The sequence below is a fragment of the Triticum aestivum genome, chromosome 4D (assembly GCF_018294505.1).
Source record: "Triticum aestivum cultivar Chinese Spring chromosome 4D, IWGSC CS RefSeq v2.1, whole genome shotgun sequence".
NCBI classification, from domain to species: domain Eukaryota; kingdom Viridiplantae; phylum Streptophyta; class Magnoliopsida; order Poales; family Poaceae; genus Triticum; species Triticum aestivum.
In genome coordinates this window covers 32,300,271-32,361,218 of record NC_057805.1, presented here as the reverse complement: position 1 = coordinate 32,361,218, position 60,948 = coordinate 32,300,271, and the positions used below count along the sequence as shown (strand labels likewise).

The 60,948-nt window shown below is 44.4% G+C and overlaps 2 protein-coding genes across 3 annotated transcripts; both read right to left on the bottom strand.

Moving 5' to 3' along the window:
• Positions 1-19,755: 19,755 nt before the first annotated feature.
• Positions 19,756-21,031, bottom strand: LOC123099517 (uncharacterized). The gene is made up of 2 exons (XM_044521662.1): positions 20,788-21,031; positions 19,756-20,555 (listed from the first exon to the last, which is right to left on the bottom strand). The coding sequence occupies exon 2, from the start codon at positions 20,251-20,253 to the stop codon at positions 19,768-19,770; it is 486 nt and encodes a 161-aa protein (XP_044377597.1). The 5' UTR covers positions 20,254-20,555; positions 20,788-21,031; the 3' UTR covers positions 19,756-19,767.
• A 1,532-nt stretch (positions 21,032-22,563) lies between these two features.
• Positions 22,564-26,859, bottom strand: LOC123099516 (uncharacterized). 2 transcript variants are annotated; one of them, XR_006448175.1, is made up of 7 exons: positions 26,692-26,859; positions 26,450-26,590; positions 26,230-26,340; positions 25,562-25,821; positions 24,372-25,458; positions 22,746-22,824; positions 22,564-22,643 (listed from the first exon to the last, which is right to left on the bottom strand). XR_006448175.1 is itself a non-coding variant. In XM_044521661.1 (5 exons), the coding sequence occupies exons 1-5, from the start codon at positions 26,739-26,741 to the stop codon at positions 25,418-25,420; spliced, it is 603 nt and encodes a 200-aa protein (XP_044377596.1). In that variant the 5' UTR covers positions 26,742-26,859; the 3' UTR covers positions 23,987-25,417. The 2 variants fall into 2 exon arrangements, 1 of the variants encoding a protein (XP_044377596.1); XM_044521661.1 differs by lacking the exons at positions 22,564-22,643; positions 22,746-22,824 and having other exon boundaries at positions 23,987-25,458.
• Positions 26,860-60,948: the final 34,089 nt, after the last annotated feature.

Genomic DNA, 60,948 nt, shown 5'->3' with positions numbered 1-60,948 from the left:
TATGAGATTATGCAACTCCCGTTTACCGGAGGAACACTTTGTGTGCTACCAAACGTCACAACGTAACTGGGTGATTATAAAGGTGCTCTACAGGTGTCTCCGAAGGTACTTGTTGGGTTGGCGTATTTCGAGATTAGGATTTGTCACGCCGATTGTCGGAGAGGTATCTCTGGGCCCACTCGGTAATGCACATCACTTAAGCCTTTCCAGCATTGCAGCTAATGAGTTAGTTGCAGGATGATGTATTACGGAATGAGTAAAGAGACTTGCCGGTAACGAGATTGAACTAGGTATTGAGATACCGACGATCGAATCTCGGGCAAGTAAGATACTGATGACAAAGGGAACAACGTATGTTGTTATGCGGTTTGACCGATAGAGATCTTCGTAGAACATGTGGGGGCCAATATGAGCATCCAGGTTCCGCTATTGGTTATTGACCGGAGACGTGTCTCGGTCATGTCTACATAGTTCTCGAACCCGTAGGGTCCATGAAGGAAATATGCCCTAGAGGCAATAATAAAGTTATTATTTATTTCTTTATATCATGATAAATGTTTATTATTCATGCTAGAATTGTATTAACCGGAAACATAATACTTGTGTGAATACATAGACAAAAAGAGTGTCACTAGTATGCCTCTACTTGAGTAGCTCGTTGATCAAAGATGGTTATGTTTCCTAGCCATAGACATGAGTTGTCATTTCATTAACGGGATCACATCATTAGGAGAATGATGTGATTGACTTGACCCATTCCGTTAGCTTAGCACTCGATCGTTTAGTATGTTGCTATTGCTTTCTTCATGACTTATACATGTTCCTATGACTATGGATTATGCAACTCCCGTTTACCGGAGGAACACTTTGTGTGCTACCAAACGTCACAACGTAACTAGGTGATTATAAAGGTGCTCTACAGGTGTCTCCAAAGGTACTTGTTGGGTTGGCGTATTTCGAGATTAGGATTTGTCACTCCGATTGTCGAAGAGGTATCTCTGGGCCCACTCAGTAATACACATCACTATAAGCCTTGCAAGCATTGTAACTAATGAGTTAGTTGCGGGATGATGTATTACGGAACGAGTAAAGAGACTTGCCGGTAACGAGATTGAACTAGGTATCGAGATACGGACGATCGAATCTCGGGCAAGTAACATACCGATGACAAAGGGAACAACGTATGTTGTTATGCGGTCTGATCGATAAAGATCTTCGTAGAATATGTGGGAACCAATATGAGCATCCAGGTTCCGCTATTGGTTATTGACCGGAGAGGTGTCTCGGTCATGTCTACATAGTTCTCGAACCCGTAGGGTCCGCACGCTTAACGTTACGATGACAGTTATATTATGAGTTTATATGTTTTGATGTACCGAAGGTTGTTCGGAGTCCCGGATGTGATCACGGACATAACGAGGAGTCTCGAAATGGTCGAGACATAAAGATTGATATATTGGAAGCCTATGTTTGGATATCGGAAGTGTTCCGGGTGAAATCGGGATTTTTCCGGAGTACCGGGAGGTTACCGGAACCCCCCGGTAACTTAATGGGCCTTAATGGGCCTAGGTGGAAGAGAGGAGAGGAGGCCAGGGCAGGGCCGCACGCCCCTCCCCCCAGTCCGAATAGGACAAGGAGAGGGGGGCGGCGCCCCCCTTTCCTTCCTCCCCTCCACCTCTTCCCCCTCTCTCTCCTAGTCCAACATGGAAAAGGGGGGGAGTCCTACTCCCGGTAGGAGTAGGACTCCTCCTGGCGCGCCTCTCCCCTTGGCCGGCCGAACCCCCCTTGCTCCTTTATATACGGGGGCAGGGGGCACCTCTAAACACACAATTGATCATTGATCTCTTAGCCGTGTGCGGTGCCCCCTCCACCATATTACACCTCGATAATATCGTAGCGGTGCTTAGGCGAAGCCCTGCGTCGGTAGAACATCATCATTTTCACCACGCCGTCGTGCTGACGAAACTCTCCCTCAACACTCGGCTGGATCGGAATTCGAGGGACGTCATCGAGCTGAACGTGTGCTGAACTCGGAGGTGCCGTGCATTCGGTACTTGATCGGTCGGATCGTGAAGACGTACGACTACATCAACCCCGTTGTGTTAAACGCTTCCGCTTTCGGTCTAGGAGGGTACGTGGACAACACTCTCCCCTCTCGTTGCTATGCATCACCATGATCTTGCGTGTGCGGAGGAATTTTTTTGAAATTACTACGTTCCCCATCAGTGGTATCCGAGCCAGGTTTTATGCGTTGATGTTATATGCACGAGTAGAACACAAGTGAGTTGTGGGCGATATAAGTCATACTGCTTACCAGCATGTCATATTTTGGTTCAGCGGTATTGTGAGACGAAGCGGCCCGAACCGATATTACGCGTACGCTTAAGCGAGACTGGTTTCACCGTTGCGAGCACTCGTTGCTTAAAGGTGACTGACGGGTGTCTGTCTCTCTCACTTTAGTTGAACCGAGTGTGGCTACGCCCGGTCCTTGCGAAGGTTAAAACAACACCAACTTGACAAACTATCGTTGTGGTTTTGATGCGTAGGTAAGAACGGTTCTTGCTAAGCCCGTAGCAGCCACATAAAACTTGCAACAACAAAGTAGAGGACGTCTAACTTGTTTTTGCAGGGCATGTTGTGATGTGATATGGTCAAGACATGATGCTGAATTTTATTGTATGAGATGATCATGTTTTGTAACCGAGTTATCGGCAACTGGCAGGAGCCATACACTACAGGAATCAGCTATTTTGCCGTCTGCCATGGCGGACGGCAAAGGCATGAACGGCGGACGGCAAAAAGCTCCGGCAAAGTAGGCTACGGTAAACAGCTGCTTTGCCGTCTGCTTCCTGGCGGCTGACGGCAAATGCCCTTTGCCGTCTGCCGCGGACGGCAAAGAGAGTAGACGGCAATAATTGTGCTCTCAGTCCGTTAAGTGGCTAACGACAGGCCTTTGCCGTCCACCGCGGACGGCAAACTTTCTAGTGCCTTTGCCGTCTGCTTCCGCCTCGCCCGCCGCATCGGCCGCCCCCGCTTCCGCCTCGGCCTGCGGCGCCACTTCCGCCTCGGCCGCCGCGTCGCGTCGCGTCGGCCGCCCCCGCTGAGGCGCTGCCGCCTGCCCCCCGCTGCCCGCTGCCGCCTCGCCTGCCCCGCGTGCCCCGACGCCTCCTGCCCCCCGCTTCCCGCTGCCGCGCTGCCGGCTGCCGCCTCGCCTGCCCCGCGTGCCCCGATGCCTCGCGGTCAACGCCGCCATCTCGTCTTCCGTGCGCCGCCATCTCTTCTTCCGCACGCCGCCATCTCGTCTTCCGCGCGCCGCCATCTCTTCTTCCGCACGCCGCCATCTCGTCTTCCGAGGCCCGGCGCCTCCCTGCCGCATTAATTCCCGGCGCTATAAAACCCGCCCTGCGTGGCGAGTTTGGTCACACCGCCCGTCCATCCCTCCTCTCCCTCTTCACACGCGCGTTCTCTTCGCGGGATGGCGTCCAGCAACTCGGACTCCGACGGCGCGGCACCGGGCGGCCATTGGCCGTCGAGCCTCACGTTGGGGCAGACGGAGGACCTCGCTCGGTTCGGCCTCTACGTGCCGCCGGCGGTGAAGCTGCCGCGGCCGTGGAGGATCTCCGCGGACGGATTCCCCACGCAGGGCGTACCGGCGACGCCGGCAGAGCTTCGCGCGCACCCTGGGGGACGCTACAACCGGAAGGGCCGCCGCCATTTTTGGAAGGGCAAGCGGTTCGACGACGTCATCGGCGCCTTCAAGCGCGCCGCCCGAGGGCTCCCTGTCGGTGATCTCTCTGGTGGAGCCGGGCCCTCCTAGCCGCGCAGGGCACCCGCTCCCACCCCCGCCCCAGCAGCCCCGGCCGACGTTGTGATCCCGCCGGAGCAGGCGGCGCTCCAGCAGGACGGCGACCCGGAGGACACGCCCGGGCTCCTCGCGATCCTGGCGCAGTCAGCGGAGGAGGCCGCGCGGCGGCGGCGCTGGAGGCCCAGGAGGAGGCGGCGCTGCAGGCGGCAATGGCGGCGCAGCAGGCAGCGATGGCGCCGCCGGAGTGGCAACAGGTGCCGCCGGAGTGGCAGCAGGAGTGGCAGCAGGCGCCGGCGGCGGAGGAGGAAGAGGATTCGGACGACGTCCCGGTGGACTGGGACGACGTCGCGAACCGGTCCAGCAGCGACGATGACGGCGGCAACGGCCCGGCCGCGATTGACCTCGATAGCGACGCCGAGTAGTTTTTTTAGTATTTATGTACGAACTAGACTTTATGTACGAACTTTTTTAGTGTGTTGTTTGCGGACCTAAAACTAAACTTAAAACTAAAAAAACAGAAAAAAAGGAAAAAAGGGGTAGAGCTCACCTGAGGCAGGGCCGGTGGAGGAGGTCGCCGGTGGAGGAGGGGGGCGGGGCGGTGGAGGAGAGGTGCGGGGCGGCCTGGGGCGGCGGCGCCGGGCCCGGGGCGGCGGGGGGCCGGGGCGACGGGGCCCCGGGGCGGGGGGGGGGGGGGGGGCGACGGGGCGGCGGGGCCCCGGGGCGGTGGGGCCGGGCCGCCGGGCGGCGGCGAGTGCTGGGGGCGGCGGCGCGCGGCGGGCGGCGGCGGTGGGGTGGGATGTGGGGTGGGATGTGTGGTGGGATGTAGTGCGCGTCGGCGAGGAGAGAGAGGGAGAGAACAGAGAGTAACGGGCGGGGGGGTACGGGCCGTTAGGTAGTCTCCTCTTTGCCGTCCGCCACTATTTGCCGTCCGCCCTTTTGCCTCTTTGCCGTCTGCTGGCAGACGACAAAGAGGTGGGGCGTTAAGTTTTTCCCAAACGGGCGGGGGGTGGGGGCCACCTCTCTCTTTGCCGTCTGCCAGCGGACGGCAAAGAGCCCACAGATGGCAAAGAGCTTCTTTGCCGTCTGCCACTTCTTTGCCGTCAGCTTCTGGGTAGCTGATGGCAAAGAGCTTCTTTGCCGTCAGCTAGCAGACGGCAAAGAGCTGGCAGATGGCAAATTAGCTGATTCCAGTAGTGATATGGTTGTCGCTTTATTGTATGCAATGCAATCGCCATGTAATTGTTTTACTTTATCACTAAGCGGTAGCGATAGTCGTAAAAGCAATAGTTGGCGAGACGACAACGATGCTACGATGAAGATCAAGGTGTCGCGCCGGTGACGATGGTGATCATAACGGTGCTTCGGAGATGGAGATCACAAGCACAAGATGATGATGGCCATATCATATCACTTATATTGATTGCATGTGATGTTTATCTTTTATGCATCTTATCTTGCTTTGATTGACGGTAGCATTATAAGATGATCTCTCACTAAATTTCAAGATAAAAGTGTTCTCCCTGAGTATGCACCGTTGCCAAAGTTCGTCGTGCCCAGACACCACGTGATGATCGGGTGTGATAAGCTCTACGTCCATCTACAACGGGTGCAAGCCAGTTTTGCACACGCAGAATACTCAGGTTAAACTTGACGAGCCTAGCATATGCAGATATGGCCTCGGAACACTGAGACCGAAAGGTCGAGCGTGAATCATATAGTAGATATGATCAACATAGTGATGTTCACCATTGAAAACTACTCCATTTCACGTGATGATCGGTTATGGTTTAGTTTATTTGGATCACGTAATCACTTAGATGATTAGAGGGATGTCTATCTAAGTGGGAGTTCTTAAGTAATATGATTAATAGAACTTAAATTTATCATGAACTTAGTACCTGATAGTATCTTGCTTGTCTATGCTAATTGTAGATAGATGGCCCGTGCTGTTGTTCCGTTGAATTTTAATGCGTTCCTTGAGAAAGCAGTTGAAAGATGATGGTAGCAATTATACGGACTGGGTCCGTAACTTGAGGATTATCCTCCTTGGTGCATAGAAGAATTACGTCCTGGAAGCACCGCTGGGTGCCAGGCCTGCTGCAAGAGCAACACCAGAGGTTATGAATGTCTGGCAGAGCAAAGCTGATGACTACTCGATAGTTCAGTGTGCCATGCTTTATGGCTTAGAACCGGGTCTTCAACGACGTTTTGAACGTCATGGAGCATATGAGATGTTCCAGGAGTTGAAGTTAATATTTCAAGCAAATGCCCGGATTGAGAGATATGAAGTCTCCAATAAGTTCTACAGCTGCAAGATGGAAGAGAATAGTTCTGTCAGTGAGCATATACTCAAAATGTCTGGGTATAACAATCACTTGATTCAACTAGGAGTTAATCTTCCGGATGATAGCGTCATTGACAGAATTCTTCAATCACTGCCACCAAGCTACAAGAGCTTCGTGATGAACTATAACATGCAAGGGATGAATAAGACAATTCCCGAGCTCTTCGCAATGCTAAAGGCAGCGGAGGTAGAAATCAAAAAGGAGCATCAAGTGTTGATGGTCAATAAGACCACTAGTTTCAAGAAAAAGGGCAAAGGGAAGAAGAAGGGGAACTTCAAGAAGAACAGCAAGCAAGTTGCTGTTCAGGAGAAGAAACCCAAATCTGGACCTAAGCCTGAGACTGAGTGCTTCTACTGCAAGCAGATTGGTCACTGGAAGCAGAACTGCCCCAAGTATTTGGCGGATAAGAAGGATGGCAAGGTGAACAAAGGTATATGTGATATACATGTTATTGATGTGTACCTTACCAGAGCTCGCAGTAGCACCTGGGTATTTGATACTGGTTCTATTGCTAATATTTGCAACTCAAAACAGGGACTACAGATTAAGCGAACACTGGCCAAGGACGAGGTGACGATGCGCGTGGGAAACGGTTCCAAAGTCGATGTGATCGCCGTCGGCACGCTACCTCTACATCTACCTTCGGGATTAGTATTAGACCTAAATAATAATTATTTGGTGCCAGCGTTGAGCATGAACATTATATCTGGATCTTGTTTGATGCGAGACGGTTATTCATTTAAATCAGAGAATAATGGTTGTTCTATTTATATGAGTAATATCTTTTATGGTCATGCACCCTTGAAGAGTGGTCTATTTTTAATGAATCTCGGTAGTAGTGACACACATATTCATATTGTCGAAGCCAAAAGATGCAGAGTTGATAATGATAGTGCAACTTATTTGTGGCACTGCCTTTTAGGTCATATCGGTGTAAAGCGCATGAAGAAACTCCATAATGATGGACTTTTGGAATCACTTGATTATGAATCACTTGGTACTTGCGAACCGTGTCACATGGGCAAGATGACTAAAACACCATTCTTCGGAACTATGGAGAGAGCAACTGATTTGTTGGAAATCATACATACAGATGTATGTGGTCCGATGAATATTGAGGCTCGTGGCGGATATCGTTATTTTCTCACCTTCACACATGATTTGAGCAGATATGGGTATATCTACTTAATGAAACATAAGTCTGAAACATTTGAAAAGTTCAAAGAATTTCAGAGCGAAGTTGAAAATCACCGTAACAAGAAAATAAAGTTTCTACGATCAGATCGTGGAGGAGAATATTTGAGTTATGAGTGTGGCCTACATTTGAAACAATGCGGAATAGTTTCGCAACTCACGCCACCTGGAACACCACAACGTAATGGTGTGTCCGAACGTCGTATTCGTACTTTACTAGATATGGTGCGATCTATGATGTCTCTTACTGATTTACCGCTATCGTTTTGGGGTTATGCTTTAGAGACGGCTGCATTCACTCTAAATAGGGCACCATCGAAAATCCGTTGAGACGACGCCTTATGAACTATGGTTTGGCAAGAAACCAAAGTTGTCGTTTCTTAAAGTTTGGGGTTGCGATGCTTATGTGAAGAAACTTCAACCTGATAAGCTCGAACCTAAATCAGAGAAATGTGTCTTCATAGGATACCCAAAGGAGACTTTTGGGTACACCTTCTATCACAGATCCGAAGGTGTGACGCCCCCGATTTGACCGTACACTAATCATGCACGCAAATGTGTACGATCAAGATCAGGGACTCACGGGAAGATATCATAACACAACTCTAAAACATAAATAAGTCATACAAGCATCATAATACAAGCCAGGGGCCTCGAGGGCTCGAATACAAGTGCTCGATCACAGACGAGTCAGCGGAAGCAACAATATCTGAGTACAGACATAAGTTAAACAAGTTTGCCTTAAGAAGGCTAGCACAAAGTGGGATACAGATCGAACAAGGCGCATGCCTCCTGCCTGGGATCCTCCTAACTACTCCTGGTCGTCGTCAGCGGGCTGCACGTAGTAGTAGGCACCTCCAGTGTCGTAGGTGTCGTCGTCGACGGTGGCGTCTGGCTCCTGGACTCCAGCATCTGGTTGCGACAACCAGATAGAAAGGAAAGGGGGAAAAGAGGGAGAGAAGCAACCGTGAGTACTCATCCAAAGTACTCGCAAGCAAGGAGCTACACTACATATGCATGGGTATATGTGTAAAGGGCTATATCAGTGGACTGAACTGCAGAATGCCAGAATAAGAGGGGGATATCTAGTCCTGTCGAAGACTACGCTTCTGGCCATCTCCATCTTGCAACATGTAGAAGAGAGTAGACTGAAGTCCTCCAAGTAGCATCGCATAGCGTAATCCTACCCGGCGATCCCCTCCTCGTCGCCCTGTTAGAGAGCGATCACCGGGTTGTATCTGGCACTTGGAAGGGTGTGTTTTATTCAGTATCCGGTTCTAGTTGTCATAAGGTCAAGGTACAACTCCGGGTCGTCCTTTTACCGAGGGACACGGCTATTCGAATAGATAATCTTCCCTGCAGGGGTGCACCACATAACCCAACACGCTCGATCCCATTTGGCCGGACACACTTTTCTGGGTCATGCCCGGCCTCGGAAGATCAACACGTCGCAGCCCCACCTAGGCTCAACAGAGAGGTCAACACGCCGGTCTAAATCCTATGCGCGCAGGGGTCTGGGCCCATCGCCCATTGCACACCTGCACGTTGCGAGGGCGGCCGGAAGCAGACCTAGCCTAGTGGCGTTCCAGTCCAATCCGGCCCGCGCCGCTCCGTCGCTGACGTCAAAAAGAGCTTCGGCGGATACCACGACGTCGAGTGCCCATAACTGTTCCCGCGTAGCTGGTTAGTGCGTATAGACCAAATGGCCAGACTCAGATCAAATACCAAGAACTCGTTAAGCGTGTTATGTCAAAGTAACCGCGGACGCCGTCCAGGGCCAGGCCCACCTCTCGCCTAGGTGGTCTCAACCTGCCCTATCGCTCCGCCACAAAGATCCACTTGTGGGTACTCCTACGAGCCGACCCGACTTTAGTCATCACATGTGTCATGTATATAGTATATAAGTATATACCCGTGATCACCGCCCAAGTGATCACGGCCCGATAGTATAGCATAGCAGACGGACAAGAATGTAGGGCCACTGATGGAAAACTAGCATCCTATACTAAGCATGTAGGATTGCAGGTAAAGGTAACAACAGTAGAATCAAGGGCAGGCTATGCATCAGTATAGGATTAACGGAAAGCAGTAACATGCTACACTACTCTAATGCAAGCAGTATAGAGAAGAATAGGCGATATCTGGTGATCAAGGGGGGGCTTGCCTGGTTGCTCTGGCAAGTAGGAGGGGTCGTCAACTCCGTAGTCGAACTGGGCAGCAGCAGTGTCAGTCTCGTAGTCTACCGGAGAGAAGAGGGAGGGAAGAAATAGTAAATACAATGCAAACATAAGCATGACGATGCGTGACATGACAATGAGCAGTGCTAGGTGTGTCCTAACGCGGCAGTAGGTGGTACCGGCGAAGGGGGGAACATCCGGGAAAGTATTCCCGATGTTTCGCGTTTTCGGACAGACGGACCGGAGGGGGAAAGTTCCATGTTCGCTATGTTAGGAACGTGTGGCTGACAAACGGACTGCGTATTCGGTTTCGTCTCGCCGTTCTGAGCAACTTTCATGTACAAAGTTTTTCCATCCGAGCTACGGTTTATTTTATATTAATTTTTAAAGATTTAAATCATTTTTCAAATTTAATAAATTAATTTAATTCGAGATTTAATTAATGCATCAGCATGACGTCAGCAGTCAACGTTGACCGTTGACCTGGTCAACCTGACAGGTGGGTCCCACCTGTCAGGGGCTGTTAGCTAATTAACTACTGTTTAATTAAATTAACTAATTAATTATATTAATTTAAACAAGATTAATTAACTTAATTAATTTAGTTAATTAATTAATTAAATTTATTTTTATTAGTTGTTTTATTTATATTTATATTTTTAATATTTTAATTTTTTTTAACGTTCTCTGGGCGTGGGGCCCATCTGTCATAGGCCCTATGGGCCTTAACGGGCACGGGCATTCGGGTGCGGGCGAAAGGAGCCCCGGGGGCGGCCGAACCCGGGCGTCGCTGCGGGGCAGCGGCTGGACGGCGGGGAGCGGCAGGGGCGAGCGCGCGCATGGCCGGCGAGGGCGGCGGCGGGGAGCGGCTAGGAGAGCGGCCACGGGGTGGGCGCGGCCTGGCGCCGGAACGGTCGGCGGAGGCGGAGGGGCGCGGGCGAACGTGGCAGGGGCGAAGGCGGCCGGCGCAAGGCGAGGTGGCCGTGGTTGCGCGGCGGTCGGCGAGCGCGGCGCGCGGGCGGCGACTGTGAGGGTTAGCGCGACGAGGGGGCCAGGCGGGGCTTGGCCGACGCGAGCGCGCGGCCAGGGCGCGCGCGGGCGATGGCCGCGACGGGGCGGTGCGCATGCGTGCGGTGGCCGAGCGCGGCCGAGCGCGTGGGGGGCGCGGCGACCGCGGCGAGTGCGCGCTGGACAGGAGGGTGCGGGGCCGGCGACGGGCTGCCGCGGCGGGGCGGAGCGAGGGCAGCCGGACGCAGCCACGGCGAGCGCGTGCGGGCACGCGCTGGCGGGGCGTGGGGAAGAGGAGACAGAGAGGAGGGAGTGGAGGCCGTGGCCTCACCGGGGACGTAGGGTCAGGGCAGCGGGGCTCGGGGTGGTCGACGGCGACGACCGGGCGACGGGGAGGCAGGCCGGCGGGGAGGTCCGGCGAGGGCGAGGCGGCGCGTGCTCCTGGCGGCGGCGGGCGACGGCGGTCTCCTCTCGATCCCGATCCAAATCGGGGGAGAGGGGGGAGATATTTCGGGGGAGTGGGGGGGTGTCGGTGGTGAGTGGATAAGGGGGGGGGGGGGGCGGGGTGGGCCGGTCGGCTGGGCCTTTGCCCAGTTGGGCTGGCTAGCTGGGCCACAGATGGCCCAGTGGGGGGGGGGGGGGGGTTCTTCCTCTTTTTTTATGTTCTGTTTTTCTTTTTGTAATTTCTTTTCTTTTATTTATTTGCTTTTCTGTTTTATTTCAATCTAAATTATTTAGGCATTTTATAAAAATGTGTTTACTACACCATATTTACTTATGCAAAATATGGCACCTCCCGAACATTTTGTTTTAAATTTTGAAAAACTTTTATTGTTGGCACTAATTGAATTTAAATTATGAAACGGTTTTGGATCATCGCACGGTTAACAACAGTAACCGAGGTGACGTGGCATGATTAGTGGGGAATTACTGTAGCTTGATTACCCGGGCGTTACAAAAGGCAAGACATTCGTTGCTAAGAATGTATCCTTTCTAGAGAAGGAGTTTCTCTCGAAAGAAGTGAGTGGGAGGAAAGTAGAACTTGATGAGGTAACTGTACCTGCTCCCTTATTGGAAAGTAGATCATCACAGAAACCAGTTTCTGCGACACCTACACCAATTAGTGAGGAAGTTAATGATAATGATCATGAAACTTCAGATCAAGTTATTACTGAACCTCGTAGGTCAACCAGATTAAGATCCGCACCAGAGTGGTACGGTAATCCTGTTCTGGAGGTTATGTTACTAGACCATGACGAACCTACGAACTATGAAGAAGCGATGGTGAGCCCAGATTCCGCAAAATGGCTTGAGGCCATGAAATCCGAGATGGGATCCATGTATGAGAACGAAGTATGGACTTTGGTTGACTTGCCCGATGATCGGCAAGCCATTGAAAATAAATGGATCTTCAAGAAGAAGACTGACGCTGACGGTAATGTTACTGTCTATAAAGCTCGACTTGTTGCGAAAGGTTTTCGACGAGTTCAAGGGATTGACTATGATGAGACCTTCTCACCCGTAGCGATGCTCAAGTCTGTCCGAATCATGTTAGCAATTGCCGCATTTTATGATTATGAAATTTGGCAAATGGATGTCAGAACAACATTCCTGAATGGATTTCTGGAAGAAGAGTTGTATATGATGCAACCGGAAGGTTTTGTCGATCCAAAGGTAGCTAACAAAGTGTGCAAGCTCCAGCGATCCATTTATGGACTGGTGCAAGCCTCTCGGAGTTGGAATAAACGCTTTGATAGTGTGATCAAAGCATTTGGTTTTATACAGACTTTTGGAGAAGCCTGTATTTACAAGAAAGTGAGTGGGAGCTCAGTAGCATTTCTGATATTATATGTGGATGACATATTGCTAATTGGAAATGATATAGAATTTCTGGATAGCATAAAGGGATACTTGAATAAGAGTTTTTCAGTGAAAGACCTCGGTGAAGCTGCATATATATTGGGCATCAAGATCTATAGAGATAGATCAAGACGCTTAATTGGACTTTCACAAAGCACATACCTTGACAAAGTTTTGAAGAAGTTCAAAATGGATCAAGCAAAGAAAGGGTCCTAGCCTGTATTACAAGGTGTGAGATTGAGTAAGACTCAATGCCCGACCACTGGAGAAGATAGAGAGAAGATGAAAGATGTTCCCTATGCTTCAGCCATAGGCTCTATCATGTATGCAATGCTGTGTACCAGACCTGATGTGTGCCTTGCTATAGGTTTAGCAGGGAGGTATCAAAGTAATCCAGGAGTGGATCACTGGACAGCGGTCAAGAACATCCTGAAATACCTAAAAAGGACTAAGGATATGTTTCTCGTTTATGGAGGTGACAAAGAGCTCATCGTAAATGGTTACGTTGATGCAAGCTTTGACACTGATCCGGACGATTCTAAATCACAAACCGGATACGTGTTTACATTGAACGGTGGAGCTGTCAGTTGGTGCAGTTCTAAGCAAAGTGTCGTGGCGGGATCTACGTGTGAAGCGGAGTACATAGCTGCTTCGGAAGCAGCAAATGAAGGAGTCTGGATGAAGGAGTTCATATCCGATCTAGGTGTCATACCTAGTGCATCGGGTCCAATGAAAATCTTTTGTGACAATACTGGTGCAATTGCCTTAGCAAAGGAATCCAGATTTCACAAAAGAACCAAGCACATCAAAAGACGCTTCAATTCCATCCGGGATTTAGTCCAGGTGGGAGACATAGAAATTTGCAAGATACATACGGATCTGAATGTTGCAGACCCGTTGACTAAGCCTCTTCCACGAGCAAAACATGATCAGCACCAAGACTCCATGGGTGTAAGAATCATTACTGTGTAATCTAGATTATTGACTCTAGTGCAAGTGGGAGACTGAAGGAAATATGCCCTAGAGGCTATAATAAAGTTATTATTTATTTCCTTATATCATGATAAATGTTTATTATTCATGCTAGAATTGTATTAACCGGAAACATAATACTTGTGTGAATACATAGACAAAAAGAGTGTCACTAGTATGCCTCTACTTGACTAGCTCGTTGATCAAAGATGGTTATGTTTCCTAGCCATAGACATGAGTTGTCATTTCATTAACGGGATCACATCATTAGGAGAATGATGTGATTGACTTGACCCATTCCGTTAGCTTAGCACTCGATCGTTTAGTATGTTGCTATTGCTTTCTTCATGACTTATACATGTTCCTATGACTATGAGATTATGCAACTCCCGTTTACCGGAGGAACACTTTGTGTGCTACCAAACGTCACAACGTAACTAGGTGATTATAAAGGTGCTCTACAGGTGTCTCCAAAGGTACTTGTTGGGTTGGCGTATTTCGAGATTAGGATTTGTCACTCCGATTGTCGAAGAGGTATCTCTGGGCCCACTCAGTAATACACATCACTATAAGCCTTGCAAGCATTGTAACTAATGAGTTAGTTGCGGGATGATGTATTACGGAACGAGTAAAGAGACTTGCCGGTAACGAGATTGAACTAGGTATCGAGATACCGACGATCGAATCTCGGGCAAGTAACATACCGATGACAAAGGGAACAACATATGTTGTTATGCGGTCTGACCGATAAAGATCTTCGTAGAATATGTGGGAACCAATATGAGCATCCAGGTTCCGCTATTGGTTATTGACCGGAGAGGTGTCTCGGTCATGTCTACATAGTTCTCGAACCCGTAGGGTCCGCACGCTTAATGTTACGATGACAGTTATATTATGAGTTTATATGTTTGATGTACCGAAGGTTGCTCGGAGTCCCGGATGTGATCACGGACATAACGAGGAGTCTCGAAATGGTCGAGACATAAAGATTGATATATTGGAAGCCTATGTTTGGATATTGGAAGTGTTCCGGGTGAAATCGGGATTTTTCCGGAGTACCGGGAGGTTACCGGAACCCCCCGGTAACTTAATGGGCCTTAGTGGGCTTAGGTGGAAGAGAGGAGAGGAGGCCAAGGCAGGGCCGCACGCCCCTCCCCCCAGTCCGAATAGGACAAGGAGAGGGCCCCCCCTTTCCTTCCTCCCCTCCACCTCTTCCCCCTCTCTCTCCTAGTCCAACATGGAAAAGGGGGGAGTCCTACTCCCGGTAGGAGTAGGACTCCTCCTGGCGCGCCTCTCCCCTTGGCCGGCCGAACCCCCCCTTGCTCCTTTATATACGGGGGCAGGGGGGCACCTCTAAACAAACAGTTACTTTCCTCGTTGTCAGCGCAGCGTGATGCCTCGCCATCATCTCCATGCCCCCATGGGTTGCATGTTGGAAATATGCCCTAGAGGCAATAATAAATGGTTATTATTATATTTCTTTGTTCATGGTAATTGTCTATTATTCATGCTATAATTGTATTGTCCGGAAATCGTAATACATGTGTGAATACATAGACCACAACCTGTCCCTAGTAAGCCTCTAGTTGACTAGCTCGTTGATCAACAGATAGTCATGGTTTCCTGACTATGGACATTGGATGTCATTGATAACGGGATCACATCATTAGGAGAATGATGTGATGGACAAGACCCAACTTAAGCATAGCATAAAAGATCGTGTAGTTTCGTTTGCTAGAGCTTTTCCAATGTCAAGTATCTTTTCCTTAGACCATGAGATCGTGCAACTCCCGGATACCGTAGGAGTGCTTTGGGTGTGCCAAACGTCACAACGTAACTGGGTGACTATAAAGGTGCATTACGGGTATCTCCGAAAGTGTCTGTTGGGTTGGCACGGATCGAGACTGGGATTTGTCACTCCGTGTAAACGGAGAGGTATCTCTGGGCCCACTCGGTAATGCATCATCATAATGAGCTCAATGTGACTAAGGCGTTAGTCACGGGATCATGCATTGCGGTACGAGTAAAGAGACTTGCCGGTAACGAGATTGAACAAGGTATTGGGATACCGACGATCGAATCTCGGGCAAGTAACATACCGTTTGACAAAGGGAATTGCATACGGATTGATTGAATCCTCGACACCGTGGTTCATCTGATGATATCATCGTGGAACATGTGGGAGCCAACATGGGTATCCAGATCCCGCTGTTGGTTATTGACCGGAGAGGCGTCTCGGTCATGTCTGCATGTCTCCCGAACCCGTAGGGTCTACACACTTAAGGTCCGGTGACGCTAGGGTTGTAGAGATATATGTATGCGGAAACCCGAAAGTTGTTCGGAGTCCCGGATGAGATCCCGGACGTCACGAGAGGTTCCGGAATGGTCCGGAGGTAAAGATTTATATATGGGAAGTCTTATTTTGGTCGCCAGAAAAGTTTCGCGCTTTATCGGTATTGTACCGGGAGTGCCGAAAGGGGTCCGGGGGTCCACCAAGGGGGTCCACCAGCCCCGGGGGGGCACATGGGCTGTAAGGGGTGCGCCTTGGCCTATATGGGCCAAGGGCACCAGCCCCAAGAAGCCCATGCGCAAGAGATAAGAAAAAAAAGGGAGAGTCCTAAAGGGGGAAGGCACCTCCGAGGTGCCTTGGGGGGGAAGGACTCCCCCCTGGCCGCACCCTTCCTTGGAGGAAGGGGCAAGGCTGCGCCCCCCCTCTCCCTTGGCCCTATATATAGTGGGGGGAAGGGAGGGCAGCAACATCTAAGCCTTGGGCGCCTCCCTCCTCCCCTGCAACACCTCTCTCTCTCGCAGAAGCTTGCGAAGCCCTGCCGGAGAGCCGCTACATCCACCACCACGCCGTCGTGCTGTTGGATCTCCATCAACCTCTCCTTCCCCCTTGCTGGATCAAGAAGGAGGAGACGTCGCTGCACCGTACGTGTGTTGAACACGGAGGTGCCGTCCGTTCGGCACTCGATCATCGGTGATTTGGATCACGGCGAGTACGACTCCGTCATCCACGTTCATTGGAACGCTTCCGCTCGCGATCTACAAGGGTATGTAGATGCACTACTTCCCTCGTTGCTAGTATACTCCATAGATGGATCTTGGTCAGCGTAGGAAAATTTTAAATTATGCTACGATTCCCAACATTGCATCCATTGATCAAATAGCAGGACCTGCGAACTGGTTATACACTAAAAAACTAAGCAAGCAAGATCAGTGTAAACCCAAACCAGATTAAGCAAACTGAACCACACACAACACCCAGGCAAAGAAGAGTACCTCTGCATCAGCTCCAAAGCGAGTCACATGATAGAGAACAAACAGATTTCCCATCAGATGAGTAGACAATGTTGCAAACCTCCCCAGACCATTCCACAAAGGGTTACCAAATGGTGGAAGGAAAATTGGGAAAACATTTTATGTCCTCCTAGAAAGGACATGTATCAAGAAATTTTGTTAGCAACATGCCAGCCGAAGGCATAAAAAGTGAGGTCACAACTACACATGATTAAAATAAATATACAACATGTGTGTTCATGATCATGTAAACTGAAGCAATGAACAATAAACAGAAAAATGACGGGTTAAATAGTCTTCCAAGCAGGGTTCTAAGGTTCTCAGAAGGACAAACAAAAATCAACAGATGTGATGTTAAGTTTCGTTACCTGATAGGAAATACTCTCCAATAATATTATTACAGGTATCAGTTATGAATCTATGAACTGAAAGGCATTGTGTTCTGCATAACAATTCTCTTGACCTTCTGCTACAAGAAAGCACATTCCAATGACAACAATAGCCAATGCCCATTAATACAGACCAAAAGTCAATTTAGTAGACCCATTGATCACAAGTTTTCCCGATAGAAACATGATAGATTTCGTCCTAGCTAGACTTTCATTAGCATCCAGATTAAATTCACCGCTATAAGAAAATCACTAACCTCAACATTGGGAACATAACTACAAATGTAAATCAACACTTTGAGTTGCTCTTATATGCAATTCAAGGAAAACGAGAGCATGAGCTTGCTAGGTCGGATACCTCATTTGACTTGCTATACAAATCCACCCAAAAGTGCATGATAATATAAACCGTGAGTACGGGGGCAAAGGGTAGTGCTCCAACATAAACTAATGCTTATACATAAATCTGCATATAAAATCGAATCATTCGAGAAGCAAGCATAAATCACCAAATTAATCATCCCTAAACTGTGCAGCGCACTAAAATCTAGAGTCCGGTGAACACGCAACCTGTTTGATCCTCCCAGCCTGGCGAGTGGCCACTGGTAGCTTGTGTTGGTATCCATCAACAAATATGCGATTAAGTTTATTTCTTCTTGAGGGAAAGAATTCAGTAAGCTAATTAATACATGCAATGGGAACTTACCTTTCTCTTTTCTTCTAAGGCACTTATGTTCTTACAAGATCTCTCCCTGCAAAAAGAAATCAATGTACTGTTGGGAACAGTCAATTTTATATCTGAACAAATCTGTGTGAGAAAAAATACCAATACATATTATGATCAAATTTATTACCAGGGGAACCACAGATTGTAAACTTTTATTCAAGGGTGCTCATGGTGTTGACATAACTGACTCTTTCTCATTTATCAAGAACTCTGTGTGTTTCAAGAAGAGAAATCCTGAAATTTTATATTCACAACCAAAAGAGAAAGAAAAAATATCAAAACTAATTCAGGGAATTTTATGGTCCTAGAATATATGCCATGATTATAAGCATTTATGTGACACCACTATTTCGAAGCCATGGACTACACTAGTACTGTTCTATTTCACTAACACGTGTGCCATGCATCGTTTTCAATTATCGATATGCAAAGTCAGAAAATCAATTATCTGAATTGAATGAGGCACAACTTTTTACATATACATCACATATGTTTTTTAACTACTACCAAATCAACATTGTGAACTATACATCATAACTGGGACGCTCCTATCCGTGCTTCAACTACACAATGGAAAGTATAAATGTTGACAAATGAACATAGCTAGTGTGCATCCTGCCATGTGCTAACTGATATATATTGAGCTTGCTATGTTGTGTTAAAATAAAATAAGCCGGTCTTTTCTCGGTCCCGCAAAAGGCCAGTCTTTTTCCTTCCTCAAACAAGTTTGTGACAGGACTATGATTGCACTTCACATACACCAAGTAACAAAGAAATAGTTTCAAATTAGAAAAACAGAGATTAGTAAGAAGGATATATTTCTCATTGTGCATATGGCTAAGCATCATAAATCAAAGAATTGAATCTCAAGATGCAACTTTTATCACTGTCAGGTATGAGTATCAATGCGCAGGTAGGCACTGCAGGTTTTAACATGATTCGTGCACACTAATTAGACATCTTTTTAGATGGTCCGTAGTGAAGCATGTTGTACTAAAGCAGTACTTTCTTTTGATGTATACTTACTTGCTACTCCAACTTGCAGTACTGAAGCATGTACCACACTAATTTGACATCTTTTTAGATGGTCAGCTCCTTCTGACTTGCACATAGACATGGTGTCATTTATGTCAGAATAATGTACACGGCAACTGACCAAGTATAAGTCTCAAGTAATAGGACTATAAGTAGTCGAGCAACTGACTGAGTATAATATTCAAACGTTGCAGACTTGGTTTGCCTACAAAAAAGACAAGAGTAAAACATATATAAATGCCAATTGCATAATTTATTCCAAATTAATAATTACAAGATGCAACAATAGATATAACCTTACATGGCGGTGGAGCTCCCTGCTCCTCTCCACCATGCATGGCGGCGGGGCTCCTTGGAGCCGACGAGTGTGAGGGAGGAGCTCCCTGCTCCTTGTTGGAATAAACCACGGCGCGTGGTGTGGTCGGGCTCGTCGGGCGCGCCGGTGCGCGCGGGACGCATTGATGGTGTCGGGCTCGTCGGGCGTGTCGGATGCGCGCGGGACGGGCGGGACGCAGCGGAAGCGTGGCATAGTGTGTGCGTGAGTCCGTGTGCATGTTAGTTAGCTGGTTGTTAGCATTGACCGGTGGAGATGGCCGCGTCGTGCGCGTAGTATGCATGGCCGGGCTGATGGATTGCATGCAGGGTACTCCGTAGTTAGCTAGGCTTCGTGCGTACGTGCGCAAAAGGAAACGTGGGCGCTGCATTGTTATGCCACTACAAAGCCATGGCCACGAATGTGTTTGTGGGTCAGTTGGTGCTCTGGAATAGTGTAACGGGGCCGTGTGCGGCTGGGTGAAATCCAGTGTATCCTCCATTTTCTCTGTGCTCCTCCTTCTTCTACCTCCATCCATCCGTATGAGAGAGCGGTTCCAACACTCCTCTTCTCTGTTTTTGTGGGTGAGACCACGAGACGAACCAGTACATTTTGAAGAGGGTGCGCATTTCCCTACTTTTCTCATAGTAGTATTGAATAACAGGTGGAATGGTGTCCATGTGACATCAAACTGCCACCGAATGGTGTCCATGTGTCATCATCTAACCCCCGAAGACAACGAAATTGGGTGACATGCAGGTCCAGTGCCACCAGCACGTCGATGTTACCCACCACCCTGCAGTCCGCTGCCGGGAACGCCTTAATCGTGCTCCACACCTTCGATAGCAGCGCCAGCCCGTGAAGTCTGGTTGCGGAGGAGGCGCCGTTGTCGTCGAGGTGGAGGAGGTCGGCGAGGATTTCTTGCGTGAGGTGGAAGAGGAGCTTCCGGTTCCACCGGTGCCGCAGCGGGCCTTGGTGCCGGTCGTCGGAGTCGTCCGCGGGGAGGTCCAGCTCCAGGAGGTGGAACACGATCGGGTCCACCGGGGATGACATGGAGTGGCCCTTGAACGGCCGGTTCGGCGGCGGCATTGCGCGCATGAACCCGACGCGCTCTACCAACGTCCGCATGTAACCATATTCAGGGTCGTCCTCCAGCGACGACGACGATGACGACGACGACTTGGACGCGACGACGGGGAGTAATCTGCGGCGGTGGTGCTGGTCGACCACGTGCGCGTGCGAGCTCGCAGCCGGCGCATGGCTGAGAGTGTGGAGGGAGACGACAGTGGTGCCGCCTTTTCAATCGTTGTCTCAGCTGGTGGCTTCTTGACCCGCGTCGCGAAGCGCTTGAACCCGTCCGGTGGTCTCTTGCACCGGACGGCCTGCGGCGATAGCAGAGCTGCTCTGGTCGACGTGGTTGGAATTGGATCCTGAAGATATAGCTTCACTTAGTAGTCATAATGACTGTTCATGTCCGTAAGACACTTGTCAAACGTTAAGCATCTAACGAGAGCTAAAATAGTGTTCTACACGTAGAAATCACACTGTGAATTAATTTAACAAAATAGCAACCTTATAAATGGCAGTGCACCCACAAGATTGCTAGAAAATGATGCATATTCAAAAATATACAGAGGTAAAAGGCAAGGGAAGAAGTATCACCTTAGTTGTGCTAATACTATCATCCAGTTTTAATGATCTGCACTGAGCTGTATCAGTTATCTCCACAAGCTTCCAAACCTTTGACTTATCCATTGACTCATCAGCTATTCCAAGTTTTACATCAACCAAGCTTCTCTTGTCCCCATTTTGTCAATAAAAGTACAGAGTAAGATCAAGTTAGTTGGGATCGCAATGTAAATTGTTTTAATATTGAACTGTTTTTAATATTGAACCAATACTCTAATACTCCCTCCGTTCCTAAATATTTGTCTTTCTAGACATTTCAAATGACTACCACATACGGATGTATGTAGACATATTTTATAGTGTAGATTCACTCATTTTGCTCCGTATGTAATCACTTGTTGAAATGTCTAGAAAGACAAATATTTAGGAACGGAGGGAGTACAATGGGTTGCTCTAATACGCAACCATGTATGCATATGATTAAAGCACATGAGAGAAACATACCTCCATTGTCTTCCGCTTAGAGACGGTTACACTAAAACAATATACTCTGTAATAGAAACCTGCTCGCTTTTGTAACATATCTCATTCTTATATTACGTCAACAATATAATGGACATGTGAGAAAGGGAATCAATAGAAAATACACTAAAACAAAGAGGTTACTCATACAACCCAAACTGAAGTACATCTACTCGATGATGCTTGATTTGGGACAAAGCTTTCGCTCCCCCAAATACTTCCATTGAGCCTCAACTTCATCTAATCAATACCAAAGCCTGCTCCAGTCTTAATGTTATGGCCACCACCGTGGAAAAATTGGTCAATCAAGTGTTAAGAAATAACAATCATTATTTATTAATATCACAATGATCTATACAAACTTGAATACAAGTGGAGCCACACAAACCCAGCACAAGGTGGACTAATTTTAGGTACTGCTACGCCTACGTTCCCTGGTAGCATTTTGGTCCTCCATACTCCATTCTCAGTGAAATGAAGAGGCATCGAAATGTGAAGAGACACATAAAAAATAAGAGCTACCAGCAATATGGTAATGTTGCATTGCAAGAGGACACAACTGAGCATTAAAAGAAAAGTGTGAACACAACCCTAAAATCGTTCTGCACTTGCATGAAAATTTAAGGTATCACCAAGAAGATCTTTCATGTTCAAAAACATGAATAAAGCCAAATATTAGGAAATGAAAATCACTAAAATAATAATAATGAATTCTTTTGCCTGAAATTCCCCTTACAAACTATTAAAAACTCACAAAGTGTATATACATGCAGTGAAGGAATTTACATCCTGGAAAACCCAGAACTAAATAATACTCCCTCCGTCCAGAAATACTCGTCGGAGAAATAGATAAAAATGGATGCATCTAGAACTAAAATACGTCTAGATACATTCATTTCTCCGACAAGTATTTCCGGACGGAGGGAGTAGTACTGAGTAACCTTGTGATGCTTTTACATAGAAGACCATAAGAGGATTTAGAATGGTTACTTCTTTTTCATCATAGCTTCTAAAAACAGTATAAGAAAGAGTTAAACCAGAGAAACACACTGGAATTTTTTTGGGTCAATTTTCAGAAATTGACCAGTACGTGGAAGGGATTTTGGATTTTGGAAAGTTTATACTGAAAACCATCATTGGTTTGTGGAAAAAAACTATTAATGGCATGAATCAAGAGGCCATCAAAACTGTGAACTATTCAATGCCACTATCAGAAAAGAAATTACATTAGATAGTACTCCTCTATAAAGAAATATAAGACCTTTTAGATCAGTGATCTAAAAGGTCTTATATTTCTTTACACAAGGAGTACATCAGAAAAAAAGTAGTTGAAGCAGTCCATTTTCCGGATGATCTTTCCTGCATTCCTGCAGTAATACATCATGAACAGTGACTGTAGATTCCAATAAAAAAGGAGAGAAAGAAGTAAATGTGAAAGATAATGTATGAGAACGTAATGTGGTACTTACATTTTCCGTAAACATGTTTTAAGATTGTACAGTCAACCATGCCAACGACATTGCAACCTGATCTGATGTCTCCTCTCACCTACTAAATTCAGCAAGCATAAGTATCTGTATTGGTGCTGTTAGTATGCGATAATATGTGAGACAGCATGTGCTTCGGAGTCCTGCTATCTGGGCCGTACGCGTGGCGATGGATCGTTGTACTTAATAAGCTACGTTTTCTCACCCAACGAATAAACAACTGTAACCATCCTGGATCTGCAGACGGTCGACGGTGATAAGGCTAAGGCCCAGCAGGGACTGTAGCCGACCGGGCTATGCCCCGCCGCGCACAAGCGACGAAAGGAATCTCGCAGGCGCTGTGCCTGTACTGCACACTTTTTGTTTTGCAATAGCCTGCTGCACACCACTAAATAAAAAGGGCGCTGTGCTGCATGCGGCGGAGAGCCAGCCTTTTCTCGTGAAGGGCTACGTTGCACAGACATGCGGCTTCTACAGGTATGAATTCCCGGCGGTGACCGCGGTTTTCAACTAGTTCCCCGAGAGACGAAAGAGATGACATCCGGAGCAGCGGAGGACGCGCCAGAGAGGCAAGGGACGGTGGTCTGGATAATGTATCACAGACCCTTAGCTAGATGGAGGTATCCGCGTGCACAGCTAAAAAATTTATTCTGCCGAATTTTAGACCTGGATCACCATGTAATCAGCCTAATGAGGAGACCACTGAGGCAAGTTGTCCCATGATAGATTGGACCCTCGGTTCGTCCATACGCCGAATTTGTGCGCGCTTGAAACTGCTTCATTTTTCTCAGATGCGTGTGCTCGCTGGAGATATTCCATCTAATCAACGATACATAATAGACCAATTTATGGGCGGCCACATCAAATATGATGTCCCCAAATGCGAGATGGATTTTTCTTTTGATATATTTTGATGCTGCCATTTCACATTACAATCGACTACTTAATACAACTAATTGATTTTTTTTGAAGAATCCAACTGACTATTTAAACCATCCATATTCCAAGATCATTTTTCCAACATACTTCCTCCGTTTTTATTTACTCTGCATATTAACTTTGATCAAAGTCAAGCTTTGTAAATTTTGACAAAGTTTATAGACCAAAATATTAACATGTACAATAACAAATCAATACCACTAGATCCATTATTAAATGTACTTTCACATCATATAGATTTGTTATGGTAAATATTTATATTCTAATATGGGAGTAAATAAAAATGAAGGGAGTATGTCAGTTTTGCCTAGGGTATGCTACGTGGAAAATGAAAATTGTGCGGTACCAATACCTACCGCCAACGCTCTAACCAGCCAACTAGTGCCACCTAACACCGTATATGGCTTTACATAATTTATAATTTTTGTAAAGAATATTGGCTTTTCAGCAAAACACTGTACTTCACATGCATGTATGACAGTAACGTGCCCGAATAATTCTCTCACTCTCTCTCTCTTCCGCAACACAATAAATCCAACCATGTCTTTCACCTAGTCTAATTTAAAACATCCATATCTTTTAAACCATTTTTTTTGTTTTTGAATTCTTTTCTATGTTGAAACTACTTGCGTCAAACCTTTTAAAATGAGATTAATTTTGGATATTGACCTGTTTGTTGTAGGTGGACGTGAGGTCCACGATCAAAATAGTGGCGCTGACCCTGTTGTCGCCCAACCGGGCCGTCCAGATAGTTCGTCGGCAGCGCGTAGGAGGCGCAGCTGGCATTGTTCTCGTCCGCGATCACCTGCAGGAGCGCATCCGTGGCGGCGGCTTGAGCTCGAACGGCCTCGTAGATCACACGCTTCTCCGCGACGAAGTTGGGGTTCGCCGGGGCCATGGCCGTCACGGCCTCCTTCTTCGCGTGCTCGCCGTCTATCTGGCCCTCCGCCAGGCGGTGCTACTCTAGAAGGGACATGTTGTACCGCTCTTCATCCTGCACCTGCTGGAATGCCAACATAGGCGCCATCGCTAGCTGCTCCTCCGTCATGGCGGCGTTGTAGTGCGCCTGCCCCATGGTGCAGCCGGCATGCACAGGCACGGACTCCGGTGCGGTGTCGTCGGAGCCCATCTCCATCATGGGGTTCGTCCTCGTAGTCAGAGAATGTGCTAAAAACCCACTTGAATGCTGCCTCTGTCTCCTCACGCATTAGTACACCGCCATGTATAAGTTTGTCTTGTATGTGGTGTCAAATGTAACTACATCACCAAAATGCAAGTAGTCCTCTCGGTTCTTCCCGGTGCACCATAGCATTGAACGAATTCGACCTTCAGCGTCGTCCAGATCAACTTCTACTCTCAGGTTGTAGTCTTCTGCCTTCATTTGCTGCAATAGCTGCATTGTCTTTGCTAAATCATCTTTAATTGACTCCTGTGAATATTTAGCACACAGGGTTCTCAAGACTTGTTTTCGGTACGGCACCGTTTGCAAGCTCTCTTCACCACCACCCAAAATACTATAAACCTTGCTTATACTGATGTTGTTCTCTCGGAGATTTTTTTATGAAGTTTCACGTATTGCATCAATACTATTATGAGAGTTCCACTGCATTTTCTGATCGTACCCTGATGACAGCCTATGATTGTGTTCTTTGACAAAGGCAGCCACGTACTAGCCATGATCTTCTGTGCGTAACAATTTGATCATTGCCTTGCAATCAGTCTTGCAAGATGATGCATTCTCCCTTTTGGGCTTGCCCTAGTTATGATCACAAAAAAACACATAAGGACATCATTGGAGCACCACAAATCGTAGTTCAATCTTTAATCAGTGATGAAAAAAGATCATGCCCCAAATTTACCGCGCATTAACACAGAGTTCATGCATGCTCCTGTATTTGTTTGTGTTGGTGCGACTTTTTGCGCGACGGATGCCAAATCCACACTCCCTGAATACAAATTATAGAAATCGTATGCTTCCTGGCTAGAGTCGAAAGTTGTGCCTGCTGTAGGCTCAAATATTGCATCACCCGTGCGGTCCTTTAATTGCAAGAGACGCTCTTCGATTGCAGACATTTTAGAAGGTGTAACTCGGGAATCAGGACCCTCAACACCGATGTTCCTGTCGAAACAAGCCAACGTTTCTGAATAAGGGGAACTATGATCATGCACCGGATATATGGCGTATGCTTACGAGAAGGAGATGCATGCATATTCAGAGGACAAGATAATGTGATGCCAAAATGTCATTTAGATTTCTGCATCAATGGTTTTCAGTTTAAAATTGTCACGAGAAGAGATGGAGACTAAATCTGACGTACAAAGAGCAATGCAGTATCTGTTGCGCATGACAATGGGGTTTTATACAGTTAATATCTTTTTTAATCCGTGCGTTGGTCGTGTGAACCGCAGTGAGCAAAATAAGAAATTAGCAATCCAATCCAAGATCGATGACAAAGGATGCATAAGCGAGCGCCACAGTTCATAGAGGATTAAATCTCAGAAACGTTGGCATAATTAACACGCTGACCTTTTATTCCAGCCGGGGACGACGAGTTGGCTTGTGCCAGACACACAGTTCTGCGCGCAATCAGATGACCCATCCGGTTGAGGAATGCTTGAAGCTCGCAGAAGAACAGAGCTGCATCAAGCAAGTAAAAAGTTCAATGAGCGGCTATCTTGCCGGTAAGGTATAACTGGGTGGTTTCGGTGTCGCTGAATCTGAAAGGTTAGTTGAAAAAGCTCAATACCTTGGACGCGTAGGCTGCGCTAGGATGTTTTGATCCAACGATTGAAGAACACGGGAGCCACTCTCTACTCTGGGATGCTCAGTGTTTCTTTCAGTTTCATGTTGGACCTTGAAGGGGACAGATGATCTGGGAGACCCAGGACTGCATACGAAGAGGGTGAAGATGAGGAAAAATGGTTAGAACACAGGGTTGTGGCAGCTCGGATTTGTAGAGGTGGAATGGTGATGCATATAACCACTTACCTGGAGGAGAAAGGGATTACTCCGCCATGGAGCATGCCCTCGGTCGCCATTGGACTTCCTCCGAGATGAAAACTTGCTAGAGGGAATCGGACGAGCTGTTCCTCCTTGCATAATAGACCTAAAAAACAATGCCTTTGGTGCTGTGACTGGGATATGTCACTTCGCTGTTGGGCATCTGCATGAATCCAGCCGTGAGGAAAAGAACAAGACTGCACAGGTCTACTGCCGGCTACTGTTCCGTTTGAGGACCTACGAAGCAGCCGTTCTGTATTACACGCCCACCTGTTAATGAAGTTTGTAAGCGCCCACAGCACTCCTCGGATCTCGAGACTCTCTAGAAAGACGGACGGCCAAGATAGCAGGGCTCCGAAGCATATGCATGAAAAATCCACGTTCTGTTAGTATGCGTGACATGGCATGTTCATTGCCCGTATGGACAAACAGCAGAGACCATGCTGGAAACTGATGTGGAGACATTCTACAAGAACCTGGTGACATTCTATTGTTCAAGATCAAATCCTCCTCACCCGATTTGTTAACGTGATTAAAAAAGCCAGTCTGCACTATGCATCAACATTATGTCATTACCGAACATGTGATGGATGCCTAGAAGGACAAGGATTGAGGAAAAACATGAGATGGAATACGGTGTTTGCCTATTCCTTAACACTATCCCAGCAATTTCAGAAAACAGATCGTGAGCATCTTGTACAATCTAAAACGATCAATTAAAATACAAGAAATGCAGGGACGAAAATTGCTGACCTTTTAGGTAGGCCAGCGGCTGCTCGCTGTTGTAGGCCAGCAGCTCCCATCTAGGATTCCGATGGGAAGCAAGGAATTGGGAGAGGGAAGGAACACATGGATGGGAAGCCTCCTCCACCGGCGATTGAGGTGGCCTCAGATCGCCCCCCGGACGAACTCCAGTGTTCACCGCCGGGCTCCCAGCCGCTGCCTCGTCGACTTTCACGTCCCTCCCTTTGATCCCATTCACCAGGGAGGCAGCGCCGTCCTCCATCACAACGAACGAGTCCACACCGAGATCCCAACTGGATCGTGGTCGCGCCTCTCACCCCATCAACGACCAACATACAGGATGGGGCAGGGTCTGTGTGTGACGCAGGCGCCCTCACAATGGACGGGGGAAGGAGGAGGCGGCAAATACGCGGCCATCGGTACGGAGATAGGAGGAGACACGCGGAAGGGCCAGAGGGGAAACGAAACACTCTGGAGCCCTCTCGAGCCCTCGATCCTTATTGCGAGCGCGATGGCGAGGGGATCGGCGGCGGCGGCGGCGGCGAACGGAGATAGGGATCTGAGGCTGCTTTGTACGGAGATAGCGCGATGGCGGTGGGGAAGGGATGTCCTCTCGCTCGAGGGCTCTGTGGACGCCTCTCTGGTTCGCTCTGGAACTTTTCTCGCTGGTTTAATTTCGTAGGTCTTTTTTTGTCCGTTTTTCCAGCGTAGTTCGTGCGAGGGAGGTGCGAACTGGGAGGCGCCGCGGACGTGGTTTTGGTTGTTTTTTTTAGAACTGGGAGGTGGGAAGGAGAGACGAAAAAACCCAGTAAAGGCGGGAGGATATAACTATCCCTTAACATGCAACAAAGAGTCACTATAAAGTCATTAATAGTGGAGAACAAACGAAGACATTATGGTAGGGTACGAAACCACCTCAAAGTTATCCTTTCCGATCGATCTATTCAAGAGTCCGTAGTAAAATAACATGAAGTCATTCTTTCCGTTCGATCTATCATAGAGTTCATACTAGAATAACACCTTAAGACACAAATCAACCAAAACCCTAATGTCACCTAGATACTCCAATGTTACCTCAAGTATCCGTGGGTATGATTGTACGATATGCATCACACAATCTCAGATTCATCTATTCAATCAACACATAGAACCTCAAAGAGTGCCCCAAAGTTTCTACCGGAGAGTCAAGACGAAAACGTGTGCCAACCCCTATGCATAGATTCCCAAGGTCACGGAACCCGCAAGTTGATCACCAAAACATACATCAAGTGAATCAATAGAATACCCCATTGTCACCACAGGTATCCCACGCAAGACATACATCAAGTGTTCTCGAATCCTTAAAGACTCAATCCGATAAGATAACTTCAAAGGGAAAACTCAATCCATCACAAGAGAGTAGAGGGGGAGAAACATCATAAGATCCAACTATAATAGTAAAGCTCGCGATACATCAAGATCGTGCCAAATCAAGAACACGAGAGAGAGAGAGATCAAACACATAGCTACTGGTACATACCCTCAGCCCCGAGGGTGAACTACTCCCTCCTCGTCATGGGGAGCACCATGATGTTGAAGATGGCCACCGGTGAGGGATCTCCCCTCCGGCAGGGTGCCGGAACAAGGCCCCGATTGGTTTTCGGTGGCTACTGAGGCTTGCGGCGGCGGAACTCTCGATCTAGGTTATGTTCTCGAAGTTTGGGTATATATAAGAGGTTTTGGCGTCGAGAACAAGTCAGGGGGGTCCCCGAGGCGGCCACGAGGTAGGGGGCGCACCCAGGGGGTAGGGCGCGCCCCCACCCTCGTGGGTGCCTCGGGACTCTTCTGGCCAATCTCTGATGCTCTGTGGGCTTCTGCTACCTCCTGAGCACTGCGTTGGTTTTCCCTTGAAGAGGAAAGGGTGATGCAGCAAAGTAGCATAAGTATTTCCCTCAGTTTTTGAGAACCAAGGTATCAATCCAGTAGGAGGCCACGCACGAGTCCCTCGCACCTACACAAACAAATAAATCCTCGCAACGAACGCGATAAGGGGTTGTCAATCCCTACACGGTCACTACCGAGAGTGAGATCTGATAGATATGATAAGATACTATTTTTGGTATTTTTATGATAAAGATGCAAAGTAAAATAGGAAGCAATAAAAATAACTAAGTGTTGGAAGATTAATATGATGGAAAATAGACCCGGGGGCCATAGATTTTACTAGTGGCTTCTCTCAAGAGCATAAGTATTTACGGTGGGTGAACAAATTACTGTTGAGCAATTGACAGAATTGAGCATAGTTATGAGAATATCTAGGTATGATCATGTATATAGGCATCACGTCCGAGACAAGTAGACCGATTCCTGCCTGCATCTACTACTATTACTCCACACATCGACCGCAATACAGCATGCATCTAGAGTATTAAGTTCATAAGAACAGAGTAACGCTTTAAGCAAGATGACATGATGTAGTGGGATAAACTCATGCAATATGATATAAACCCCATCTTGTTATCCTCGATGGCAAAAATACAATACGTGCCTTGCTGCCCCTACTGTCACTGGGAAAGGACACCGCAAGATTAAACCCAAAGCTAAACACTTCTCCCATTGCAAGAAAGATCAATCTAGTAGGCCAAACCAAACTGATAATTCAAAGAGACTTGCAACGATAACCAATCATACATAAAAGAATTCAGAGAAGATTCAAATATTGTTCATAGATAAACTTGATCATAAACCCACAATTCATCGGTCTCAACAAACACACAACAAAAGAAGATTACATCGGATAGATCTCCACAAGAGAGGGGGAGAACATTGTATTGAAATCCAAAAAGAGAGAAGAAGCCATCTAGCTAATAACTATGGACCCGAAGGTCTGAGGTAAACTACTCACACACCATCGGAGAGGCTATGGTGTTGATGTAGAAGCCCTCCGTGATTCATGCCCCCTCCGGCGGAGCTCCGGAACAGGCCCCAAGATGGGATCTCATAGGTACAGAAGGTTGCGGCGCTGGAATTAGGCTTTTGGCTCCGTATCTGGTAGTTTGGGGGTACGTAGGTATATATAGGAGGAAGGAGTACGTCGGTGGAGCAACAGGAGGCCCACGAGGGTGGAGGGCGCGCCCGGGGGGTAGGCGCGCCCCTACCTCGTGCCCTCCTGGTTGATGTCTTGATGTAGGGTCCAAGTCCTCTGGATCACGTTCGTTCCGAAAATCACATTCCCGAAGGTTTCATTCCATTTGGACTCCGTTTGATATTCTTTTTCTGCGAAACTCTGAAATAGGCAAAAAACAGCAATTCTGGGCTGGGCCTCCGGTTAATAGGTTAGTCCCAAAAATAATATAAAAGTGTATAATAAAGCCCAATAATGTCCAAAACAGAATATAATATAGCATGGAACAATAAAAAATTATAGATACGTTGGAGACGTATCAAGCATCCCCAAGCTTAATTCCTGCTCGTCCTCGAGTAGGTAAATGATAAAAACAAATTTTTTGATGTGGAATGCTACTTGACATAATTTCAATGTAATTCTTCTTAATTGTGGTATGAATATTCAGATCCGAAAGATTCAAGATAAAAGTTCAATATTGACATAAAAATAATAATACTTCAAGCATACTAACTAAGCAATTATGTCCTCTCAAAATAACATGGCCAAAGAAAGTTCATCCCTACAAAATCATATAGTTTAGTCATGCTCCATTTTCGTCACACAAGAATGCTCTCATCATGCACAACCCCGATGACAAGCCAAGCAATTGTTTCATACTTTAGTAATCTCAAACCTTTTCAACTTTCACGCAATACATGAGCGTGAGCCATGGATATAACACTATGGGTGGAATACAATATAATGATGGGGGTTATGTGGAGAAGACAAAAAGGGAGAAAGTCTCACATCAACGAGGCTAATCAATGAGCTATGGAGATGCCCGTCGATTGATGTTAATGCAAGGAGTAGGGATTGCCATGCAACGGATGCACTAGAGCTATAAATATATGAAAGCTCAACAAAAGAAACTAAGTGGGTGTGCATCCAACTTGCTTGCTCACGAAGACCTAGGGCACTTGAGGAGGCCCATTGTTGGAATATACAAGCCAAGTTCTATAATGAAAAATTCCCACTAGTATATGAAAGTGACAAAACAAGAGACTCACTATCATGAAGATCATGGTGCTACTTTGAAGCACAAGTGTGGAAAAAGGATAGTAGCATTGTTCCTTCTCTCTTTTTCTCTCATTTTTTTATTTGGGCCTTTTTCTCATCCTCGAGTAGGTAAATGATAAAAACGGAATTTTTGATGTGGAATGCTACCTAACATATTTATCAATGTAATCTTCTTTATTGTGGCAAGAATATTCAGATTCATAAGATTCAAAACAAAAGTTTAATATTGACATGAAAACAATAATACTTCAGGCATACTAACAAAGCAATCATGTCTTCTCAAAATAACATGGCCAAAGCAAGCTATCCCTACAAAATCATATAGTCTGGCTATGCTCTATCTTCATCACACAAAATATTTAAATCATGCACAACCCCGATGACAAGGCAATCAATTGTTTCATATTTTTGATGTTCTCAAACTTTTTCAACTTTCACGCAATACATGAGCGTGAGCCATGGACATAGCACTATAGGTGGAACAGAATGGTGGTTGTGGAGAAGACAAAAAGGAGAAGATAGTCTCACATCAACTAGGCGTATCAACGGGCTATGGAGATGCCCATCAATAGATATCAATGTGAGTGAGTAGGGATTGCCATGCAACGGATGCACTAGAGTTATAAGTGTATGAAAGCTCAAAAAGAAACTAAGTGGGTGTGCATCCAACTCGCTTGCTCACGAAGACCTAGGGCATTTTGAGGAAGCCCATCATTGGAATATACAAGCCAAGTTCTATAATGAAAGATTCCCACTAGTATATGAAAGTGACAACATAGGAGACTCTCTATCATGAAGATCATGGTGCTACTTTGAAGCACAAGTGTGGTAAAAGGATAGTAACATTGTCCCTTCTCTCTTTTTCTCTCATTTTTTTATTTGGGCCTTTTTCTCTTTATTTATGGCCTCTTTTTTTCTCTATTTTTCTATTTTCGTCCGGAGTCTCATCCCGACTTGTGGGGGAATCACAGTCTCGATCATCCTTTCCTCACTTGGGACAATGCTCTAATAATGATGATCATCACACTTTTATTTACTTACAACTCGAGAATTACAACTCTTAGAACAAAATACGACTCTATGTGAATGCCTCCGGCGGTGTACCGGGATATGCAATGAATCAAGAGTGACATGTATGAAAGAATTACAAAGGTGGCTTTGCCACAAATACGATCTTAACTACATGATCATGGAAAGCAATATGACAATGATGGAGCGTGTCATAATAAACGGAACGGTGGAAATTTGCATGGCAATATATCTCGGAATGGCTATGGAAATGCTATCATAGGTAGGTATGGTGGCTGTCTTGAGGAAGGTATATGGTGGGTGTATGATACCGGCGAAAGGTGCGCGGTATTAGAGAGGCTAGCAATGGTGGAAGGGTGAGAGTGCGTATAATCCATGGACTCAACATTAGTCATAAAGAACTCACATACTTATTGCAAAAATCTATTAGTTATCGAAACGAAGTACTACGCGCATGCTCCTAGGGGGATAGATTGGTAGGAAAAGACCATCGCTCGTCCCCGGCCGCCACTCATAAGGAAGGCAATCAATAAATAAATCATGCTCCGACTTCATCACATAACGGTTCACTGATACGTCTCCAACGTATCTATAATTTTTGATTGTTCCATGCTATATTATATTCTGTTTTGGACATTATTCGGCTTTATTATACACTTTTATATTATTTTTGGGACTAACCTATTAACCGAAGGCCCAGCCCAGAATTGTTGTTTTTTGCCTATTTTAGAGTTTCGCAGAAAAAGAATATCAAACAGAGTCCAAACGGAATGAAACCTTCGGGAACGTGATTTTCGGAACGAACGTGATCCAGAGGACTTGGACCCTACGTCAAGACATCAACCAGGAGGGCACGGGGTAGGGGGGCACGCCTACCCCCCTGGGCGTGCCCTCCACCCTCGTGGGCCCCCTGTTGCTCCACCGACGTACTCCTTCCTCCTATATATACCTACGTACCCCCAAACTACCAGATACGGAGCCAAAAACCTAATTCCACCGCCGCAACCTTCTGTACCCGTGAGATCCCATCTTGGGGCCTATTCCGGAGCTCCGCCGGAGGGGGCATCGATCACAGAGGGCTTCTACATCAACACCATAGCCTCTCCGATGATGTGTGAGTAGTTTACCTCATACCTTCGGGTCCATAGTTATTAGCTAGATGGCTTCTTCTCTCTTTTTGGATCTCAATACAATGTTCTCCCCCTCTCTTGTGGAGATCTATTCGATGTAATCTTCTTTTGTGGTGTGTTTGTTGAGACCGATGAATTGTGGGTTCATGATCAAGTTTATCTATGAACAACATTTGAATCTTCTCTGAATTCTTTTATGTATGATTGGTTATCTTTGCAAGTCTCTTCGAATTATCAGTTTGGTTTGGCCTACTAGATTGATCTTTCTTGCAATGGGAGAAGTGCTTAGCTTTGGGTTCAATCTTGCGGTGTCCTTTCCTAGTGACAGTAGGGGCAGCAAGGCACGTATTGTATTGTTGCCATCGAGGATAACAAGATGGGGTTTATATCATATTGCATGAGTTTATCCCTCTACATCATGTCATCTTGCTTAAAGTGTTACTCTGTTGTTATGAACTTAATACTCTAGATGCATGCTGGATAGCAGTCGATGTGTGGAGTAATAGTAGTAGATGCAGGCAGGAGTCGGTCTACTTGTCTCGGACGTGATGCCTATATACATGATCATACCTAGATATTCTCATAACTATGCTCAATTCTGTCAATTGCTCAACAGTAATTTGTTCACCCACCGTAAATACTTATGCTCTTGAGAGAAGCCACTAGTGAAACCTATGGCCCCCGGGTCTATTTTCCATCATATTAATCTTCCAACACTTAGTTATTTTTATTGCTTCCTATTTTACTTTGCATCTTTATCATAAAAATACCAAAAATATTATCTTATCATATCTATCAGATCTCACTCTCGTAAGTGGCCGTGTAGGGATTGACAACCCCTTATCGCGTTGGTTGCGAGGATTTATTTGTTCGTGTAGGTGCGAGGGACTCGTGTGTGGCCTCCTACTGGATTGATACCTTGGTTCTCAAAAACTGAGGGAAATACTTACGCTACTTTGCTGCATCACCCTTTCCTCTTCAAGGGAAAACCAACGCAGTGCTCAAGAGGTAGCATTCACCATACGTGCATGCTATGGGAATCACAAACTTTAGCACAAGTATTTCTCAAATTCACAACTACTCAATTAGCATGACTCTAATATCACCATCTTCATATCTCAAACAATCATAAGGAATCAAACTTCTCATAGTATTCAATGCACTTTATATGAAAGTTTTTATTATACCCATCTTGGATGCCCATCATATTAGGACTAATTTCATAACCAAAGTAAATTACCATGATGTTTAGGACTCCCAAAGTAATATAAGTGAAGCATGAGTGTTCATCTATTTCTTCAAAATAAAACTACCGCCATGCTCTAAGAAGATGTAAGTGAAGCACTAGAGCAAATGACAAACTACTCCAAAAGATATAAGTGGAGATCAATGAGTAGTTGAATAATTATATAACTATGTGAAGACTCTCTAACATTTAAGAATTTCAGATCTTGGTATTTTATTCAAACAGCAAGCAAAACAAAATAAAATAAAATGACGCTCCAAGCAAAACATATCATGTGGTGAATAAAAATATAGCTCCAAGTAAAGTTACCGATGAACGAAGACGAAAGAGGGGATGCCTTCCGGGGCATCCCCAAGCTTAGGCTCTTGGTTGTCCTTGAATATTACCTTGGGGTGCGTTGGGCATCCCCAAGCTTAGGCTCTTGCCACTCCTTATTCCATAGTCCATCGAATCTTTACCCAAAATTTGAAAACTTCACAACACAAAACTCAACAGAAAACTCGTGAGCTCCGTTAGTATAAGAAAATAAATCACCACTTAGGTACTGTCGTTAACTCATTATAAATTCATATTGGTGTAATATCTACTGTATTTCAACTTCTCTATGGTTCATACCCTCCGAGACTACTCATAGATTCATCAAAATAAGCAAACAACACATAGAAAACAGAATCTGTCAAAAATAGAACAGTCTGTAGTAATCCGTATCATTCTAACACTTCTGTAACTCCAAAAATTCTAGAATAAATTGTTGGACGTGGGGGATTTGTCTATTAATCATCTTCAAAAAGAATCAACCTAAAAGCACTCTCCAGTAAAAAATGGCAACTAATCTCGTGGGCGCAAAAGTTTCTGTTTTTTACAGCAAGATCGCAAAGACTTCACCCAAGTCTTCCCAAAGGTTCTACTTGGCACAAACACTAATTAAAACATAAAACCACATCTAAACATAGGTTAGATGAATTATTTATTACTCAACAGGAGCAAAAATCATAGAACAAAAATAAAATTGGGTTGCCTCCCAACAAGCGCTAACGTTTAACGCCCCTAGCTAGGCATGATGATTTCAACGATGCTCACATAGAAGATAAGAATTGAAACATAAAGAGAGCATCATGAAGAATATGACTAGCACATTTAAGTCTAACCCACTTCCTATGCATAGGGATTTTGTGAGCAAACAACTTATGGGAACAATAATCAACTAGCATAGGAAGGCAAAACATGCATAACTTTAAAACTTTAAGCACATAGGGAGGAACCTTGATATTATTGCAATTCCTACAAGCATATATTCCTCCCTCATAATAATTTTCAGTAGCATTATGAATGAATTCAACAATATAACTATCACATAAAGCATTCTTTTCATGATCTACAAACATATAATTTTTATTACTCTCCACATAAGCAAGTTTCTTCTCATGAATAGTAGTGGGAGAAAACTCAACAAAATAACTATCATGTGAGGCATAATCCAATTGAAAATTAAAATCAAGATGAAAAGTTTCATGGTTATCATTATTCTTTATATCATACATGTCATCACAATAATCATCATAGATAGCAACTTTGTTCTCATAATCAATTGGAACCTCTTCCGAAATAGTGGATTCATCACTAAATAAAGTCATGACCTCTCCAAATCCACTTTCATAATTATCACAATAATATTCAAAATCATCCAAAATAGTGGGATAATTACTTCCTAAAGTTGACACTCTTCCAAACCCACTTTCATCAATATAATCATCATAAATAGGAGTCATGCTTTCATCATAATAAATATTCTCATCAAAACTTGGGGGACTAAACATATCATCTTCATCAAACATAGCATCCCCAAGCTTGTGGCTTTGCATATCATTAGCATCATGGGTATTCAAAGAATTCATACTAACAACATTGCAATCATGCTCATCATTCACATATTTTATGCCAAGCATTCTATGTAATTCTTCTTCTAGTACTTGAGCACAATTTTCCTTCCCATCATTTTCATGAAAGACATTAAAAAGATGAAGCATATGAGGCAACCTTAATTCCATTTTTTGTAGTTTCCTTTTATAGACTAAACTAGTAATAAAACAAGAAACAAAAGGATTCAATTGCAAGATCTAAAGATACACCTTCAAGCACTCACCTCCCCGGCAACGGCGCCAGAAACTACTTGATGTCTACTACACAACCTTCTTCTTGTAGACGTTGTTGGGCCTCCAAGTGCAGAGGTTTGTAGGACAGTAGCAAATTTCCCTCAAGTGGATGACCTAAGGTTTATCATTCTGTGGAAGGCGTAGGATGAAGATGGTCTCTCTCAAACAACCCTGCAACCAAATAACAAAGAGTCTCTTGTGTCCCCAACACACCAAATACAATGGTAAATTGTATAGGTGCACTAGTTCGGCGAAGAGATGGTGATACAAGTGCAATATGGATGGTAGATATAAGTTTTTGTAATCTGAAAATATAAAAATAGCAAGGTAACAAGTAATAAAAGTGAGCACAAACGGTATTGCAATGCGTTGAAACAAGGCCTAGGGTTCATACTTTCACTAGTGCAAGTTATCTCAACAATAATAACATAACTGGATCATATAACTATCCCTCAACATGCAACAAAGAGTCACTCAAAAGTCACTAATAGCGGAGAACAAACGAAGAGATTATGGTAGGGTACGAAACCACCTCAAAGTTATCCTTTCTGATCGATCTATTCAAGAGTCCGTAGTAAAATAACACGAAGTTATTCTTTCCATTCGATCTATCATAGAGTTTGTACTAGAATAACACCTTAAGACACAAATCAACCAAAACCCTAATGTCACCTAGATACTCCAATGTCACCTCAAGTATCCATGGGTATGATTATACGATATGCATCACACAATCTCAGATTCATCTATTCAACTAGCACACAGAACCTCAAAGAGTGCCCCAAAGTTTCTACCAGAGAGTCAAGACGAAAACGTGTGCCAACCCCTATGCATAGATTCCCAAGGTCACGGAACCCGCAAGTTGATCACCAAAACATACATCAAGTGAATCAATAGAATACCCCATTGTCACCACGGGTATCCCACGCAAGACATACATCAAGTGTTCTCAAATCCTTAAAGACTCAATCCGATAAGAAAACTTCAAAGGGAAAACTCAATCCATCACAAGAGAGTAGAGGGGGAGAAACATCATAAGATCCAACTATAATAGCAAAGCTCGCGATACATCAAGATCGTGCCAAATCAAGAACACGAGAGAGAGAGATCAAACACATAGCTACTGGTACATACCCTCATCCCTGAGGGTGAACTACCCCCTCCTCATCATGGAGAGCGCCGGGATGTTGAAGATGACAACCGGTGAGGGATCCCCCCTCCGGCAGGGTGCCGAACATGGCCCCGATTGGTTTTCGGTGGCTACAGAGGCTTGCAGCGGCAGAACCCTCGATCTAGGTTATGTTCTGGAAGTTTGGGTATATATAAGAGGTTTTGGCGTCGGGAACAAGCCAGGAGGGTCTCCGAGGCGGCCACGAGGTAGGGGGCGCGCCCCCCACCCTCGTGGGTGCCTCGGGACTCTTCTGGTCCAAAAATAATCTCCATGAAGTTTCAGGTCAATTGGACTCCGTTTGGTTTTCCTTTTCTGCGATACTCAAAAACAAGGAAAAAACAGAAACTGGCACTGGGCTCTAGGTTAATAGGTTAGTCCCAAAAATCATATAAAATAACATATAAATGCATATAAAACATCCTAGATGGATAATATAATAGCATGGAACAATAAAAAATTATAGATACGTTGGAGACGTGTCAGTCTCCGAGTCGTCCACGAGATAGGGGGACGCGCCCAGGGGGGTAGGGCGCGCCCCCACCCTCGTGGACGGCCCGGGACTGTTCTGGCCCAACTCTTTTACTCCGGGGGCTTCTTTTGGTCCATAAAAAAATATCAAAAATTGGCACGTCAATTGGACTCCGTTTGGTATTCCTTTTCTGCGATACTCAAAAACAAGGAAAAACAGAAACTGGCACTGGGCTCTAGGTTAATAGGTTAGTCCCAAAAATCATATAAAATAGCATATATGCATATAAAACATCCTAGATGGATAATATAATAGCATGGAACAATCAAAAATTATAGATACGTTGGAGACGTATCAGAGATGCATAGCAATGAGACGGGAGAGTGTGTCCACGTACCCTCGTAGACCGAAAGCGGAAGCGTTTAGTAACGTGGTTGATGTAGTCGAACGTCTTCGCGATCCAACCGATCCAAGTACCGAATGAACAGCACCTCCGCGATCTGCACACGTTCAGCTCAGTGACGTCCCTCGTACTCTTGATCCAGCTGAGGCCTTGGGAGAGTTTCGTCAGCACGACGGCATGGTGACGGTGATGATGAAGTTACCGACGCAGGGCTTCGCCTAAGCTCTACAACGATAAGACCGAGGTGGAAATTTGTGGAGGGGGGCAACGCACACGACTAAGACAACTGTCAATTTGTGTGTCTATGGGGTGCCCCCTCCCTCGTATATAAAGGAGGGGAGGAGGGGGCCGGCCGACTCTTCATGGTGCGCCCCAAGGGGGGATTCCTACTCCTACTAGGAGTAGGTTTCCCCCTTTCCTAGTCCTAATAGGAGGGGGAAGGAAGGGGAAGAGGAGAGGAAGGAAAGGGGCCCAGCCCCCTTCCCAATTTGGATTGGGCTTGGGGGGCACGCCCCCACCTCTTGGCCGCCTCCTCTCTCTCCCACTAAAGCCCATGTAGGCCCATTTAGCCCCCGGGCGGTTCCGGTACCCCCCCGGTACTCCGGTATATGCCCGAACTCATCCGAAACCATTCTGGTGTCCAAACATAACCTTCCAATATATCAATATTCATGTCTCGACCATTTCGAGACTCCTCATCATGTCCGTGATCACATCCGGGACTCTGAACTACCTTCGGTACATCAAAACACATAAACTCGTAATACCGATCGTCATCGAATGTTAAGCTTGCGGACCCTACGGGTTCGAGAACTATGTAGACATGACCGAGACTCACTTCCGGTCAATAACCAATAGCGGAACCTGGATGCTCATATTGTTTCCTACATATTCTACGAAGATCTTTATCGGTCAAACCGCATAACAGCATACGTTGTTCCCTTTGTCATCGGTATGTTACTTGCCCGAGATTCGATCGTCGGTATCATCATACCTAGTTCAATCTCGTTACCGGCAAGTCTATTTACTCGTTCTGTAATGCATCATCCCATAACTAACTCATTAGTCACATTGCTTGCAAGGCTTATAGTGATGTGCATTACCGAGAGGTCCCAGAGATACCTCTCCGACCATCGGAGTGAAAAATCCTAATCTCGATCTATGCCAACTCAACAAACACCATCGGAGACACCTATAGAGCATCTTTATAATCATCCAGTTATGTTGTGACGTTTGATAGCACACTAAGTGTTCCTCCGGTATTCGGGAGTTGCATAATCTCATAGTCATAGGAACATGTATAAGTTATGAAGAAAGCAATAGCAAAAATCTAAATGATCATAGTGCTAAGCTAACGGATGGGTCAAGTCAATCACATCATTCTCTAATGATGCGATCCCGTTGATCAAATGACAACTCATGTCTATGTCTAGGAAACTTAACCATCTTTGATTAACGAGCTAGTCAAGTAGAGGCATACTAGTGACACTTTGTTTGTCTATGTATTCACACATGTACTAAGTTTCCGGTTAATACAATTCTAGCATGAATAATAAACATTTATCATGACATAAGGAAGTATAAATAACAACTTTATTATTGGCTCTAGGGCATATTTCCTTCATTTTCTGTGAAGGATGCCTGATAGGCGGGAACCCGATGAACGAGTTCACGCCCGAGGGTGGCCTGATCTTCACGTCGTAAGATCGAATCGGGAGGGCTAACTAGCTGCAAGCAGTCGGAATAACTAGATTTATACCTGCCAAGGTTGGATGCAACCCGTACGTTGGGGATGGCTGACCGAAGCTACAAGAACTCCAACCGGGACTAATCCACACAAAACGGCCGGGACCGTAGAGCACGAACTAGGGGGAACCAGAGGCTCCTTCTCGCGAATCCGAATGAACTCACAAGAGCAAAGGTAGCAAGATCTCTCGGATCTCTCTAGCAGTCTTGGTGAATAAGCTTGTAGCTGAATGGTTTGACAAAAGGTTACTAAGAGGATGGGGGAGATGGGGTCTTATAGCAGGAACAACCCCCCTTAGCTAGGTGTGAAAATGGTTTCAAAAGTAAGCAGGTTTGCATGGCTTCCTGGGGGGAATAAGCAGTCAACATTGGAAGTTGTTGGAGAGCTCCTTGGAAATTCGCGAAGCCCTGACAGTCTGGACACCTTCCACGAGGATGACTAGTAATTTTGACTCACAACTCCAAATGATGTGAGGTTTTTTTCATTGGGAAGATAATTTGATTTAGATTCTATTGATATACCCCTATGGCCCCGTATCTCCACCATATGGGTGTGGTACACCAAAACATCAGAGGGAAAAACTGACAGCATCAACTTCACTTGAAACTTGTTTTCTCCAAACTTGTTCTTCCAAACCGGTTGCTTCAAGAGCTCATAGGTTGTTGAATTTCTTCCATGTTATACCTAAGTTCAAACAACAACAATGGAGATGAAAGTGCAGCCATGTGTTCAAGATTGTGGTATGAACTTAAGTTAGTGTTCACCTGGCCATGTGTTTGCTTGATTCGGCTTAGTAATTCTTTCCAACTAAATTGTGCACTTTTCTGAAATGTCGTGTATGTACTCATGTGCTCATCATCCAGCCTCCCTTGATGAAGAGTCGTCCTCGAATCTCTTTGATCTGCAAAAGATAAGTAGAAGGGAAGTAGATAATATCCATGCGAAGAAATAATGCAATCCTCATTTGTAGCTTTCACCTTAGAATTGTGTTGAATGTGATCATGTACTTGTCCAGGGATGGTTGGTGTTGTTTCAGTGACCGAGATGTCCTCAACATCCCCCCTCACTTGAAAAGGAGTCGTCCTCGACCCTACCTGGTCATTACACAAAAGAACGCATGGCAATACCAAATCATAATGCAAAGGTTTCATGATATAGAGATTTTTAGTTTTCAACTTTGCTATCTTATTGACCATGCCAACATGACGCTTTGTTCGACTTAGGAGTTCCTTCCAGCAAACATTTCCATGGCGTACAAACTTGTAATCAACCATGATCACGTTCATATCATCCTTCCTCTCTTGAAGAAAAGTCATCCTCGACTTCATTTGGTTTACAAAATTATAGCACGAGGACAATACAAAATGACTAAGAAAAGAAAATGATAAATAATCATGTGCAACATTTAATTTTATTGGATCTTTTATAGTCTCTTCAAGATTCACATAATCAAATGGCTGGATGGATCATGTACCAAACAATTTTTCTCTAATCTTATCACGCCATTGCTTCAGAAAATCATAAGTGCATACCTCTGGCTTCATCAAAATAGAAAATCCTTTTTGTTTTACCTCATTGAGTACTTGAATGCCTTTTTGAAAATAAATCTTCACGCATGTACCTTTGTAACATCCCAAATTTTCAATTTGGAATGTTATACATTAGATCATCATTGCATAGCATATTTTATTGCATTTTGGCAAATCCTCGAAATCCTAAGCACCTCAAGGACCCTCGGAGAGAGAGTTGGGGACTTCGTTATTTTCACATTTGGGTTTTCCCAAATTTTGAAAATGGGATCATTGGTTTTAATTATTTTTCTCTCCGAAAATATTTCATATTAAAATATATGAGAGGAGAAAACATGACTTCTCCAAAATAATTCAAATATTGGAAGAAAAATATTAAAATCAAATATTTGATTTTATTTGGATTTTATTGCAATTTAATTGCATTAGAAAAATTGCACGTTTTCAAAACTGCATTTTGGGCCAAGAAAATGTTCATCTCATTCTAATTATTTTAATTAGACGGTAAAAATTTGTTTTGGCATTTTTAGATTTTTATTTATTTTTCTAGGATTTTTTTAGTTTCGGCGGAATTATAAAAAAAAATCCCGCACGCCGACTGGGCCGAAGCCCAGCCGAGCCAGGCCGGCCCATCCCCGTCATCGTCTCCCTCCTGGAGACCGGATCGAGCACGCGCCGCCGCCCGAGTCCGGCTCGAGGCCGCCACCCCGCCGCCTTGCCCCCCCCCCCACGGCAGCCCCCCTCCCCTTCTATAAGTACCCGCCAACCCGCCGCCTCCCTCACCCCGTCCCGCGCCCCGACGCCGAAGGAGCCCCGCCGGAGCCGCCCGACGCCGACGCCCGAAGGAGCCGACGCTGGAGCCACCGAACGCCGCCGCCCGAAGCCACCTCGTCGCCGCCCGTCGCCTCCCGTCGACGCCCGCAGCCCCGCCGCACCCCCGACCCCGCCGGAGCCCGTCCCGCCCCGCCGGAGTAACCTCGCCGGAGGTATACCGAAGCCGCCGCCGCCGTACCGGTTTAAAAAAACGATTCGGTTTATTTTATTTTGAAACCCTAGGTTTACTTTTTTATAGATCGGTTTATTTTTTTTCGTCGGTTTAGTTAGTTAGTGAACGTTCGCCGGACCGTTCGTTTTAACGAACGCATTCACCGTTTAGCCGCAGTTAACGAACGTCCGTTCGTTAAACTGTTCGTCAGTTTTATTTTTCTCGGATTTTCCGCGATTTTTCCAGATCGCGATTTCCGATCTGTTTTTCGTTTTAGTTTATCTTTTCGCTCGTTTATCGGAATCAGGGGATTCAAGCGCATAGAGTTTCGTCTCGAAATTCTTTTTCCGTCTAACCAACTCAAACAAGTTTCTGCTACTGTAAAATTTGACTTAGATCCAGATTAGTAAACGAAGCCTGTTTCTTTCGCCGTTTGACTTTCGTTGCTTCGTTTGATTTGATTCTTTTTGCAAACCGGAGTTCTTGAGTTGAACTTTCTGGTTAGATCTTTTATTTGAGTTTTACCTGTGCATTAGAGAGTGCTTACTGAATGCTTGTTTGTTTGCGATAGAGTACCCGGAGTGCGCCGCTTGCTACTTCGAATCTCTAGGTTTCACGGATCATCAGCAAGGCAAGTAACACTTTGATCATACCTCTTTACTACCCAGTTTTATTGCATTAGACCAATCCTCAAACATTGCATGATTAGGATCTAATTAAATTGTGGGTATTGGGAAGTAGATGAGGTAGTACCTATTACCTATTTTATTATCAAACCCTTGGGAGTTACTTCTACGTTTGCTCATGTTGTTATGCTATGCTAGTAGACGTGGATTGGGTGAGTGTATCCATGACAGATGTGAGATTGTTAATTTAATGGTTTACTTAAGGTGGCAACTTAAACACACATCTGGGTGGATTGAGGCACCTGGGTATCCCTGTGATTGCCTGTTTTCTTTTGGACCGCCACCCAGGCTCAAAGGGATCATGAGATTATTCATGCTAGAAACTTCCGTGTGCAGCCACAAGCTATTATGGGCTCTAGCATAGTTGAATAAGTTGTGTGAACTCTTATAGTGGTAGACTAGCAGATGTAGGGGAAAGTAGGTGTAACTGTCTACCCGATCGTAAGGTGCAAACACTTCTGAAAGACTATGTCTCGGTCATCCGTTACTCAAACACCATGTAGTGCGAGTAATCCAACGGAGGAGATCGAGTCTTGTGGGGAAAAGTGCACAAACCTCTGCAGAGTGTATAAACTAATCATGGTTAGCCGTGTCCCCGGTTATGGACATCTTGAGTATCTAGTACTTGGATTATCATGTGAATCTCATCATGTTACTTAAATAAATTTTGTTGGGTTAAGGATGATACTTAATTGGGATTGAGATGCTGTCAACCATTCTCAATGTTTAACAACCACCATGATAGTTAAACAAAATTTATTCCTTTGCAGTAGGGAAAAATTGGCTTTTCGCAAAAACTGTAACCATAGAGCTTAACACCAGCCAAATATGCATGTAGTATAGCTTTGTTCTGTTCATTACTATCTATGTGTTATTTTGCCAGCATATTCCATGTGCTGACCCGTTTTCGGGCTGCAACGTTTCATGTTGCAGACTTTTCAGATGACGAGTAAGGTGCCTTAGGTCGTGGTCTTATACTCAGTGATGCCGTTGGAGTTGATGGACTCACTTATCTTCCAAGTCTTCCGCTGTTATCGTTTTAGATGGCCTTAAGCCATATTTGTCATACTTATTTCTCTCTTGAGATACTCAATGTAATAAGTGTGTGATTGCTACTCTGTTATAAATCCTCCAAGTACTGTGTGTGTCAGCATTACTGATCCAGGGATGACACTGGTGCACGGTAGATCAGACTGTTGAGGTCTGGTCGCTACAACCTTGTGTAGTGGTACTCCATGTCCTCCATATTTGTTCTTGGATCTCAATCTCCCATCGTTGCAAGAGAGCTGATAGGTATGCCTTTTGCACCTGCACATATTGCAAAGAAAGAGAATTTTGTGAAAGGTTAGTTATTGAATGTTCCTCTCTCTTTTCATTTGGTGGAATACTAATTTCCCATGGTGGTCGATCACTCATCTCGCTATTCTCTTGTTGAAAAATATCAACCTCACATTTAGTGGACTCACATAACTCAAATATCCTCTCACTCTTATTGTGTGGTATACTGGGTTGTGGATCGCTTATCTCTCTAATGAGGTGTGGAATGATCTCAATCTCACATTTTGTGGACTCACACAACTCATTAATCCTCTCTCTCCCTGAATGTGTGGTATATCTAGGTGGAGATCTTGCATTTCTCTAATCTCACGATGAACAATCTGATCCTCACATTTTGTGGACTCACTCACCTCACTTTCCTTATCACTCTCAATATATGGAATTGTGGAAAGTGGACACTCTTCCTCACATTTGGTGGAGTCACTCAACTCATTTTTCTTTTCACTCTCAAGTGGTGGGATGTTTGAAAGTGGACACTCTTCCTCACTTTTGGTGGAGTCACTCAGCTTGCTTTTCTTATCACTCTCAAGTTGTGGGATTTTGGATTGTGGACTCTCTTCCTCACATGGAATTTGTGGCACATGTTTCTTGGATGTTGGGACAATAGTGGTGGTCAAGATGGGAACATTAGGAATGAGCTTCTCACGTAAACATGGGCTATGAATCACCGGAGTCGGTTCATCAACCATCCTGCTTTGCGGTGGGTCGTCGGTGTGCCGATGGGTGCCATAACTTTGTCGTCGGCCATGGCATCCTTGCTGCGATTCATGAGCAGCAGCGACACGCCTAGGGGCAGCAGTAGCTTGCCCTCGAGCATGCCATCCTTGCCGCATTTCAGGAGCAGCAGCGACACACACATGAGCAGCAACACCAAGCCCTGGAGCATGTCTTATTTGTCGCACTTCATGGGTAGTAGTGACACGCCCACGAGCAGCAACATCATGCCCTCGAGCATGTCTTCTTTGCTGCACTTCATGAGTACTAGTGACATGCCCATGAGTAGCAACATCATGCTCTCGAGCATGTCTTCTTTGTTGCACTGCATGAGCAACAGGGTATTCTCGGTATCAAACCCCATCAGCACTTGCTCGAAGACGCTTGTTAAGCCTCCTTTGAAATTCTAGAACCATGTTCCGTAATTCCAGAAACTCAGCACGTGTGAATGGGGCATCTTCTTCCCCTTGATCTTCTCCATGAACACTCGATGCAGATCCTGCCATGTTAGTAAGGCCAAAAGTGGAATAGGATAATTTTGTGGAATCACACAACCTCACATCTTACTCACCAAAGTTCTTATGAGTTCACATCAGATTGTGCTTCTCCCGGATGTGTTAAAGCGATTGAAAGACGGGGATCAAAGAACTAGCTTCGGTTTTTGGTGGAGCTCGGTGGGGTAAACAAAAAGGGGGCTTGTGCTGAAATCAAGTTGATGCAAACCAAGAAAAATATGTGGATGGATCTGCTGCACCTTTGCACCAAGATTGAAAAACACAACACAGAAGCTTCTGAAATTTTTCTATCAAGCTGAAACTTTCGGATCTTACACAACACTTTCTTTTTCTCTCTTGACTTTTTTTCTGCCACTCTTTTCTTTCTCTCTTTGATTTTTTTCCACTCCTTTTTTTCTCTCTTTTTTTCCAAAGCACAACAACCAAATCTGAAAGCTATTACGAAGATGAACTTGGTGCAGATCTAAAAGATGAAGAACATGCAAGGTATGCAACAACAAGACTCAGCACCAACAAGGCTTGGATTTATTTTTGATGGGGCTTTGGACTTCTAGGACCGAAAATATAGGATGAAAAACGCTCGATCTAAAGGGATGATAGCAAGATAAACTGGGATAACAGATCCTACCATGTCAACAAAGGCTCTGATGCCAAATGATAGGCGGGAACCCGATGAACGAGTTCATGCCCGAGGATGGCCCGATCTTCACGTCGTGAGATCGAATCGGGAGGGATAACTAGCTGCAAGCAGCCAGGATAACTAGTTTTATACCTGCCAAGGTTGGATGCAACCCGTACGTTGGGGATGGCTGACCGAAGCTACAAGAACTCCAACCCGCTATCCGAACAATCGCAGAACCACAAACCGGGACTAATCCACACAAAACGGCCGGGACCGTAGAGAACAAACTAGGGGGAACCAGAGGCTCCTTTTCGCGAATCCGAATGAACTCACAAGAGCAAAGGTAGCAAGATCTCTCGGATCTCTCTAGCTATCTTGCTCCATAAGCTTGTAGCTGAATGGTTTGACAAAAGGTTACTAAGAGGATGGGGGAGATGGGGTCTCATAGCAGGGAAAACCCTCCTTAGCTAGGTGTGAAAATGGTTTCAAAAGTAAGCAGGTTTGCATGGCTTCCTTGGTGGAATAAGCAGTCAACTTTGGGAGTTGTTGGATAGCTCCTCGAAATTCGCGAAGCCCTGACAGTCTGGACATCTTCCACGAGAATGACTAGTACTTTGACTCACAACTCCAAATGATGTGAGGTTTTTTGCATTGGGAAGATAATTTGATTTAGCTTCTATTGATATACCCCTATGGCCCCGTCTCTCCACCATATGGGTGTGGTACACCAAAACATCAGAGGTAAAAACTGACAGCATCAGCTTCACTTGAAACTTGTTTTCTCCCAACTTGTTCCTTCAAACCGGTTGCTTCAAGAGCTCATAGGTTGTTGAATTTCTTCCATGTGATACCTAAGTTCAAACAACAACAATGGAGATGAAAGTGCAGCCATGTGTTCAAGATTGTGGTATGAACTTAAGTTAGTGTTCACCTGGCCATGTCTTTGCTTGATTCGGCTTAGTAATTCTTTCCAACTAAATTGTGCACTTTTCTGAAATGTCGTGTATGTACTCATGTGCTCATCAATGCCCGTACGCGGATGGTGCTTCACCGATGTGATAGCCCTGATGAGCTTTATCCCGTGCACGCCGGCGCCTCCACTTCCACACCCGTCGCCCTCGCCGCCGGCGTCGACCTTTGTCATGCTCGCTTGGGCCACCCCAACCCCGCCGTTTTGCGTCAGATTCTAAGGAGTTTTTCTTTCTCATGTAATAAGCTTGACGAGCATACTTGTGAGGCTTGTCGCTTGGGCAAGCACGTTCGTCTTCCCTTTAGTGCGTCTATTTCAGTGTCCACTTTTCCATTTTAGTTGCTTCACAGTGATGTTTAGACGTCTCCCGTTGCGAGTAATGATGACCCACAAGTATAGGGGTTCTATCGTAGTCCTTTCGATAAGTAAGAGTGTCGAACCCAACAAGGAGCAGAAGGAAATGACAAGCGGTTTTCAGCAAGGTATTCTCTGCAAGCACTGAAATTATCGGTAACAGATAGTTTTGTGATAAGGTAATTTGTAACGGGTAACAAGTAACAAGTGTAAATAAAGTGCAGCAAGATGGCCCAATCCTTTTTGTAGCAAAGGACAAGCCTGGACAAACTCTTATATAGAGAAAAGCGCTCCCGAGGACACATGGGAATTATCGTCAAGCTAGTTTTCATCATGTTCATATGATTCGCGTTCGTTACTTTGATAATTTGGTATGTGGGTGGACCGGTGCTTGGGTGCTGTCCTTACTTGGACAAGCATCCTACTTATGATTAACTCCTATTGCAAGCATCCACAACTACAAAAGAAGTATTAAGGTAAACCTAACCATAGCATGAAACATATGGATCCAAATCAGCCCCTTACGAAGCAACGCATAAACTAGGGTTTAAGCTTCTGTCACTCTGGCAACCTATCATCTACTTATTACTTCCCAATGCCTTCCTCTAGGCCCAAACAATGGTGAAGTGTCATGTAGTCGACGTTCACATAACACCACTAGAGGAAAGACAACATACATCTCATCAAAATATCGAACGAATACCAAATCCACATGACTACTAATAGCAAGACTTCTCCCATGTCCTCAGGAAAAAGCGTAACTACTCACAAATCATATTCATGTTCATAATCAGAGGAGTATTAATATGCATAATTGATCTGAACATATGATCTTCCACCAAGTAAACCAAGTAGCATCAACTACAAGGAGTAATCAACACTACTAGCAACCTACAGGTACCAATCTGAGGTTTTGATACAAAGATTGGATACAAGAGATGAACTAGGGTTTGAGAGGAGATGGTGCTGGTGAAAATGTTGATGAAGATTGGCCCCCTCCCGATGAGAGGATCGTTGGTGATGACGATGGCGATGATTTCCCCCTCCCGGAGGGAAGTTTCCCCGGCAAAACAGCTACGCCGGAGCCCTAGATTGGTTCCGCCAAGGTTCCGCCTCGTGGCGGCGGAGTTTCTTCCCGAAAGCTTTCTTATCTTTTTCCTTGGACGAAAGACTTCCTATAGCAGAAGATGGGCATCGGAGGCCTGCCAGGGGGCCCACGAGGCAGGGGGCACGCCCAGGGGGGTAGGGCGCGCCTCCCACCCTCGTGGCCAGGGTGTGGCCCCCTTTGGTATTTTCTCCGCTCAGTATTTTTTATTAATTCCAAAAATGACTTCTGTGAAGTTTCAGGACTTTTGGAGCTGTGCAGAATAGGTCTCTAATATTTGCCCCTTTTCCAGCCCAGAATCCCAGCTGCCGGCATTCTCCATCTTCATGTAAACCTTGTAAAATAAGAGAGAATAGGCATAAGTATTGTGACGTAACGTGTAATAACAGCCCATAATGCGATAAATATCGATATAAAAGCATGATGCAAAATGGACGTATCAACTCCCCCAAGCTTAGACCTCGCTTGTCCTCAAGCGGAAGCCGATAACGATAAATATGTCCACATGTTTAGAGGTAGAGGTGTCGATAAAATAAAATACGGACATGAGGGCATCATGATCATTCTTATAACAGCAACATATATGGATATTGTCACATGATTTCTTATGCTCAAGTAATAATCTATTCACAATGTCAAGTATGAATCAGAAACTTCATTGAGAACCAACAAACTATAATCTCGGCCATTGAAGCAATTACAATTTATCATAACATCGGAAAGAGTCAATATAAGAGCTTTTCAGCAAGTCCACATACTCAACTATCATTTAGGGTGAATTGCTAACACTCACTCAATACTTAAGGGTATGGAGTTTTAATCGGACACAGAGAAAGATAGGGGCTTATATTGTTGCCTCCCAACCTTTTACCTCAAGGGTAATGTCAACAATAATAATTTATGTCAACTTACATCCAATTGGATATATATCAGGATCTTTCCAACACAAGGTGCTTGCCAAAGGATAAAATGTAAAAAGGAAAGGTGAAGATCACCATGAGTCTTGCATAATGAATAAGACCAAAGTAAAAGATAGGCCCTTCGGAGAGGGAAGCAGAGGTTGTCATGCGCTTTCATGGTTGGATGCACGAAATCTTAATGCAAAAGAACGTCATTTTATATTGCCACTTGTGATATGGACCTTTATTATGCAGTCCGTCGCTTTTATTTCTTCCATATCACAAGATCGTATAAAGCTTATTTTCTCCACACTAATAAATCATACATATTTAGAGAGCAATTTTTATTGCATGCATCGATGACAACTTACTTGAAGGATCTTACTCAATCCATAGGTAGATATGGTGGACACTCATGGAAAAACTGGTTTTAAGGGTATTCAGAAGCACAAGTAGTATCTCTACTTGGTGCAAAGAATTTGGCTAGCATGAGAGGGAAAGGCAAGCTCAACATGTTGGATGATCCATGACAATATACTTTATTTCCGATATAAGAAAACATAACCCATTACGTTGTCTTCCTTGTCCAACATAAACTCTTAGCATGACATATTTTAATGAGTGCTCACAATCATAAAAGATGTCCAAGATAGTGTATTTATATGTGAAACCTCTCTTTATTTATTACTTCCTATTAATTGCAATGATGACCAAAACTATGTTTGTCAACTCTCAGCAACTTTTAATCATCATACTCTTTATATGTGAAGTCATTACTCTCCATAAGATCAATATGATCTCTTTATTTCTTTTTGTTCTTTCTCTTTTCTTTTATTCCCTCAAGATCATAGAAAAATAATCAAGCCCTTGACTCAACACTAATCTTTATTATATAGCTCACGGACTCGATTGCATAGAGGGATCATAAAGCAAAACTCACAACTAGATCATGCTAAAACTTTATTCTACTAGATCAAGATATTACCAAAAGGATCGAACTAAGAAAAACGGTAAAGATAGGAGTGTGATGGTGATACGATATCGGGGCACCTCCCCCAAGCTTGGCAGTTGCCAAGGGGAGTGCCCATATCCATGTGATTATGTCTCCTTCTTCGGAGGTGGTGATGTGATATTCTTGGCGATGATACCCCTCAGGATACGATTCTCCTCCTCGAGCATGTTGACTTGCCACTTAAGATCCATTATTTCCTTATGGAACTTACCCGTGACGGTTAAAGCTCCTTGCACCCATGGAAGCTGCATAGCTGCGGGAGAACAAGTAACAATCCTTTTCATATTTTCATAAGAGAGAAATTTAACATTGGAGGGGATGACCGAGTTTGGGATAGCTAAGCTCTGTAGTTCCCCCATCGTGAATCCTGCCCGGAAACGAGAAGTAACTTCTCGATCCTCCTCCATGGCATCTATTCTTTTCAAGTCAGCTTCCATCGTTTCCTCCGTTGAGGGCCCAAAGTGATAGGCATCGCTGTTTGCCCCTGGACCTGGTGTCGGATGAGACACCCGACTCTCCCCGACTGACTCTTGAGAAGACATCTTGCTCTAATCTGCGGCAGAAACAGCTCGAAACAAAAACAGAGGATAATTGCGTGATACGGGAGTCAAAACCTTCGGGGGATTATATAATGAATTTTTACCGACCAAAAGAAGCATCGTGCAAGAAAACGGAGTCCGGAGAGCGCACGAGGTGCCCACGAGGCAGGGGGGCGCGCCCAGGGGGTAGGGCGCGCCTCCCACCCTCGTGGAAGCCTCGTGTCCTTCCCGGGCTGCTTCTTATTTTCCTATTTTCTTAAATATTCCAAAACGGAGAAAAATTGCCATTAGAACTATTTTGGAGTTGGTTTACTTACCGTACCACATACCTATTCCTTTTTGGAGTCTGAAACGTTCTGGAAAGTCTCCCTTATGTATTCCTCCGGTGTTACGGTTTCAATAACATTAGTTTCAACATTTATAGGATTACCTGAGATATAATGTTTGATTCTTTGACCGTTCACCACCTTCGGGTTTCTGCCTTCGAAGTTGTTGATTTTTATGGCACCGGAACGATAGACCTCCTCGATAACGTAGGGACCTTTCCATTTAGAGAGGAGTTTTCCTGCAAAAAATCTTAGACGAGAGTTGTATAGCAACACATAATCACCTACATTAAACTCACGCTTTTGTATCCTTTTGTCATGCCATCTTTTAACTTTTTCTTTAAATAGATTGGCATTCTCATAAGCCTGGGTTCTCCATTCATCAAGTGAGCTAATATCAAATAACCTCTTTTCACCGGCAAGTTTGAAATCATAATTGAGCTCTTTAATGGCCCAATATGCCTTATGTTCTAATTCGAGAGGTAAGTGACATGCTTTTCCATAAACCATTTTATACGGAGACATACCCATAGGATTTTTATATGTAGTTCTATAGGCCCATAATGCATCATCAAGTTTCTTGGACCAGTTCTTTCTAGATTTATTAACAGTCTTTTGCAAAATTAATTTGAGCTCTCTATTACTCAATTCTACTTGACCACTAGACTGGGGGTGATAAGCGGATGCAATTCTATGATTAACGTCATACTTAGCAAGCATTTTACGAAAAGCACCATGAATAAAATGTGAACCACCATCAGTCATTAAATATCTAGGGACTCCAAACCTCGGAAAAATAACTTCTTTAAGCATCTTAATAGAGGTGTTATGATCAGCACTACTAGTTGGAATAGCTTCTACCCACTTAGTAACGTAATCAACAGCAACTAAAATATGTGTATATCCATTAGAGGAAGGAAACGGTCCCCATGTAATCAAAGCCCCAAACATCAAATGGTTCAATAACAAGTGAATAGTTCATAGGCATTTCTTGACGTCTACTAATATTACCAATTCTTTGACATTCATCACAAGACAAGACAAACTTACGGGCATTTTTGAAGAGAGTAGGCCAATAAAAACCGGATTGCAATACCTTATGTGCAGTTCTATCTCCAGCGTGGTGTCCTCCGTAAGCTTCGGAGTGACACTTGCGTAGGATCTGTTCCTGTTCATGCTCAGGTATACAACGTCTAATAACACCATGTACTGCTTCTTTATAAAGGTGTGGGTCATCCCAGAAGTAATGTCTTAGAACATAGAAAAACTTTTTCTTTTGCTTGTATGTGAAACTAGGTGGTATAAATTTAGCAACAATGTAATTAGCATAATCAGCATACCATGGAGCAGTACGAGAAGCATTTATGACATTTAATTGTTCATCAAGAAACCTATCATCAATAGGTAGTGGGTCATCAAGAACATTCTCTAACCTAGACAAGTTGTCTGCAACGGGGTTCTTCTATCAATAATATGCAAATCAAATTCTTGTAGTAGGAGAACCCATCTAATAAGTCTAGGTTTAGCATCTTTCTTTTCCACAAGATATTTAATAGCAGCGTGACCAGTGTGAATAGTTACTTTAGAATCAACAATATAAGGTCTGAACTTATCACAAGCAAATACAACTGCTAAGAATTCTTTTTCAGTAGTGGCATAATTTCTCTGGGCATTGTTTAGAGTTTTGCTAGCATATTGAATAACATTTAATTTCTTATCAACTCTTCGTCCTAGAACAGTGATGACCCACAAGTATAGGGGATCTATCGTAGTCCTTTCGATAAGTAATAGTGTCGAACCCAACGAGGAGCAGAAGGAAATGACAAGCGGTTTACAGTAAGGTATTCTCTGCAAGCACTGAAATTATAGGTAACAGATAGTTTTGTGATAAGGTAATTTGTAACGAGCAACAAGTAAAAAAAGTAAATAAAGTGTAGCAAGATGGCCCAATCCTTTTTGCAGCAAAGGACAAGCCTGGACAAACTCTTATATCGAGAAAAGCGCTCCCGAGGACACATGGGAATTATCGTCAAGCTAGTTTTCATCACGTTCATATGATTCGCGTTCGGTACTTTGATAATTTGATATGTGGGTGGACCGCTGCCTGGGTGCTGTCCTTACTTGGACAAGCATCCCACTTATGATTAACTCCTATTGCAAGCATCCGCAACTACAAAAGAAGTATTAAGGTAAACCTAACCATAGCATGAAACATATGGATCCAAATCAGCCCCTTACGAAGCAACGCATAAACTAGGGTTTAAGCTTCTGTCACTCTAGCAACCCATCATCTACTTATTACTTCCCAATGCCTTCCTCTAGGCCCAAATAATGGTGAAGTGTCATGTAGTCGACGTTCACATAACACCACTAGAGGAGAGACAACATACATCTCATCAAAATGTCGAACGAATACCAAATTCACATGACTACTAATAGCAAGACTTCTCCCATGTCCTCAGGAACAGACGTAACTACTCACAAAGCATATTCATGTTCATAATCAGAGGAGTATTAATATGCATAATGGATCTGAACATATGATCTTCCACCAAATAAACCAACTAGCATCAACTACAAGGAGTAATCAACACTACTAGCAACCTACAGGTACCAATCTCAGACTTAGAGACAAGAATTGGATACAAGAGATGAACTAGGGTTTGAGAGGAGATGGTGCTGGTGAAGATGTTCATGGAGATTGGCCCCCTGCCGATGAGAGGAGCGTTGGTGATGACGATGGCGATGATTTCCCCCTCCCAGAGGGAAGTGTCCCCGGCAGAACAGCTCCGCCAGAGCCCTAGATTGGTTCCGCCAAGGTTCCGCCTCGTGGCGGCGGAGTTTCGTCCCGAAAGCTTGCTTATTATTTTTCCTTGGACGAAAGACTTCATATAGCAGAAGATGGGCACCGGAGGGCCAACAAGGGCCCACGAGGCAGGGGGCGCGCCCCCCACCCTCGTGGCCAGGGTGTGGGCCCCCTCTGGTATTTTCTTCGCTCGGTATTTTTTATTATTTCCAAAAATAACTTCCGTGGAGTTTCAGGACTTTTGGAGTTGTGCAGAATAGGTCTATAATATTTGCTCCTTTTCCAGCCCAGAATTCCAGTTGTCGGCATTCTTCCTCTTGATGTAAACCTTGTAAAATAAGAGAGAATAGGCATAAGTATTGTGACATAATGTGTGATAACAGTCCATAATGCAATAAATATCGATATAAAAGCATGATGCAAAATGGACGTATCAACTCTCCCAAGCTTAGACCTCGCTTGTCCTCAAGCGGAAGCCGATAACGATAAATATGTCCACAAGTTTAGAGGTAGAGGTGTCGATAAAATAAAATACGGACATGAGGGCATCATGATCATTCTTATAACAACAACATATATGGATATTGTCATATTATTTCTTATGATAAAGTAACAATCTATGCACAATGTCAGGTATGAATCAGAAATTTCATTGAAAACTAACAAACTATAATCTCAGTCATTGAAGCAATTACAATTTATCATAACATCAGAAGAGTCAATATAAGAGCTTTTAAGCAAGTCCACATACTCAACTATCATTTAGTCTTTCACAATTGCTAACACTCACGCAATACTTGTGGTTACGGAGTTTTAATCGGACACAGAGAAAGATAGGGTTTATAGTTTCGCCTCCCAACCTTTTACCTCAAGGGTAATGTCAACAATAATAGTCCATGCTAACTTGCATCCAATTGGATATATATATGGGATCTTTACAACACACTGTGCTTGCCAAAGGATAAAATGAAAAAGAGGAAAGGTGAAGATCACCATGTTGCATAAGGTAGAAGATAAAATTAAAAGATAGGCCCTTCGCAGAGGGAAGCAGAGGTTGTCATGCGCTTTCAGGGTTGGATGCACAAAATCTTAATGCGAAAGAATGTTACTTTATATTGCCACTTGTGATATGGACCTTTATTATGCAGTCCGTCACTTTTATTTCTTCCACATCACAAGATGGTATAAAGCTTATTTCCTCCACACTAATCAATCATACATATTTAGAGAGCAATTTTTATTGCTTGCACCGATGACAACTTACTTGAAGGATCTTACTCAATCCATAGGTAGATATGGTGGACTCTCATGGCAAAACTGGGTTTAAGGATATTTGGAAGCACAAGTAGTATCTCTACTTGGTGCAAAGAATCGGCTAGCATGAGGGAGAAAGGCAAACTCAACATGTTGGATGATCCATGACAATATACTTTATTTCAGATATAAGAAAACATAACCCATTACGTTGCCTTCCTTGTCCAACATCAACTCTTTAGCATGTCATATTGTAATGAGTGCTCACAATCATAAAAGATGTCCAAGATAGTATATTTATATGTGAAACCTCTCTTTCTTTATTACTTCCTATTAATTGCAACGATGACCAAAACTATGTTTGTCAACTCTCAACAACTTTTAATCATCATACTCTTTCTATGTGAAGTCATTACTCTTCATAAGATCAATATGATCTCTTTATTTCTTTTATTCTTTCTTTTTCTTTTATTCCCTCAAGATCATAGCAAGATAATCAAGCCCTTGACTCAACACTAATCTTTATTATATAGCTCACGTACTCGATTACATAAAGGGATCATAAAGCAAAACTAGATCATACCAAAATTTTATTCTACTAGATCAAGATATTACTAAAAGGATCGAACTAAGAAAAACAGTAAAGATAGGAGTGTGGTGGTGATACGATACCGGGGCACCTCCGCCAAGCTTGGCAATTGCCAAGGGGAGTGCCCATACCCATGTGATTATATCTCCTTTGCTGGTGAAGAAGATGGTGGAGTTGTTGATGATGTGGGCTTGTCGTCCATCTTCCAAGGCATAGGCTTACCATCATAGAAGGATGATCGAGTCTCCGGGATCCTCAAATCTGCAGCCAAACTCATCCTCTTGAATCTATATTCATACTCATAGTTTTGGTTTTGCAGGTCATAGATTTGGGCTTGGAGGTGCTCAATCTTCTCGTGAAGCTTGAAGATGGTCTCCCCAATGTTCTTGGCATCCAGCTTGTGGTTGTTGGTGAACTCCGCGATCATCATGTGGTTGGCGTTGAGTCCACGTTCCACCATCCCCTGGCACTTGAAAACTTGTTGCTCCATTGCTTCGAGCCTCGTCTCCACGCTTCCAGTCCTCTTTGGTTCCTCAACATCGCGGATGTGCAGCATCCAATCACGCATCTCAATGGTTTGAGGGTGTTGCAGCACCTCCGCGGGGTAGGGGTTGATGACCTTCTCGAAGAACTTGTCCTTGGGGGCGCTTGGAGACGTCATGCTGATCTATATCTGTCAGAAAAACAGCTCAAAACGAAAATAGAGGATATTTGCATGATACGGTGGTCAAAACCTTCGGGAGATTATATAATGAATTTTTACCGACCAAAAGAAGTATCATGCAAGAAAACAGAGTCCGAAAAGCGCACGAGGTGCCCACGAGGCAGGGGGCGCGCCCAGGGGGGTAGGGCGCGCCCTCCACCCTCGTGGAGGCCTTGTGTCCTTCCCGGACTGCTTTCTTATGTTTCTATTTTTCTAAATATTCCAAAATGGAGAAAAATTGCCATTAGAACTAATTTGGAGTCGGTTTACTTACCGTTCCACATACCTATTCCTTTTCGGAGTCTGAAACGTTCTGGAAAGTGTCCCTTATGTATTCCTCCGGGGTTACGGTTTAAATAACATTGGTTTCAACATTTATAGGATTACCTGAGATATAATGTTTAATTCTTTGACCGTTCACCACCTTTGGATTTGTGCCTTCGAAGTTGTTGATTTTTATGGCACCGGAACGATAGACCTCCTCGATAACGTAAGGACCTTCCCATTTAGAGAGGAGTTTCCCTGCAAAAAACCTTAAACGAGAGTTGTATAGCAACACATAATCACCTACATTAAACTCACGTTTTTGTATCCTTTTGTCATGCCATCTTTTAACTTTTTATTTAAACAGTTTGGCATTCTCATAGGCTTGGGTTCTCCATTCATCAAGTGAGCTAATGTCAAATAGCCTCTTCTCACCAGCAAGTTCGAAATCATAGTTGAGCTCTTTAATGGCCCAATATGCCTTGTGTTTTAGCTCGAGAGGTAAGTGACATGCTTTTCCATAAACCACTTTATATGGAGACATACCCATAGGATTTTTATATGCAGTTCTATAGGCCCATAATGCATCATCAAGTTTCTTGGACCAATTCTTTCTAGATCTATTAACAGTCTTTTGCAAAATTAATTTAAGCTCTCTATTACTCAATTCTACTTGACCACTAGACTATGGGTGATAAGGGGATGCAATTCTATGATTAACATCATACTTGGCAAGCATTTTACGAAAAGCACCATGAATGAAATGTGAACCACCATCAGTCATTAAATATCTAGGGACTCCAAACCTCGGAAAAATAACTTCTTTAAGCATCTTAATAGAAGTGTTATGATCATCACTACTAGTTGGAATAGCTTCTACCCACTTAGTAACATAATCAACATCAACTAAAATATGAGTATATCCATTAGAGGAAGGAAACGGTCCCATATAATCAAAGCCCCAAACATCAAATGGTTCAATAACAAGTGAATAATTCATAGACATTTCTTGACGTCTACTAATATTACCAATTCTTTGACATTCATCACAAGATAAGACAAACTTACGAGCATCCTTGAAGAGTGTAGGCCAATAGAAACCGGATTGCAATACCTTATGTGTAGTTCTGTCTCCAGCGTGGTGCCCTCCATAAGCCTCGGAGTGACACTTGCGTAGGATCTGCTCCTGTTCATGCTCAGGTACATAACGCCTAATAACACCATCTACTCCTTCTTTATAAAGATGTGGGTCATCCCAAAAGTAATGTCTCAAATCATAGAAAAACTTTTTCTTTTGCTGGTATGTGAAACTAGGTGGTATAAATTTAGCAACAATGTAATTAGCATAATCAGCATACCATGGAGCAGTACGAGAAGCATTTATGACATCTAGTTGTTCATCAGGAAAGCTATCATCAATAGGTAGTGGGTCATCAAGAACATTTTCTAACCTAGTCAAGTTGTCTGCAATGGGGTTCTCAGCTCCCTTTCTATCAATAATATGCAAATCAAATTCTTGTAGCAAGAGAACCCATCTAATAAGTCTAGGTTTAGCATCTTTCTTTTCCATAAGATATTTAATAGCAGCATGATCAGTGTGAATAGTTACTTTAGAATCAACAATATAAGGTCTGAACTTATCACAAGCAAAAACGACTGCTAAGAATTCTTTTTCAGTAGTAACATAATTTCTCTGAGCACTGTCTAGAGTTTTACTAGCATATTGAATAACATTTAATTTCTTATCAACTCTTTGTCCTAGAACAACACCTACAGCATAATCACTAGCATCGCACATAATTTCAAAAGGTAAATTCCAATCAGGCGGCTAAACAATAGGTGCAGAGATTAATGCTTTCTTAAGTATTTCAAATGCTTCTACACAATCATCATCAAAGACAAAAGGCATATCTTTTTGTAAGAGATTAGTCAGAGGCCGAGAAATTTTTGAGAAGTCCTTAATGAACCTCCTATAAAAACCGGCATGACCAAGGAAACTTCTTATACCTTTGATGTCCTTGGGACATGGCATCTTTTCAATAGCATCAACTTTAGCTTTATCAACTTCAATGCCTCTTTCAGAAATTTTATGCCCCAAGACAATGCCTTCATTAACCATAAAGTGGCACTTCTCCCAATTTAAGACAAGGTTAGTGTCTTCACATCTCTGCAAAACTCGATCAAGGTTGCTCAAGCAATCATCAAAAGAGGATCCATAAATGGAGAGATCGTCCATGAAAACCTCACAAATCTTTTCACAAAAGTCAGAGAATATAGCCATCATGCATCTTTGAAAGGTAGCAGGTGCATTACATAAACCAAAAGGCATACGTCTATAAGCAAAAGTACCGAAAGGGCAAGTAAAAGTGGTCTTTGCTTGATCATCAGCTGACACAGGTATTTGAAAAAAACCAGAATAACCATCTAGAAAGCAAAAATGTGTGTGTTTGGATAATCTTTCTAGCATTTGATCAATGAATGGCAAGGGGTAATGATCTTTTTTAGTAGCTTTATTTAATTTGTGGAAACCAATTACCATCCTATAACCTGTAATAATTCTTTGCGGAATCAATTCATCTTTATCATTAGGAACGACAGTAATACCTCCCTTCTTAGGGACACAATGGACATGACTTACCCACTAACTATCAGCAACGGAATAAATTATACCTGCCTCAAGGAGCTTTAGTATTTCCTTTCTTATATACCACTTCTTTCACCTTAGGATTCAGCCGTCGTTGATGATCAATAACTGGTTTGGCATCTTTCTCCAAATTTATT

Excerpts from the sequence above, each read along its gene's own strand:
- LOC123099516 (XM_044521661.1), bottom strand. The coding sequence starts at position 26,741 with ATGGCGACCGAGGGCATGCTCCATGGCGGAGTAATCCCTTTCTCCTCC. Across the intron at positions 26,341-26,449 it reads GCGCAGCCTACGCGTCCAAG|CTCTGTTCTTCTGCGAGCTT; the intron begins GTATTGAGCTTT and ends TGCTTGATGCAG. Across the intron at positions 25,822-26,229 it reads GTCCCCGGCTGGAATAAAAG|GAACATCGGTGTTGAGGGTC; the intron begins GTCAGCGTGTTA and ends TTGTTTCGACAG.
- LOC123099517 (XM_044521662.1), bottom strand. The coding sequence starts at position 20,253 with ATGCGGACGTTGGTAGAGCGCGTCGGGTTCATGCGCGCAATGCCGCCG.